At 31.3% G+C, this 72,089-nt stretch overlaps 3 protein-coding genes across 6 annotated transcripts; 1 reads left to right on the top strand and 2 right to left on the bottom strand.

The window, feature by feature from the left end:
* The first annotated feature begins 1,171 nt into the window (after positions 1-1,171).
* LOC129322202 (ABC transporter G family member 21-like) lies at positions 1,172-5,698 on the top strand. 3 transcript variants are annotated; one of them, XM_054968347.1, is made up of 6 exons: positions 1,172-1,278; positions 1,425-1,671; positions 1,824-2,634; positions 3,952-4,140; positions 4,321-4,499; positions 4,892-5,698. In XM_054968347.1, the coding sequence occupies exons 2-6, from the start codon at positions 1,438-1,440 to the stop codon at positions 5,531-5,533; spliced, it is 2,055 nt and encodes a 684-aa protein (XP_054824322.1). In that variant the 5' UTR covers positions 1,172-1,278; positions 1,425-1,437; the 3' UTR covers positions 5,534-5,698. The 3 variants fall into 3 exon arrangements, with proteins under 3 accessions (XP_054824322.1, XP_054824323.1, XP_054824321.1); XM_054968348.1 differs by having other exon boundaries at positions 1,220-1,671; positions 3,988-4,140; XM_054968346.1 differs by having other exon boundaries at positions 1,221-1,671.
* Positions 5,699-6,280: 582 nt separating this feature from the next.
* LOC129322203 (mitogen-activated protein kinase kinase 3) lies at positions 6,281-11,684 on the bottom strand. Its single transcript, XM_054968349.1, has 10 exons — positions 11,507-11,684; positions 10,981-11,150; positions 10,584-10,838; positions 9,949-10,167; positions 9,717-9,854; positions 9,407-9,574; positions 8,407-8,520; positions 8,008-8,115; positions 7,446-7,537; positions 6,281-6,849 (listed from the first exon to the last, which is right to left on the bottom strand). Exons 2-10 carry the CDS (start codon positions 11,080-11,082, stop codon positions 6,489-6,491), a joined length of 1,557 nt encoding a protein of 518 aa, XP_054824324.1. The 5' UTR covers positions 11,083-11,150; positions 11,507-11,684; the 3' UTR covers positions 6,281-6,488.
* Positions 11,685-29,519: 17,835 nt separating this feature from the next.
* On the bottom strand, positions 29,520-35,449 carry LOC129321242 (probable isoprenylcysteine alpha-carbonyl methylesterase ICMEL1). Of its 2 annotated transcripts, none has more exons than XM_054966952.1 (11): positions 34,737-35,449; positions 33,893-33,969; positions 33,696-33,765; positions 33,530-33,610; positions 32,948-33,022; positions 32,507-32,608; positions 32,244-32,384; positions 31,606-31,671; positions 31,361-31,504; positions 30,936-31,026; positions 29,520-29,901 (listed from the first exon to the last, which is right to left on the bottom strand). In XM_054966952.1, exons 1-11 carry the CDS (start codon positions 35,114-35,116, stop codon positions 29,740-29,742), a joined length of 1,389 nt encoding a protein of 462 aa, XP_054822927.1. In that variant the 5' UTR covers positions 35,117-35,449; the 3' UTR covers positions 29,520-29,739. The 2 variants fall into 2 exon arrangements, with proteins under 2 accessions (XP_054822927.1, XP_054822928.1); XM_054966953.1 differs by having other exon boundaries at positions 33,893-33,964; positions 34,737-34,863.
* Positions 35,450-72,089: the final 36,640 nt, after the last annotated feature.

The raw sequence follows: 72,089 nt of genomic DNA, 5'->3' as shown, positions 1-72,089 counted from the left end.
CATTTTCAATCATATAATACTTTAGTCCAACGAAGAGATCAACCATTACCGCAATAAAAGACTTGCAAGGGGATAAATTAAAATGAATTATGTTTATGACTATGAGACGAAGCACCTAAGAAAATCTCCAGATCAGTGAAGCATTTGCCTTGAATTAAAGTCTTGCATGAACAGTACAGTCAAAAATAAAATAAATTCAAGAATAATGATAGATCAGACGACACAGTGGGAAATATTGATCATATTAAAATAATATTTGGGAGACACAAACTTTGGGGACAAGTGGAGATAAACACGAGATCTCATATAGGAGGGGTCCCCAGCAATTGCTTTGATTATTTATTTATGTATATTAAGCTTTAAAATCATTGGTCTGTTACATTTGTACAGCGAACACAAGGAATCTCTCAAATCCCCATTTTACATGTGGCTCAGTTAAATGCAACATTCATACATCGCCCCTTGAACAGGAACACACACACACACACAGGGCCCTAATTGACATTGTTCATGTATTCTCCTATTTTTTCTCCGTCTCTGTCTCTGTCTCTGTCTCTGTCTGTCTCTCACACTCTCTCTCTCTCACACACACATTCAGATGCCATATGATACAGCATAACGCAACTGTGATTCATGATGTGATCAGCTTAATTGAACATTAAAATTATTTTTATATATATTATACATGTTTGTATGAAGTAAGGTAGAAATTATCATTGAACAATTAAAACACTGATTTAAGGCTTAATAGTAAAAACCGTGGTCTATAATATTGTAAACCTGATCAACTTGGCCAGTTGCTAAACTAGTACTTAGATTGGTTCAATGAAAATATTCTACTTACAATTGGTCTACCCATGTTGTAATTATAATTTTAATTATTAATCCTTGAACTACTGACTACCAATTCAATGATCGAATTAGTTTTTAATACCTTACCTTACCATAGTTGATCAATCATAAATAAAATATTTCATTGAATTGATTAAGATACTAATTTACTAGTTTGCCACATAACACGTGGTTTTTCATATACTATAATATTTAGTTATAATAATAGTCCATATACAAAGTTATATACTGAGAAAAAAATTACAATGGACATTAAGGTTATTGTTGACAATTAGAGCACTCACAAACGGTAACACAAGACATGGTTGGTGGTGGTTGTGTTTCAAGTTAAAATTATATATACACATATATTTACATTTGTATGTTGTTCTTATCACCCTCAAGTCTCTCACCTTCGTGTGCTTCTCGTGGTTTCCTCACTTTATTGTTAGTCTCTCGATACCTCTCTCGTGTGATCTTCTTCTTCTTCTTCTGGTTCTATATCAGCCATCTCTTCTAGTTCTTCATAGTCTTTCATACAATTGAGATCAGTCAAATATTGATCATCGTATATATTATCTGAATCTTGTTAGTTTTCTGTGAGAGATGATGCCCCTTCATGATCAAGAAACTACCACAGTCGCTACTGTCACGCCAAACATGCAGAGTCAGACCGTCGTGAGCCGGCCGGAGAATGGCTCAGTCCACGCCGAGCCGTCCGGTTTGGGCCGTCACGGCGGAGAACCTGGTCTTGATACCACCATTTCCGACCATGATCACCACCCAACAACACCAAGAGTTTCGGCTCTACACCAATCCTTGCGTCCTGTTACGCTCAAAGTACGCCTTTCTGATCACAAAAACATATCTGAATTATGTTTAAGCTGCGATTAATTGATCATCATGTTCGTGTTTACCAATGTTTAGTTTGATTTTTCTAACGTTGGAATGTTCTTGGGATGTCATATATATATATATATATATATTTGCAGTTTGAAGACTTCTCTTACAGTGTAACAATCGAAAGCAAGAAGAATGCTTGTGTCTGTGTTTCTTCTCAAAATCAGAAGGTGACGAGGACGATACTCAACGGCGTGACAGGGATTGTCCGGCCCGGTGAGCTAATGGCAATGCTGGGTCCGTCCGGTAGCGGGAAGACCACGCTGCTGACTGCCCTCGCCGGCCGGCTAACCGGGAAAGTCTCTGGCTCCATAACATACAATGGCCAACCCTTCTCTAGCTCCATGAAGCGCAAGACCGGATTTGTCACACAAGACGACGTTCTCTATCCTCACCTCACTGTCCTTGAGACGCTCACTTTTGCTGCTTTGCTAAGACTTCCCAAGAGCCTCACCAGAAAAGAGAAAATGGAGCAGGCCGAGACCATCATGGCGGAGCTCGGGCTCACCAGGTGCCGAAACAGCCCCATCGGCGGAGGAGCCAGCTTGGTTAGGGGCATTTCCGGCGGAGAACGAAAACGGGTCAGTATCGGCCAGGAGATGCTTGTGAACCCGAGTCTGTTATTGCTGGACGAGCCGACCTCGGGGCTGGACTCGACGACGGCACAGCGCATCGTGGTTATGCTCCGGGGGCTGGCTCGTGGCGGCCGGACTGTGGTGACGACCATTCATCAGCCTTCGAGTCGGTTGTATAGAATGTTCGATAAGGTGGTTGTGTTGTCGGATGGGTACCCGATTTACAGCGGGAAAGCGGTTCGGGTCATGGAGTATCTTGGGTCCATCGGGTTTGTGCCCGCTTTCAACTTTATTAACCCGGCAGATTTTCTACTTGACTTGGCTAATGGTAAGTCATTTGACCCAAAGTTTGTGGCCACTGGCCGGTTGAATGTATGATTTAAATGATTAAGGCCATAATCAAATCGATTCAGGGAAAAAGATCTTAACTTCAAACTTTTTTTAACCAAATATGTATACATAATCTTCTATTCGAACTTGAAAAATTTTATGTCACACCATTGTTGTTTTCAAAGAGATGTTCAGATTTTATGAACATCTCTACTTATGGTTTTTGAGTCCAACCGAATAATATATTGCAATAAAAGTTTAAGAAATACATGTTTTGGTAAATCATATTTTCAAATAAAAAGCATTTTTATTATATTCAACATTTAAGTATATTTTTCTAGTAAAAATAATGACTTTTCCAAGTAGAGAGACTTTGGTTATTTCATTTTTTTAAAGGAAAAGATAATAACTTACTCATAATTTGTATAAGGTATATGCTTTGCAAGTTTGCATAGAAATAAGTGTTAGAAACTACTAAAAATTTATAGTAGATATTTGAGAATCAAATTGCATTCTTATTTTCTATATATATTTTTTCTAATATAATCATATTTCTTTGGGAAAAAAAAAATTAACGCTCATGAAAGGAAATTTGAAGATTTTGTTGATGTCAACTTCAGAAAAAAAAAAAAAATTGAGGCACAGACACAAAGCATGAATTTAGGATTGTGGGACACTTGGTGATTATTAAGTGAGAGATCGTTTTCAAAATTAATAATGGTGGTGCAAAAGGGGCTTGGATTTTCTGTATACCCATGAACATTTTTTCAAGGTGGCAACAGCTAATGGGTCAATACAAGCAGTACATTGATTAGAAAAACAAAATCCCTCTTTAGTCTATTTCTTTGACATGTGAGTTCCTTTAATTCCATATGTATATATGTATGTATGTATAGACGTATATGTTCAACAGTATGAGAAAAAAATATGTAATAAATGTCAATCTTTTTCCAAAAGGTCTTATTCACATGATCATCACATAAAAAGTTTTTGAACTAGTCAAGAGTTTCTTTTGTCTTTTCCTGCTTCCATTTCTCCTTCAAATCATGACAAAGTGTAGATGGGCTATCTTCCTTTTTCCATACATAAATTAAATGCATATCATACATTATAAATTCTTGCAAAATCCCTCCCAAAAAAAAAAAAAGAATATGTTTACTGTATAAGAGTGCTTGTTAAAAGTATAGAACTTGAGTGCTTACATGATCATTGGAATTTCTAACTTAAAACTTTGCATCAAAATATCCTTGCAACAAAATAAGAGCATAATGCATTCAAATTCTTGCCATTATATTTAAAAAAAAAAAAAATGCAGGCGTAGTTGCTGATGTCAAACAGGATGGTCAAACAGATTTACATGGAACACTAGACCACCATGAGGATCAAGCTTCAGTTAAACAGTCCCTAGTTTCATCCTACAAGAAGATTTTATACCCTTCTCTGAAACAAGAGATTCAGCAAAGCAATAGAGAGCTAGCTGCTTTCACATCAGGAACACGAAGAAGTAAGTGGAATTCTCTTACCCTCTTGGTCTTATATTTAGCAAAAGATGCAATTCACCCCATCAACTGGAACTTAATTACACATTAAGATGTAACCAGACTTAGTTTAGGAGGATAAAATGTATTTTCAATTTTCATTATAAGTTTTATATATATGATTATTAATTATGGGTGGTTGGCAGGTTCAGAGAATCAATGGAACACAAGCTGGTGGGAGCAGTTCAGGGTGCTTCTGAAGAGAGGCTTAAAAGAGAGGAGGCATGAATCATATTCAGGCTTAAGGATTTTCCAAGTCTTGTCTGTCTCTTTTCTCTCTGGACTTCTGTGGTGGCATTCTGATCCCTCAAACATACAAGATCAGGTATTACATCTGAAAGTTTATAAAACTTAATGCTCACATCTAGCTTTAAAAATATAGAAAGGGCTTGGGTAAAATCATTCAAGACTTCAAGTCAAAATTTCTTGTGATAATTGAAAAGATACATTGTGAAGAAACTTTGTTGAAAAACTCAATCATGTGTTACTAAGTCGAAGAAAGTAATCACTTAGACAGCAACACTTCAAAAATTTCACCTGAGTATGAGCATTAAATTAGGCCATGAGAATTTTTAAAATAAAGTAAGATCAGAGCAAGGAAGAATGAGTAAGAGTTTAAGAACCCTGAGAAGAGAATGCAATTCACTCAAATCAGAGTAGCAAAATGTACATTTCCCCTCTTATAACTTCTAACAGTGTTATTTATACTTCCAACAGCTGGGCCTGCTCTTCTTCTTCTCAATCTTCTGGGGATTCTTCCCTCTATTCAATGCAATATTAGCATTCCCTCTAGAGAGACCAATGCTATCAAAAGAGAAATCATCAGGAATGTACCATCTCTCCTCTTACTACATGGCCAGAATGATTGGAGACTTGCCAATGGAACTCGTGCTTCCCACTATTTTCACAACAATCACCTATTGGATGGGAGGCCTCAAGCCTTCACTTGTCACCTTTGTGTTAACCCTCTTGATCATCCTCTTCAATGTCCTTGTGTCCCAAGGCATAGGCCTTGCCCTTGGGGCCATCCTAATGGATGTGAAGCAAGCCACAACTCTGGCTTCTGTGACCATGCTCGTGTTTTTGCTAGCTGGTGGTTATTACATTCAGAAAATGCCTTCTTTCATAGCTTGGCTTAAGTACTTCTCATTCAGTCACTATTGCTATGAGCTTCTGGTGGGAGTTCAGTATTCAAAAGATCAAGTCTATGACTGTGGCCATGGGTTGCATTGTAGGGTAGTGGATTTTCCTGCCATAAGGTGTTTGGATATTGAAAACCTGTGGGGGGATGTGGCTGCCTTGGCTGTTATGTTTGTTGGATACAGAATTGTGGCCTATCTAGCTTTAAGGATGAGGTAGCCTCTGAATAAAATAGGCTTCATTTTAGTTGAGAGAGCATGATGTTTAGTTTCTTTCTTTCCTTTTCTTTCTTCCTTCCTTTTTTTTTTTTTTGGGTCATTTCAATCAGATACCAAGTTCAAGTGTTAATTTGATTCAATTGTTTTACGACATATATCTTAATTATATCCTCATCCTTGTGACTATCTAGTTCTTGTGCGAAAATACGAAGTTGTCTTGAGAGAAACACAAGAAAAAACAAATAAATAAAAATGAAGAAGAAACATGGAGCATCTAGGAGTGGAGTGTTTTTTTTTTAATAATTTTTTGTTGAAAATTTGTGAAATGTCACAATAAATAAGAATTATTCTCATGTATTGCCTCCTATTCTCATTATAAAGACCATTTAATTCACTAATATTAAGAAATTTAGTTGAAGTTCTATATATTTTTAAATTTGCTTAAAATTTTAACAAGTTTTCATTATCATTCCCAAAGTTTTTTGAATTATAGTTTTCCCATTTTAATCTCTTGGATGAAAGAAAATTAAAGCAACCAAAGGCATCAAGGGAAGGAATAAAAAATGCTTGACAGTGACAAATTAAGAAAGTCCTATATCAAGGGCCGAAGGGAGTATTAAATTTGCCGATCAATCAAGAACAGTGACTCATTTTAAGTAGAAAATCATAATTTTCTTAATAACATCAGAAGTCTCTGAGCAGACTGGAATAATTCAGACATTTATATGCAAAATTCGAGTCCACAAACTTCTCTAACAATTTTCTTTATTCATATCATAGCTACACAACAAAGCCACTTTGTGTGGTCTGATAACGTATAATGTAGGTAGCTAAATACAGATAATTATTAATACATAAAAACTTGAAACAATCTACAAGGCTGGGAAGCCGTGCTCCAAATATTATGTGGACTTTGAACCAGAGAAGTATTCCCAGTGTCAGAGAGACCAGTACCACTATTGGGTTATGTACAATTCTTGGTTAGCTATGGAGTAGCATCCAATGAGATTGGTGGGTTCTATGATAAACTGTTCATGAAATGTGCCCATTCGCCTGCTAGAAACATCGATTCCAAGATCCTTAAAGTTCGGTAAGCCCTCTACTTGAATGCCATCTCCACATATTAGGAACTGATTACCAATAATAAAGGATCCTGATACCCTAATTGCAACTCCGCCCTCACCATGGGCACGGCATCGAAGCTTTTCAACTACATGCACCAGTTTTTCAGGAGGCCAGTCACCAACTAATGTACTTCGGATACTTGATATTTTTGTGAAAATATTGTTTGGACCAACGTATTGTTTCCCAGAGAAACTGTAATATGTAGAATATAGTATTGATGGCATGGAAAGCTTTGAAAATCACATAATTAACCAGACATGTTCACCCATGTATTGCATAGAGTCTGAGGTGAACTAGGCTTTATAACCTATTAATAGGATAGATTTCTATAGATTTTGACATTTTATATTCAATTAGCGATTATTCATTGAATCTTTGACCATATCCCAATTAAGCAAAACTAAGCATGTCATCATTCCACACCAAGGCATGATAAAAATGTACAGTTCATATCATGGAAATTCCAAATAATGGTTTTGGTCATTAGTCTTGACTAGATTGTGCGGCCCATGCTTTGTACAGAGTCTAAAATGATCTAGTACCATTGATGACTTGTGAATAATACATTTGACAATAAGATTTATATACAGATGGAATTCAGTTTCAAGCAGTTCTGCTGTATTAACGACTAAGTACTCTTTCTATGTTTCATTTCAAGCAGGTTTCGTAGGGGATTTTTAATTCAATCATATATTGGCATGTCCAAACAAGTGTTGCAGAAGACAGTTTTATTTTTAAATTTTTCAGGGCTCTTTAAACAGAATCAAGACAATAGATGGAGTCCGCACCTGAAAGTTGAACCTTCATTGTACAAGCTCCTGGTATGATGCCAGAGATCATCGGGTCCATCAAATAGTAAGTAATAATGGATTGTGAACATCTGGAAAGGAAAAAATGGTTAGACACTCATTAACGGTAAGCATAGATTTAAATCTTTCAAAATTCTCATAAAACATCCATCCAACTTTAAAATCAAATTATCCTTTGAATGAAGGAGTTGTTTTTTCGTAGTAAATGACAAACTGTGAAGGTGAATAAGAGCTTCTCAAATTATTTAGTTGAAGTTTACTAACAATGACGCAGTGTAATCCATGTAGCTGATCCTATCTAGTAGGATAAAGCTGCTTGTTGTTTAAGCTTGCTCCCATTAAGCTTAAAGCAAAAAATTCAGACTCCATAGTTGAAAGAAGCATCATAATAGTTGAATTGATTGAAACCCATGATATGAAAGTGCACAATTAATGACCCAAGGAGTTTTCATTACTCAAATTTGTTCGATCATGCAAATAACTTAAGAGAATAAGCAAACACAAGCATTAAAATCACAGGTAATATATGGCATCTACTTACATCAGCCAAGTCCTTCATTCGTTGTGTTGGATCAAAAACACTTCGTACAAATCCTGCTAAATCTACGTTGTCATTCTCATACTTTGTGATAAAGGGGTGCTGAAGCAACTGCAGTTGAAACACTAATTAATCAAGTTATGACCATCATGACTGTATTTAATGGAGTGCTTTAACACAGGATTAACATGATAAGTTGTGTGTAGCAATAAGGATAGACATGTCCTATAAGATATGCTATACTTTCTAATAGGCAAGAACATGAATGATCATTAGAAGTAAATAAATCAAAGAAACACAGGTACACTAGTAGGTAGACAAATCACTAAGGTCATGGAATCCCAAACCATACACACCAGACACTACGATTACAACAGAACAGGGCATATGCATTTTTCTCACCTGATCTGCTGTTGGCCTGTCATCTGGATCCTTCTGTAAGCAAGCACCAACAAAGGAGTTGAATTCAGGTGAAAACTTATGTTTTGATGGTGATGGTGATGGATCTTCTAGAATCTGTGATAGAAGTCCTCTGTTAGTATATAAAAGGCACAAGAAACACACAAGCCCGAGCCAAAAGTTAGATTCTTTAGACAAGGGAGTTATACATGTCGGATAACTTCCACCTTGAGTTGTCAACATTTCATAATTGCAGTTAAAGATTCCTATCCTACATGCTGAGTTGTCAATTATATATGGTATTAGTATGTTGACCTGTCACTTAACCATTAGATTTGCAGTTGTATGACATTTAACATTTGTAAGACTCCTGTATGAGATTATGAATATGAATGTTTCAGTTTATACTTATCTGAGATTCTCCCCCTTTGGATTTATCTAAATTGTATGAGATTCTTATCCAGTTCTGATAATTAAGTTCTATTCTGACTAATCCATTAGTTCTAACAATCAGCCACTAAACAAATTTAATTATTAGCATATCATAGGAAGCTCGTGTATGCATATCACTTGAATAAATTTGATAGTTATCGATAATCATCTGAGGCAGCAGGGTTAGAACTATCTTCTAATAGTCACAACATAGAAAACAGTGAACTGCCATGAGAATATCATCCGGTGCAGAGATCAAATTCATGCTAATTTAGATAATGCAGAGTAATGAAAAAAGCACAGATAAATAGCTCATGATCAAATTCATCGTGAGTTAATTTTCATTTATTAGAAGCTTAAGGTATTGTTGCAAGATCAAATTAATTATCCTCTACTCTCCTCTGTGTGATTGAGGCTTCATGATTCAGATGAGAAAAGTCCTCACGCAAGTGACAGGCGCAAGTGAAGCCAAAACATTCTTAATTCTAAGCAATCATGAGAGACAGCATCCAAAATGATTCCCAAAAAAAAAAAAAAGGAAAAAATAAGAACAATAAGTATTGACAATCACCTGCAACATAAGATTTACAGGACCTTCATTAGCAGTATACGGGAATTCTCCAGTTCCACACTCAAGGAGAGAAAGACCAAGGCTCCATATATCAGCAGGAAAAGAATAGCTATCATTTCGAATTCTCTCAGGTGACATGTATGTCACAGTGCCAACAAAAGTAGCACACTGCAAAATTACATCCATAGACAAATGAACATAAACTCCATAACTTAGTCAGTCGTCACAGCCAAACACAAAATCTAACTTAGCTTATTTCAAGGAGGTGATAAATGACAGAAACTAATAATGATGTAATATCTATACTAACCATTGCCACTGAATTCTCTAAGCCAGCACTGATACCAAAATCAGTAATTTTTGGTTCCCCCTTGAGATTTACAAGTAAATTAGCCGGCTTTATATCTCTGTGGACTAAATGTCTGACTCCATGCAGATAGCTTAACCCCTTCCAGAAGATAAAAGACAAAGTATTACAGCAGTTAGCATTTTATATTCTATAATGAAAAGTTTGGAATGAAAACATAAGCATATTTCCTTACATGTAGAAGCTTCTGAAACATAGCTGAAAGAATAGGCTCAGGTACTTTTCCATGCATTGCTAAGATATCTGCCAGTGATCCTCCATCCATGTACTCCAAAGCTATGCTTATCTGTCCAGAGTCTGGAGTGTAGAATGCCCCATGGAATTCAACAAGACCTTGGTAACAAGGCGCTTCACATAATGTCCTTATTTCAGTAAGAAGTTGCTGCCTTTTCTCCTAATTGACATGACAAAGAGCAATCATTAGACAATAAGGGAGTACCATGGTATCAATCTGTAATTTTTTTTTTTTTTTTTTGGAGGGGGGGCCGCGGTGGGGAAGGACACCAGCAATGGTCATACTTAAATGCCTATTTATGTGAAACTTCAGAACATTAACTGACCATAATTTTATTACTTGTCATTCTATGAAATAACAAAATACTATGTTTTGACAGACAGATAATATATTCGGCAAATATTAAATAAAATGCTTAACTGATGGTCATAAATGCAAAGTTCCTAGACAAACTCTCTGATGCATTAAGAATTTAAGATAACTTACATATTGTACATTCAATGGGGAAAAAAAAAAAAAAACTCAAATGCGGTACATGCTACATAGAGATGTATAGCAAAGTGCCACAAGAATACCTTCTCAAAGATATTGATTTTCTTCAATGCTATAATTCTATGTGTTGGTATATGTATGGCTCTCTGCACAATACTACTGGCACCACTACCAATCGCTCCAAATATTCTCATCTCTTGGGAAGCGCATCTATACGTTTTCTCACTGTGATCAGTTTCATCTATAGATCGAGATGTGCACTTCTGCAGTCCAAGCTCGTTGATATTGTACACTCCATATGATCTGCTCAACAAGTTAACAGTTCCACCATCTGATAACTAATTCATCGATTACAATCAAAGAAAATAGGTATTAGAAATATAGAAACTCATTATACAAATTTTATATATTGTTATGCTCCTCAATGGCAAGTGAAAACATATAGATATATGTAGCACATAGACACAGAAAGAGACTTACTGTGTACGAATCACACGGATCCAAGGTCGAACCTGTCGAAAAGCCCTTCTCAGCATCAAATAATGGTGCAAGTTTTTTTCTCAATTCCTCCAACCCAGACATAGTTATGGCTTTGTGGTTATCTAAATTCAAATTTGAATTGGTTTTGTAAAAGAAACAAACCCTGAAGCCTGAAGAAAACAGACAGACCGTTCAGTAATAGAATCGAAAATCGGGGTGAACAAACAGGTCAAAACAACAGAATTCAATCTGCAATCGAAAGAATATTTATTTTATGTAATAGAATAAGAATGTAGTGTTGACCAAAATCAAAAAGAAAGGTGATAGTTAAGGTTCACGGTTTCAAGCATGTTTCATATGCAAATGTAAACTAGCTGAGTTGCAAAACTCGTGGTTAGAACTATCAAACAGACCGGACTAGACATAAACAAGCCAAATCACGCTAGCCCCTTTTGTAAACGTGCTATCCATAAATCTATGTACTAATCTAATCATTAATTCAAGTATGGCTTTCAATCAGATTTACCTCTCTGTATCACTTATTTGTTCGAGACTGTGGTCACACCCATTCATGAAGAAATCAATATTATTTAGAGCGATTTGCCAGAGTCTGGACGGAGGCCAGACGACTCGACGCAGGAGAGGGGGTGGCGGACCATCGGAGAGTGGGTGGCCGAATCGGGATAGGTTCGTACTTAGTAATTCCCACCTATTACATTACTCCTCGTGTACTTTTTGCAAGTCTGTCAATTTTATTAATATAAAAAAAGATAAAAAAAATAAAATTATATAAAATTTTAAATATATTTTTATATAATAAATTTAAAAAATTATGTTATATTATTTTTTTCTTTTATAAAAAATAATTTTAAAAATATTTTTTAAACATTAGTTAAAAAATTATATCATAATTTATAAATAAAATTAAATAAATTTTACAAAACGCGTTTTATAAATGAGATCGAAAAAATAAGAGTACATTTTATCTTATTATTAAAAAAAAATACTTTTAAATGACAGTAAAATTAACAGTAACGGTAAAACCCGCTAATATATTTTTAAATAAAAAATAGTAAAATTAATCGTAATTATGAGACCAACCATCATTTTTTTAATACAAATTTAATTGTTTTGTCTCAACTTTTTGTTATAATATATTATTGTCATACTTTTTTTATTTTTTCAAAAAAATTAAAGCATGTTTCAGCGAGACTATTAACACTTAAAAATTATTTTTATATTATATTTTTTATGCTATTATATTAATATATTTATATAGTTTTTAAATTATCTTTTAATTTTTTTTACTGGTAATAAGTTCAGAAATAAAACAAGGTATTTTTTTTTGTATGCATAAAAATAAAAAAAATTGTAAAAAAATAACAAGTTCTTTGATTGATCAATAGTATCATCCTATTATAATCAATTATATTTATCACATGATTAGGTACTAAGTGTGAGTATCTTCCTAATGAAAATTTAAAATTTAATTTGTCACATTATAAGGAAGTAACATTTTTTTACTAAACTTAACTCTTATTTATAAAAAATAATAAGTTATTATTAAAATAACTTATCATATGCTTCTTGTATGGATGATAAATCTTACCAATGATTTTTTTCAAAATACAATTTTTTTTACATTTTTTTTATGTTCATTATATTTTTGTCGCTTTGTTTTAAAAAAAATTAAAGCATGCTGATCATGACTTTTAACATTTAATAAAAAATTTATTATTCGGTCAAAAAAGAATTTTATTATAATTTTATAATATCATGTTAAAAAAGAGAGAAAAAAACAAACAAATAAACGAATTTCTCCCAAATCCCGTGCATCGTATGGCCCATTTTTTAGTTATTATTTCAAAAAAAAAAAGTCAAATCTTCTCATTGCATATATTCCCTACTATCTTTAATACATTTTCATCATTACAAATAAATCACTTCTAACTATTTAAATTATTTATATAGTTTAAAAAAATTTTAATATATTCTTTTTAAATGTATCATCTTTAAAAATATTTTCTCTCTTCAATAAATTGTTAATCTCTTCTAAAAAAAAGTTGTGAAAGGATAAAATTGAAAGAAAATAATTAATCAACCATATTTTTAGACAAAATAACTCAAAATAGACCATGAACCTCTTCTAAGGAGTAACTTATATTTAGGATTGAAGGGAACACAAGAAAAAGTTAAGTAATTTTGTGTTTATTAAAAAATAATAATTATATCCTTAAAATTATAAAAAATGTAACTTTTCAATCTTGTCCATCTTTACAATTGATAGTCAATTAATCATAATAATAAGAGTTAAGATTCAATTTTATCTCTATATTTATTTTTGAGGGGTGTTTGGCACTTTATACTTTTAAGAGGAAAAATTATCCCCCTAAACTATATTTTAGCAGAGCAAAAATGCCCTTCTGTTAGTGTGACGTGAAGTTATCTGTTATGTGGTGATATGACATATCACAAACCATTATTCATGGCACTTCTCCCCATATACTTTCTGTAAAATTTCAGTTTTATTTAGAAATTTAATTGAGAAAATTATGAGGTTTATTGACAATTAAATTGTATTTTTGAAGAAAATTGAAGTTAATGAATTTGAACTCCCTTCCTATGTAGAGAAAGGCTCAATATTGAAGTTCATTATGAATGTTGCTAAATAAAATGGAGGGGGGTCAATTAGGTTTAGGGAGAGGGGTCATATTCAAGACTGAACTACAGTCATTCAAGAGAGAAGAAACAAAAAAGCTATTTCCACATCTTCATAGGGCAATCTTGGTAAATAAGCATTTGAAAATTCACTAACCATTGGATTAGGCTGAAATTTGGTCAATAGGTTCATAACATCCAACTCTTCATTTTCAATGGTTGGATCACTAATTTGTTAACTAGTGTAAGAGTTATTCACTTTGTTGTTCATGACTATTTTCAACTCTTCACAAAGCAGTCTTGGTAAATTGGCATTTGAATATTTATTAACAATTAGATTGGGCTAAAATTTGGTCATGAAATTTATAATATCCAACTCATCACTTTTAATGGTTGGATCATTAATTTGTTACCTAATGTGAGAGTTATTCACTTCATCATTCATATGGAATTTTTCTAGATTAATGAGGTTAACTAATCCAACCCTGTGATTAACACGAGGTTAATGTTAGGTATTCTAATCAACTATAATTAATATTAGTTATTATTAATTAGCATAATTGTATCATGGACACATTAGGTGATCACTTTTGTGTTTGGGGAATCTTACCATTAAAGAATAGAGACAACCACTTCTTGATATTATATTGTTTTTTTTTGTGATTAATTATGTGTATTTTAAATCATGAAATATATGTGATAAGAATTCATGTATTGGATTAAACTCTATTTTGTTGAGAAAATGTATTGCCAAGTGGAATATTAAATGCTTATGAGAAAACATTTAAATGAAAAAAGTGTATTGAAAAGTATGATTTTTAATATGTTATGCACTTATGTATATTGAAATTGTTTTTAATTGCATGATATCTTAGTATATGGTTGGGGGTCATATGTTAGATAAATTTTACCACATAATATAATCCCATTAAGGCCAATGTAAGATATGCTAGTCACCCAAGAGAGGGGTGAATTGGATGTCCTTTGATTTTTCACCAAAAGTTCATGATTACAAAAACTTAGAATATGAATGTTGATGGGACAAATAAAGCTAATGAAGATGAGATAGATAAAGAGTAATACACAAAAAATTTATCCTAGTTCAGCTCAATCCACTTGGCCTGTGTCCAATTCTCGAGAACCTCCTGATATTTCCACTATAATCACAAGTGCAATCTGGGCACTTGTGAAGACACAATACAATCTCAAATTTAATGTCTGTATCACTCTCCTTTATAAAAATCTCACAAGTTCGATTTGGGTACTTGTGAAGCCACTTACAAGTTTGTTTCTCTCCCTTTTCCAAAGGTAATTTTAGCGTCCACTTAAGATTCCTTGATCTTAAGTCTACTCAGATAAATAATAGAGAGAATTTGATCACAAAGTGATCCTAATACAAACTTGCTTATTGAGTAGATAAATACATTAAAGTACAACAACATTAAAGATAAAAATAGAAGTAGTTGAGAGTATTGAATATCACAGCTTGTGCACTATTACTTCTCTACTTTGATCTTCATAAATGAATCCTTTTATAGTTGGAGTTGATAAGTGATCCATTAGACTCATTAATATAGCCATTGAAGTACTCTCCTTCTCTCTTCTGATCTTCTTCATAAAGTATAAGTCTATCTATTGCTTTTGATAGAGTTTCTCCTGTGTCTTGTAAAGTATCTGTTAGACACAATCAAATTTTCATTACTCTTCGATCCTCGACATTGTAGATATGAATACAGGTTTGTTGCTTTGCAACAATATTGTTACCTAAAAAGGATCATGGAAAATGGTAGCTTTTCATATGGGTTTACGTGTTGGAGCAAAAAGCAAACATAACGACATTCATGTATTTAATGCTCTGACAATATTATCATTGATTATTATACCAGAAGAATGAAAGCTATTCAAGAGTAAGAATATTTGGAACAATCAAGGAATGTTTAATCCAACCCAAAGTTATGTTTAAAATGATTCTAAGAAGATTAAATAATTAACATGACTCTCAAAAAGTGAGAAGAAAGATATTAGAGAGAGAATCAAAATTTCCCTATCATAGATGCAAGAAATAGAGAAAGTTTCTTCATACTTATTCCTGAATAAACAAGCTTATTCTGAAATGGTGAAAAACATAATAGTAAGAAGCACAGGATTGGTTCTTTTGAAATATAACTCTTATATCGGAAGAAACTTGTGCACACGATGGTCTGAAAATCTTTATTTGAGAATAAGGGAAGCTTGTTGTATGTGTGTCAAAGTCCCGTATTGACTAAAAGAAAGACTCTCCTAGTGTATATATACTAAGGAATGAAGTGAGATAGTAAAATGAGCTTGGAGAAGAAATGGTCTCGCGCACATAAAACAGGCCAACTCAGGAAAATTGCAGTTAAAATCAGTCGATTCGCCCCGAGTTCAAGAGGTAATGGATTCCTTTTACCGGATTATTTTTACAAAATAAATAATTAGTTTTGGCTAGCTGGAGAAACTCAATTTTTGGCTGTCTAAAGTTTAAAATCAAACTAAGAATGTTTTTTGACCATTAACCAGATTAATTTTCTAGACGTTTTGTCTTCCCAACATTTCCAGACAAGAGGTTAAATGCATTTTATGTTTGCATAATCACAACGTTTCTAGACAAGTGTTTAAATAGTTTTTATGACAGTATAACCGAGCCTTTAATCTGGTGGTAACCCCCCAACATTCATGTCTCCACCTTCGGGCTATATATAGCCATGGGTGCAGATAGAGCGGAACAAGCCTTTTGAGTTTTCGGGGTTCTCTCCTCCCTCTATCTATTCGTCTGTGTTTACTTTTAGTCTCTATTGTTCCGTTCCCTTGTTCCTCCAAGGAAGTGCTTGTTTAATCCTGGAGAACTGTCGGTCATCAGAAGGTGTACCGGAATAGTTCTAAAGGATAGTGTCCTTCAGGCACGACTCAAGCAATTTGTACCTCGTTCACGTCTCCGCTAGTGTCGCTAAAAATCTTAAGAACTAGTCAACCCAATGGCGACGAACAATACTAAGAATGTCACTCCTGAAAGTGTGCCCAGTGGTTCGGCTGGAGGTTAGTACATCCCTACTGCTGTTGCTATCCCCCTACGAAGGTCATTCCCAAACATATCGAAGATAGAAGTCTTTGACGTTCGAAACTTCAAATGCTAGCAAGAACGAGTCTTCACCATTCTTGAAATGTATCGTATGGCTACTACTCTAGCTTAATCCGAGCCTCCTGCTGATACTAATCAAGCCTAGAGAGTTGCATGGACTCATGCAAATAAGATATGCTGACACACTATTATTAGCACTTTATCTAATGATTTGTTTGATGTGTACTGTGTCTACAAGGAAGCTTGTAAGATATGGGAGTCCTTGGTGACAAAGTACACTGCTGAGGATGTCGGCAAACAAAAATTCATTGTGGGCAACTACTACAAATGGGAGATGACCGAGAACAAGGATGTAAAAGAACAAATCAACGAATATCATAAGCTACTGGAGGAGCTTCGTGCTGAAAACATCAACCTTCCAGACAAGTTCGTTGCTGGGATACTAATTAAGAAGCTGCCAAACTCATGGTCTGACTACAAACAGTAACTGAAACACAAACAGAAGTAATTGTCTTTGACTGACTTGATCACTCACATCATCATCGAAGACACCAACCACAAGGCAATACGTGCAGCTTGAACCAGAGAAATGACATCCAAAGCTAACCTGGTGGAGACAAAGCCTCACAACAAGAGGTATGATTCTAAAACTAAAGACAAGAAGAATAGGAAATCTCATTACAAACCCAATGCTTCTAACCCCTCTTTCAAAAAGAAAGGAGATTGTTTTGTCTGTGGTAAACTAGGACACTATACAGCAAAGTATAAGAAGAGAGCAAACCGTGATAAGCCTCGGAAGCCAAATGTAAATTTGGTACAATGAGATGGTGACAGTGATGATGACATCATTGCTGCAGTGGTGTCACAAGCTCTCTTGATTTCTAATGTGAAGAAATGGGTGGTAGACTCCAGGGCTACTAGGTACATATGTGCTAGCCAAGAGATGTTTACTGCCTATAATCCTGTAAAGGAAGGGGAAGACCATATTTATCTTACTGATTCCTGAACTGCTAAAGTTCAAGGAAAAGGGAAAGTGGTCTTAAAGCTCACATCAGGAAAGACTCTGGCTCTGAATGGTGTTCTGCATGTGCTTGAAGTTAGAGCTAACTTAGTGTCAATTGCTCTTTTAGGAAAAGCCGGGGTTAAAGTGTCATTTGAATCTGACAAGATTGTAATGACAAAAAATAATGTGTTTATAGGAAAAGGGTATTGTAATCAGAGACTGTTTGTTTTGAATGTTGATGAAATGAATAAGACTGAATCTTCTGAGTATATGCCTATGTATATAGTTGATTCCTTTGATCTGTGGCATGCTAGACTAGGTCATGCTAGTAAAGGTTATATAAATAGGATGTGACAACTTGGACTACTTTCTGAAATTAAAAACAATGATATTGAAAAATGTGAAGTATATGCAGAAACTAAACAAAGTAAAAAACCTCACTTTTCTAGTCAAAGAGAATCTGAATTACTATCTTTAATTCACACAGATTTAGATGATTTAAAACAAACCATGACTAGAGATGGTAAAAAATATTATATCACTTTTATTGATGATTTTTCAAGATATACTAAGGTATACTTGTTAAGAAACAAAGATGAGGCTTTTGAAAAATTTTTTTTATATAAAGCAGAGGTTGAGAATCAGTTAAACAAAAAGATTAAAAGGGTTAGATCTGATAGAGGTGGAGAATATGTTTTGTTAAATGATTTTTGTGAAAAAGAAGGAATTATACATGAGATAACACCTCCGTATTCTCCCAAGTCTAATGGTGTTGCAGAAAGAAAAAATAGAACATTAAAAGAAATGATGAATTCTTTGCTTGTGAGTTCTTTTGCACCTGATAACTTATGAGGTGAAGCTATTTTGTCTGCATGTTTTTTACAAAATAGGATACCTCATAAGAAAACAAAGAAAACACCTTATGAGTTATGGAAAGGGTTTATCCTAAACTTAAAATATTTAAAAGTATGGGGGTGTCTTGTAAAAGTTTTATTTCCTGATCCTAAAAAGAGAAAAATTGGCTCTAAAACTTCTAATTGTATATTTATTGGGTATGCTGAACAAAGTGCAGTGTATTATTTTTTAGTTTTAAAAAGTGATGTTTTAGACCAAAATACAATTGTAGAGACTAAGGATGCTAAATTTTTTGAACATTTTTTTTCCTTAAAAATTAAGCATATTTCTAAACATGTTGAGAATTTAGAGTTTAAACAAAATTTAAATGAGGATTTGGTTTTAAGGAGAAGTAAAAGACAAAGGAAAGAAACAAGTTTTGGAAATGATTTTTACACTTATTTAGTACAAGATGAATCGTTAAATTTTTATGAAGCTATTTCTTCTTCTGATGCCAAATTTTGAAAAGAAGCAATAGAAATTAAAATTGATTCTTTAAGGAAAAATAAAACTTAGGTTTTATCAGATTTTCCCCAAAGAGCTAAGGCTATTGGGTATAAATAAATTTTTAAGAAAAAATATTTTTTAGACGGTTCAATTAAAAAGTATAAAGCAAGGCTTGTGGCTAAGGGTTTTACTCAAAAAGAAAATATAGATTATTTCGACACATTTTCTCCCATGACTAGAATCTCTTCTATAAGAGTTCTTATTGCTTTGGCTTCAATTTACAAACTTTTTGTTCACCAAATGGATGTTAAAACTGTTTTTTTAAATGGTAATTTGGAAGAAGAAATTTACATGGTACAGCCTAAAGGATGTGTGATTCCTGGGCAAGAAAATAAAGTTTGTAAACTTGTAAAGTATTTGTATGGCTTAAAACAAGCGCCTAAGCAATGGCATGAGAAACTTGATCAAGTTTTGATAACTGGTGGATTTTCTACTGTTGAAGTAGAAAGGTGTGTTTATACAAAGCTTGTGAATAATGATTGTGTGATTATATGCTTGTATGTAGATGATATGCTAATTTTTTGCTCTAGTATGTGTGTTGTTAATGAAATAAAAAATTTTCTTTCTTCAAATTTTGACATGAAAGATATGGGTGAAGCCAAGGTAATCTTGGGTGTAAAAATCATAAGGAATAAAAATGGAATCTTGCTTTCTCAAGAATACTATGTTGAGAAAATTCTTAAAAAGTTTGGACATTTTGAAGATGCTCCTCTAAATACTCCTTATGATTTGAGTGCGCAATTAAAAAAGTACAAGGGTGACCCAGTTGTTTAATCTGAGTATGCACAGATTATTGGGAGTCTATTGCATTATGAATTTTGCTAGGCCTGATATAGCTTATGCTGTAGGCAGATTGAGCAAATATATCTACTGTCCAGGCAATAAACATTAGGAGGCTCTAGTGAGAGTCTTGAGATATTTGAGAGGTACCATGAATTATGGTATATTGCATAGTAGATTTCTCGCTGTATTGGAAGGATACAGTGATGCTAACTGGATTTCAAATTCAGAAGAGACAAAATCCACTAATGGTTATATATTCACTCTTGGTGGTGGTGCAATAACTTGAAAGTCTGCAAAACAGACAATCAACACAAAATCCTCAAGGGATTCTGAGTTTATTGCCATGGAGTTGGTTGGGACAGAAGCTGAGTGGTTGAAAAACTTCTTAGTGAGTATTCCAATAAGTGAAAAGCCCACACCATCAGTGTCTTTATATTGTGATAGCCAGTCTACAATAGTAACAGCTAAAAATAAGATTTTCAATGGCAAAAGTAGACATATTTGATTGAGACATAATATTATAAGGCAGCTGCTCAAAAATGGGGTCATCTTAATCGATTATGTGAGATTAGAGTTAAATCTAGTAGATTTGTTAACTAAACCCCTAGGGAAGAAATTTATTATTGAAACGTCAAGAGGAATGAGACTTAAGCCTGTTTGAAATTAACGATGATGGTAACCTAACCTTTGTGATTAGAAATCCCATGAAGAAGGTTCAATGGGTAAGAACAAGTTACTTGTTAGTTCTACTAGTACTGAATTTTATCCCTTCCTATGGCTTGAGAAAGTGTTAAAATGCATTAAACGGAGGTTGAGCGAAAGCTCTTAATGTTTTCATCGTCCTTACGAATGGTGTATTTATTGCAGATACACTTGATGAAAACACCTATAAAAATGTGGAGTGGGGCCGCTCCTATGAGATTGTGGTGAAATCTCTAGAGCATTTGTTAAAACCAGGCGTGCGTATGGCCAATAACATGTAAAACCGTCATTAATAGCAGAGACTGTGGGGGTATAATCTGATTAATAAGACCTCTAGCACACGCTCAAGATCTGTTGGTTCAATAATGAAGTTACACCGACTTTTCTGTGTGCTAAGTTTTATTAGTCTAGGTTTGGTTCAAGTTGATAGACACCAAATTCAAAGTAATTATCCTTCGTGTGAATAACTCAGATAAACATAGATCCTTTTGACACATGTGGGGGATTGTTGTATGTGTGTCAAAAGTGTGTGTGTGTCAAAGTCCCACACTGACTAAAAGAAAGACTCTTCTAGTGTATATATACTAAGGAATGAAGTGAGATAGTAAAATGAGCTTGGAGGAGAAGTGGCCTCATGCACATGAGATAGGCCAACTTAGGGCAATTGTAGTTGAAATCAGTCGATTCGCCCCCCTGCACTCGAGTTCAAGAGGTAATGGGTTCCTTTTATTGGATTATTTTTACAAAATAAATAATTAGTTTTGGCTAGCCGGAGGAACTCAATTTTTGGTTGTCTGAAGTTTGAAATCAAACCAAGAATGTTTTTTGACCATTAACTAGATTAGTTTTCTAAATGTTTTGTCTTTCCAACATTTCCAGACAAGAGGTTAAATGCATTTTACGTTTGCATAATCGCAATATTTCCAGACAAGTGTTTAAATGGTTTTTATGACAGTGTAATCGAGCCTTTAATCCGGTGGTAACCCCCCAACATTCATGTCTCCACCTTCGGGCTATATATAGCCATGGGTGCAGACAGAGCAGAACAAGCCTGTTGAGTTTTTGAGGTTCTCTCCTCCCTCTGTCTATTCATCTGTGTTTACTTTTAGTCTCTGTTGTTCTGTTCCCTTGTTCCCCAAGGAAGTACTTGTTTAATCCTGGGGAACTGTCGGTTGTCAGAAGGTGTGCCGGAATAGTTCTTAAAGACAGTGTCCTTTCGAGCACGACTAAAGCAATTCATACCTCACCATTCGCGTCTTCGCTGGTGTCGCCAACAAAGCTATTCATGAATAAAAAACTTTGGAATGACATAGTAAGAATAGTTTTGAAAGAAGATAGCCACTATTCTGAAATAAGGTTAGCTATTCCCAAATAAGCTAATTCTAAATAAACAAAAGAGTTGATTACTCAAAAATAAAGAATGCACATAGGAATAAGCTATTCCCGAATAAGGAAGCTCTTCCGGAATAAGGACCATTATATAGAAAAATGAAAAAGGCTCTTAGATTTGAATTTTTGATTCTATGTCTATTTGAGATACCTTCCAAACAATACAAGAGGTTCTTAAGGAACCAAGATCAAGTCAAATACTTAATCTTTAGAGAAAAACACAATATGAATAGATTAAAGAAAAGCTCATGTGTTTCTTGGCTATTTAGGAATAAGGGATGATAAAAAAAAGCTTTAACAATTTAATTGTAATCAAAGTTGTGTTTAAAAGGATTTTAGAAAAATTATAGAGTAAACACAACACTCAGAAGGTATAAGGATAAGGATTGGAAGGAGTTTCAAAGATCCCTTATTATTTATGTGCGAAACAGAGCATTGCTTATTCCCAAATAAGCTAGCTATTCCCAAATAAGGCTTGTTATTTTGAAATAATAGACACAGATTTGAAATAAAATATGAGTCAAGTTCTAACGGTCATAACTCCTTCATTTTAACCCCAAATCAAGAAAATGACTTATGGTTGGAAAGCTCTACATGTCTAGTTTCCAAGGAAATAAGATCCACTTAAAAAGTTGAAGTACATAAAGAGATATGATAGTGAGAAAAGGTTAGTAGTGTTTTTTAGATATACTAAAAACTTCAATAGCCAATTTTGAAAACTGATAACAATTTTGTATAAAATCCATTATGAATGAAATAGACATATTTGGGAAGATTTTCAAGTCTATTTTTACATGAAAGAAATTTCACATTAAATGGATTTGTATGTTAAAAGGTATATAGAGAATATTGAATAAAGGTTAAAACTATATATTTCTAAAACTCTTAGCTTAAAGTATAAACTTCAAATATTAAACACAAAACTCCACTTTTGAGTAAATATAACTTTTAAGAAATTTTATGGAGTTAGTTTTCAAATAATAGTTAAGACAAAATATTTTTAAATCTTGTAAGATATAATTCATTAAAAAAAAAGATTAAGGTTATATCTCACCATTTATTTTAAAACAAAAATGCGTGTTAAGATTTAAAATAAATGCATATAAAAATAATGAATTTAACATAAAGATTAGAAAGCCTATAGATATTATACCCATCAAAATTAAGGCTATAATGAATCCAAGCATGTATGTTTTCATTCACTTAAGCTTTTCTTAGATCAGCTTTCTCTTCATCTTTATATTCTTCATACTTGAGTGAAGCATGCTAATAATAACAATGGCTTCCTCTTCATGCTCACTCACATTAGATAACCTTCAATAACATATCATGAACAAAGTAGTTAATTCAAATATTAATATACATGGGAATAAATATAAACATTATTATTTCATGCATGCATATATTTAATTAATTTGTATTTGTCATCATTAAAACTTAAACTAAACATAATATCATAATACACTATGTCCAATACCTAATGGGTTGTACATGTGGCTTGCATTAGTTTACCTTTAATTAGGTGAACTAGAGTATCAAGCGTAGTATATAGAAGAAATAAGAAGTTATTATGCCATATATGTGTATTTGCAAATTGAATACATATAACTATTTAAAATATGTTTTGTTCCCATTTAGCAATTCATATATTTGATTACTTTATACATTTTACTTTATCCTAAAATTGGTTACTAGGACCATTGCATTTCATTCATTGTGATTATTGTTTTTACACGAAATGGTCCCACTAGAGAAGCATCGAGAGAGTAATTGGTATATGTTAAAACCCTTGGCCTATAGGTTCTCTCTTTTGATTAAAGTAATGTATAGAATGCTAATTTAGGAAATTTTGATTATTATTAACATTTAGAATTTATGATTTAATTTAATTTATTTTGCTTTTGTTGGCTGTGAGGCTTCTGTCTACATCTCATAATCTTAAAGGATTATTATTTGATTAATTGGAAAGTTTAAAATTTGTTGAAAACTATGATCTACTATTCTAAATGTTTTACACTCTTTTTAAAAGACTTGTTTGATTAGGCCTCATGTTAGTACTCCTTATTTAGTTAAATTATATTTTTAAATACCATAGTAGATCTTTTTGGATTTGTGAAACCCTTATATTACCATGTTAGATCCTTTTATACCATAGTAGTTGATATTTATGAAATGTTTTAATTATAAAAAAGTTCTTTTATACCATAATATATTTTTTAAATGATTATTATGTCTCTTAATTATCATGGTAGATTCTTTTATATCATGATAAGAGTTTTAAAATTGTTGGTTTTGTCCTTTCTATCATGGTAAGCTTTTTTATTACCATAGTAGTGTTTAAAAAATATTTTTTACTTTCTAATATCATGATAGACATTTTTTAGTGGTTTGTTTTTCTGATAATGTTATTATTGAAAATGAAATAAATTTGATGTTTGAGTGAGGAATGTTTCACTTGCTCTTATTGAATCTTCTTCTTCCTCCTACAAACTCAATCAACAACATGATCGAGATTTTTAGATTTTCACAGCTGAAAGTTCTTGACCTTTCTCATAACAATTTGAAATACCTACCTTCTAGGTTTCCTTAATGAATGTGAATACAGGATAAAGCTTGGCCATCAAAGCTATCAACAACCTCTAAGTTTTTAGAGCAGGTCTCGTAGTACACGTTGAGAGGGAAATCTTTATCATGTACTGCCTCCATCATCCCCTCACCTTCTAGCTCTTTGAAATCCTCGCTTTCAAGACTAAATTTTATTGCATTCTTGAGTTTGTCGAGGGCAGAAAGCTCTTTAATAACAAGGTCACTCAGGGCTAATTCTTTGGAGATCTCAGCCATGGCTACTTCCATTGACTAATCTCTATTGTTCGATATTGCCACTCCTTTGGTGTATTCCACTGCGGCTCAAGCTCAACAACCTCTTGGTCAATGAAAACATGGACCTCAAGGTTACCTGCCCTTCTATGACCATAGTCTAGCTGTCATGTACAAGAAAATTTACAAAGGGAAGTTTTGGTTCTCAAGATAGATGTCGCAGGAGCTTTCGTGCTTCTTATCATGGCTACTGGACAAGAATTCCTAAACAAGAATTATGATAGATGAGATTATTTGAGATCCATGGTTCAACAAAGGGCATCAAGAGTTTGTCTTATGAAATTGATATGATAGATATTTCCTTTGAGCACTTTAACTTCAAGCTCATTACTATTTCTTTGGTGATTGTCTTGCCTATGAAGTTTGTGCATTTTTCTCCAATTGGTTTGGTGAACATGCTTGACACTAGAAGGGCTATTCAATCCCTAGAAACATCATCAATCATGGCCAATCTAAGGTGGTTTACAGAGTGAACATGCCAATGGGAATAGACATGGTTGAGAAGAAGCTTTGGTCATCAAAGAAACCTCCCTTTTTTTAATTTCTTCAAGTCTCACGTGCGTGCAATGTATTAGTGGAGAGCCACATGGCTAGTAATGGGATGCCAAGCTATAGTGTCAAAGATGAGTCCAAAGTTATAGGTTGGATGCTGAATTAGAAGATAATAGGCCCATGCTATAATAGATAAATAGAAAACAAAAGAACAATCGGCACACTAATAGAAGAGTAATTTTACTCCTCTAAAATTAAAAAGATGCAAATTTTTTTTAAGAAATTAAGATTTAACTAACATTTTTTTAGAACCATGAATTAGTTATTAATTCCCTATATTTTAGTATGGAGAGAGTATTAAAACTTATTAACTCTTTTAAACGTTGGGAAAATTATCTCCCTATATTTATGATTTCATTAAAATTGACAACTTACTTTTCTTGAAACTCTAATTGTGATGGTTGTGCAACATATATATGACCATTGGTTTTGTTATCCTTAATTAGTTGATTTACTCCAACATCATTTATAAGATTCAATAATATAGTTCCAGTTGGCATGACCTTGTACTTCATGCAAAAATCCTTATATCTAGGACATAGATCATTTGCTACAATAATTCTAACTCTTTCATATATTACCCATTTAGTTATCTAAGTACAATGCCACCCTTATAAATAATATTTTTACCCACACTTTTAAATTCTCCCTTTACATGGAAATGTAGTATAACTAGTTCCCAGAACAATTACCCATTTATCATGAATCTTTGTATATGTACACGTTCAAATTTAATTATTTAGCAGTACTTTATAATTGGACATGTAAACAACTATAGTAGACACATTTACAAACAACAATATGAAAATGAACTTCAACACTACTGCAAATTTACAACTCATATTATTGTCAATTTTATAAGTTAACAACTATAATAGCCAAATTTATAACATCAGGCAAATGAACAATATAAGAAACTTAAGCGAAAAAGGGTCATAATGACAATAAACAAGTTGTTCCCAACCACCCTATCGTTTAATGATAATGAAGTAGAACATTTATGGTTTCATGAGCAATTTTTAATAATGAAACTGTACCGCCTAATCATATTTAATCTTGTTTCCAACCATAAAAAGCTACAAAATACATTAAGGTGAGAGAAGACATGTCTTACCCAATCATATCTAATTGTGTCCACACATCAACCATATTTTCATATTGATTATAGAACAGGATCATAGTTTAGAGAACTTACCAACTACTCGTGATGTTGGAGAAGGAGAGGGGGAAAACAAGAGGAAGAGAGCATTCCCGTGCTTCCATTTGTCTTTCACTACCTTAAACTTTAAGCTTTTCTTTTTTCTTATAATGAAGGGCAATAATTTATTTCTTCATTTTATCTATAAGCCAAACTTCTTTATTTATTGAGTGTTGTAGATTTTTTTAAAAAAAATACTATATTGGGAAAGTTGTTTGGTTGTTTGGGAGACAACGTGCAGAATGGTATAGATGGAAGGATAAAACCCATTGATAAACAAGGTGGCGTTTGCTCTCAATTTGTAGGGTATATATATATATATATTTCAAATGCAGATATATATTTTTTTATTTGGTAAGATTTACTTAATTTCTTAGACCTATATACCTAATATAATTTTTTTCAACCTAAGTAAAACAAATGAATTTTAATATATTAATAATATCAGTAATAAGAATTTATTATAGAATAAATAATCTATAAAAAGATTTCTATATTTTGATTTAATTAAAACAAGCGCCCTTCATCATATAAGGTTAAATATACAATATTTTCCTTTTTATTATATTAGAAGGGTTTGAATGTTAGATTTATTTTATATATATATATATATATATATCTCTAACTCTCAATCATATTTGAGCATTGTCACACCCAATTAAAAATAATACTTTCAAAATCAGTTTTTTCATCTTTACTCACACTACAGATCAATTCAATCGACTTATTTGAATTAGTCTCGTATGACTGCACAATAACTATTTCACAAGTACATTCCTCACATGAAAATATTTTAAATTTGAAGGATACACAAATTACATTTTGGTAAATAATGCCAATTTCTTTCATTGCCAAAAACTATCTCAAACTTCTCTTGAAAATAAATAAATAATTACCCCAGCGTTTTCTATTTAATTTTTTCAATATATGCGCCACGAAAACATGCAAATGAAACTACATAACTAATGTATTCTTGATAGAAATCATGCAACATTAATTCTCTATACTTCATAGAAGGATTATCCAGAGAAAGTGTTTCAACATCAAGTGAATGGCTACTACCAGGTAACCAGTTTGCACAGCAATTCACTGATCTCATTGTATGGTCAAAAGTAACAATCTAATCTTGCACTAAAAGGTGATGAATTTCTCTAATCCAATTGCTTAGTGGATGATTTTGGGAATGCTCACAGCTGATGCGTCGCAACACTTCAATTAAATCCCTAAATACATCAATCTTACAACATATTTAGTTCCAACTAAATTCTAGGCCTTCAAGAATCTCCATAACCTCACTAGAAGTGAGTGGAAGGTAACCAAGTTTTTTGGTGAAACTCGATATCCATTTTGCTTTATCGTCACGCAAAAAATCCACAAGTAGCAGCAGCTTCACCCCTTTGACCCATTGAATCATCAATGTCTTATTTGACCCAACCTCCTTGTGGAAGATGTCATTTAAAGGTATTATCTTTATGTCAAATGTAGAATATTCTTTAAAGATCAGAGCCAATCTTCCTCAATTAATCTCTCTCTCTCTCTCTCTGTTTTTTTTAGAAATCAGGTAGATTCTCTTTTTATTTTTTTTAAACAGAACTGTATAAATTCTGAAATCAGAGAGAAAATCTATAATTTTTAAAGTAGGTGACATGACTTCATAATTTTAATAAAATAGATATCTAAGTAAATTATGTGTATAAAGACAACAGAGGATAGTGACCCCAAGGGAAATTTTAATGTAGTTTTACAATAATATACTGGGCGTTATCCCCTTTTGTTAACGCCCCATTTGTTCCCAAATAAGAAATAGAGAATCATGTAATTTTAACTAAATATCAATATACTTGACTGCTCGAAAAATTGAACCGGAACCGATCCTAAATTCAGTTTGGTTGCAACAGAAAGTCACTTATTTTGAGAACTAGTGCAGAGCTAGTTGATCCGATTTCACACCAGTAAAAACCAGCAAAACCGATAGGCAAACTGGTTAAACTAGTTCTATTATTTTTTTAATTTGTTATTTAAAAATTTTAATTCATATTTATAACTAAAACCTATGCATATTTGTAATCACTAAGCATTGATAGATGGAGAAAAAATGAACAAAAATATACAAGACATATGTATAAAATATGGATATATGTATATATTTTAAAATTATAAATTATAAAATAAGTATATATTTTTTTGGTCAAAATGATAGAATATTGATGGATATTTCCTTTTTATTTTATCTTATTTTGTTTGAAATTTAATAATTCATTTTCATTATTATATATAAACATTTCCTTTTACTTTAAACATATACCACTAAAATATATCAATTTATTCATGATCATTTAACCACAATTCATATCACAATTTGACAATTGAACTGTGAACTAATATCTCGTCTAATTCAATGGCTGATCCGGTTTCCAAAACATTGCTAAATACAAAAGAGGACTATATATTATAGTCATGTGTCCAATCCACAAGTTTAAATTATTAAAGTTATAAATAAAAATTCATACATAGAACTAATATTACTACTACTATCTATTATTGTTATTTCATAAATTTTATATCTTGTATTAAGTAATATTTACCAGGAAGAATCAACTATATACTTCATGCTTTCGAGCTTAGGTCAGTTAACTTTTATTTAAAAAATGTTATCCCTAGCTTAGCCTTAGACACACACACTCACGCATGCCCAAACATGCAATACTGGGTTCAAACATAGTACCTCTTCCAAGCAAGGATAGTGGTATTGCCACTAAGACAACTAACTGTTGACAAGGTTAATTAACTTATACCCTTTGCTCAAAAGGATTTTTTTTTTTTTTTTTGGGTAATGCTCTCAGTTCTTTTGAAAGAATGAAAATATTTACCGCAAAGAAAGAAAACTGCCATGATCTTATGGCCAAGAGATATATTGCAGACAGAAATTTGAGCACAAGATTTGATTCTCACAGGGAATATAAAATATTCTGGCCTCAGATATAAGAAGAATGAGTTATTGACCATAACCTGAGAGTGCCCTAAACTTATAGAGGGCTACAATATATGGTGTTATATGTACAAAATAAATGTCACATACCAAATCAAATGGTAAGGTTAGAAAGGACTAACTCTACGAGCCAATCGGATCATGCATTCTGGCACAAGGCGTCTCCTTGGAGGAGCTGCTGCATCCCTGCCACGTGCCACTGCATCATCAGCATGGATATACCCTACTAAATCCCTAAACATATCATCTTCACCCCCTCTCATTGGATCCTGAAAGCCACATATATGCATTTCACATAAGTGCCTGCTCAACCAAATATTAACACCAAATCATCCTACCCAAAGGCATATGCAAGTTTAGTTCAGTTGCATCTACAGGAGAATTTCTTTGAGAACATAAAATGCACTAGCTAATCATATCATGAACCAGTAAAAGCTCAAGGACAAGTGTCTTGATTGGTGGCGCTCAGCCACTCACTAACACAATCACTACAATAAAAACAAGCCACATCCCAAAGATGAAGTCAGCTACATGAATTGCACAATATTATTGTGCTTATAAAAGCATCAACAATCAAATCTTTGAATATATTGTTAACCAAAAAGTTTCATTCAATAATTTCATTGAGTATTCTCTTTAGTCTTCCTTTACTCCTCTTCACAGGATTAAAAACTATCAGTTCCACCCTCCTTACTGTCACTGACATAGTCACTATAGCAAGTTTCTAGAGTTTTCTTGCATCAATTGACTATACATTATGTGGTTCCCAAAAATTTCACGCCCTACAAACACTAGATATCAGAATGGTGTCTTGTGAGATTTACTTTCCTCTTTAGCATCTCAAATTATTCCAGAATGACTTATGAAATAAGGTATCTTGGGAGATATCAGAGAACAATCAACTCAATGAGTAAACATCAGTGCTCATTGAAACTAGAAGAAACTTCACTAACAACTAATATGCCAAATTGCTCGGGATAATTTTGGTAGAAGCCATAAAATAAGAAATGAGGAGATAAAAATCAAGTTTAAGTGCTGTGTCTTTAATAAATCCATAAACTATAGTGCTAATCAAGCATATCTTTAGGTTAACGATAATAATAATATATGGTCCAAGTTCGAGATAGTATGAAGCTATGTCTTGGCAAAGGAAGATAACATTCACTATCTCATAATTTCAGGAGTTTCAAGGTATAATATAAACATTGTCAAGCAACAAAAGTAAACATCAATGACTTGGCTGTCACTCAGAAGGCACAGAATTGGAAAGGCATGCTAGAAAGAAAGCTGTGTAGTCCCTTACCTGAAGAAACAAGTCAGTATGAGTTTTGCCTTCATATAAAACTGCTTCAGCTTTAACTCCAAGTCTTTCAAGAGTTTCAGCAAAGGATGTACTGTACAAACGAAGATGTCAATAGTCCACCATTAGAAAGACAAAGCAAAAGGTACACTTCAACGGGAACCCAACGGTTCCAACTGAAATTACAATAGAAACAGGAAAAAAACACAAGCAAAATCATGAAAACCCTCTAGTAACCTTCAAATTTGAAGGATAAAACTCAATTATTCACTCTATAAAGTATGAGCTTTAATTTGAACAAGGGCTAATCCTTTAAAACCTTCTTGTTCAATTTCAAGACCATGCAAAACCACAAGGGCCAATGCTTTAAATTCTTTGTCGTCTTTGTCATCAAATAATTAAAAACTTCTTCGGTAAGAGGTCCAAACCTGGATTCTGATGGTATGGAGTAATCCCCAGTACCATGAAATAGAACTATAGGAGGTAGGAGAGAAGCAGCATTCACAACATTTGGATCTTGAACCCTTAATTCTGGAGAAAACCGCCTCAGGGATTCCTCCCCTTCCATTATGCTGTAAGATAAATGCCAGAGTTTAAAAGAATAGCACAATGAAAACAAGAGAATAGTGTATTTATTTAATATTGACTCAGTTAAAATTTATTCAGTGTGTACCTTAGAAAGATAGAACGATAAAGACCTCTACTGTGGAAGTAATCTACAAGGTTCAGCAAATTGTACCTGTTTCAATAAAGGAAAATAGCAAATTAAATATCCAAAGCCATGCGTTAGAAAAATAAGCATCTATGACAAATGCAGAACCCAACAATTGTGTTATCAACTAGACAAAACTGCAGCAACATTGAAAAGCAATTATAACAGCCAAACTGGAAGGAATAACATTGGCAGTTATGGAGGAACTTCATCATGACATCATGTTTTTATGTCACACTATATATTTCTTTTTCTTTTCTTTGGCCAATCATTATAAACATTAGATCAGCGTTCACATGGCTTATTAGAAAAGCATACTTTAGTAGCATTGATCAGTCTTTAGAGGGGGGGAGGGACTCTTTTAGTACATCTCTCAACTAAAGTTGGGCAAGTAAAACATGCGTCAATAATTACTTATGCAGAATTTTCCATATCAAACTCAGCTAATGTATTGCTGAATAGATCTTTCGGAGCACAATGGTTTTCAAGTTCCTACTGTCCAGGTTATCACCTCAAATTATAGATGCAACTGCAACTCTATTGATAAGCACAAGAAAAGTCAAAGTCAAGGTGGGAAGGAACTTTATGCAAGTGTTTACCCTCCAGATAAACCAAAATAAGCCTTGATCTGGGAGACACTCCAAGAGATATTCTCTCCTTCACCAGCCTCTTTAATTGCCTGTTCCACGAGAGCACAAGCAGCAATATGTGCACCTGCTGACTGCCCCATCAGGAAAATCCTTAGCAAAATAAAACAACGAATCATCAGTGATCATAAAGAACGCACATCAAATGTCAGGGAAAGAATAAAAAAGGAGCCCATGATGAATACAAATGCGAAGTTCAGAGATTGAATCTTAACTTGTTAGGGTCACCTCCATATTCTGCAATATTGTTGCACACAAATGAGATACCTTGAGAAGCATCATCTATCATATCACTCATGGTCCCCTGAGGAAAATTTCTGCAACAATATATCTATGAGAAAACAGTTTTAAGGGCAGAATGCAATAGGATATGAATGAGGGCTTGTGATTTTTGAAACTCGTGACTTGTTCTGTAAAAGTACGATGACGTTTGCTGGTTTTATGCTTATCTATTAAATATCACGTAGCTATTATATATTGTCACTAGAAGTAGGATATTATAATCCTTAATCTTATGATTTTATTTTTCCCTCTCAACCAATCCTATGTAGGACCTCAATCTAAGCAACTTTGGCAATTAATTTTAATTTAAGCCAAATTGCATTGATTAAAAAAAAAAAAAAACTGTTGCAATTATGAAGGATAAGCAACATCACCTGTAATCTATGCATGCCACCATGATATCTCTCTCTGACAACTGCTGACCTAAAAGAGATCCCCATGCTTTGTAGCTGCACAAACGTGAGTGCTTCAAAACTCATAAGAACTGAGCAAGCAGTGCACGCATCTATCTGTCTACGACACAAGTTTCTTCAAATCAGATGAATCTGATTCCACCCGCCAAAAGGTAATGGTGTATACAGTACAATTATTTTGCACAAGTTTTATATTGTCATGTTACATGCACCAGTCTTGAGACTGACTTCCACTGCTCCTCACTCCACAGTACATTGAACACGTTCTCATTACCATCAAGATGCAGCAGGCATTAAATAGGAGTCACATTCATGATTTTAATGGAAGAGCATAGAGTAATTCCATCCACAACCCCAAAGCAAACCTTTGGCATGAGAGATGTTATCATAATAAGACAAAAATTTGATTTTACAATCCCACGCAAGCATCTGGAACTGAGTAAAGGAAATACTTTATCAGAAAACAACATCATTGTCTGCTAACACGAACTTTCATTAAATTGGAAATTTAACTCAACAGATACACTACAACACATCACATACCCGATAATCCAGGCTCCACCAGTAACAAAGGCAACAACTGGCTTTGGGCCGTCATTATTTTTAGGTAAATACAAGTCAAGTCTGTAAAAGAAAATAAATTATTAATACAATTACACCATGTCTAGGAATTTTTCAATGCAGAAAAGGAAATATGAATAAATCCTACCTATTTCGTGGTTTGTCTCCATAGACTATGCTTCTGCGTACATGACTGGAGAAGAAATAGTAAAATCCAACTACAAAGCAGAAGAAAGAAAAACCTAAAACTATCACAAAGTGCATTGATGAATAACTTTGATGCATTTTAGTCAGAAAGCGGACATATATCCATGAGAAAAATGCCATTGGTCACGGAAATCAGACCTTGAACAAAGCCTGGGAAGAGCAGCATTGAATAAAAACCAAGCGAAAGAAATCTTGTAATCCATCTATAGCCTACCCTGAAAAGAAATAAATGATCAGAAAACATGTAAAACTCAAGTACGAGAAGATAGTCATGCAGACCAAAAATCAGTAGATAGAGAATACATTTTTTGCCACCAGTAATGAATTCTATAATCTTGTAAGTTGTACCTTTGATCTATTACATACGGTTTATATTATCAAGCATAGTAGCCATCAGTCATGTTCCTCATCATAAGTTTTAAGCATACAACATTTTTCATTAAGCTTTGCCAGTATTGCTACCTTTCCCTACGTGGTAAATTATTAATGTTGGCCAAGCAGCCATGCATAACTAGAAAGTGGAAAGTAATTTAAAACATTTGACCAGAGAAGAATACTATGTATGGGTTCAGACACTAACTGCCACTCTGATCCTTCTTTTCTGCCCCAAACCGTACTTTTTTCAGCTATAGGAAACAAGGACCATAGAGTCCAAAATACTACTAATCGATGACACATAAAAGTTCTCCACTTAGATCGTGAGTGAACGCCATGGACCACTGAGTATAGAAAACTCACAATAACAAAAAAAAAAATGAACCAGATGTTTATCTCGTAAGGGTCAAGATAAGATATTTTATATCAGTGGCATCTATTATACGAATTACGAATGACATCCCTGAACGTAACACTAAAACTATAGATGAATTCGATACAATGTCAATCATTCACTCAACTCAACTAGTAAGCTTTTCCGCTTCCGCATATGAACCCCATGCCCATAAAGGAACGAAGTTAAAAAAGAGAGAGAGGAAAATTGTACCCAAGATATCGTAACAACTTCAAGCCCAATCGAGTGACTAAAAAGGTCTCCGAAGCAACATGGCTAACATCCTCGCCCAAAGAAGATCGGCGACTTCCACCGCTCGAGGAAGACGACAAGGAGTTCTCACTTGCGGTACGGCGACGTCGTTTCTGGTGAACGTTAGCATTATTACCCATCGAATGACTGGAAGTAGAAGAGAAGCTGGAGGAGCGGGAGAGAAGGGGCTTAACGTTCGCAACACTTTCGTCTTCAAATCGCGAAGAAATGAGGAGACCCGAAGACGGGTCATCGTCTGCAGGTTTAATTAACATTGTGGCAGCGGAAGCAGACGAAGAATACGAAGGTCGATTTGTAATGGGCAGGATATGAGACGGCATTTTCTTTGCTTAATCCGTCGAAATTGGCAGCAAATCTGAGCTGTGCGTTTTGGGATTCTCGAGATTCAAACAAAAAGTGTCTTTTTGGCGTGAATGGATTTACCGTTAGGCTCCTGTGAAGAAGTAAAGATAAGGAGTGATGAAGATGGGTAAAAAGCAGAGAGAAGAGGACGGAGGAGGAGAGGAAGATGAAATCAAACTCAAGGGCAAAGAAAAAGATGGAAACGGAATTGAATTGAATTGATTGAAAAACGTGGAAGAAGAGACTTTGAAGGGAGCAAGAAAGAGAGCGAGAAGAGCGTAGTTGCTTGCTCACGTGTTTGAAAGACGAGGGCGTGTGATTGGTGGGCGAGAGACCATTGGGACTTTGCCAAATGCAGTGTTCCAGTTGGGTTTTGATCCCATTTGTTGGAACTGGTCGTTTTCTTTCTTGTCTCTGTCCTCACCTTTTCAATTCATTAGTCCTTATTTATTAAAATTAAGTAGTACTCTTTTTTAAAAAAAATTATTTAAATAAAAATAAAATAAAAAATTTATTTTATTTTAAAACAAAATTAATAACTTAATTATTTTTTCTTATTCTAAAAGTGCATTGTTATAACATGATGGGAGGTTCTTTTCTGGCAAAAAAAGAATATATATATATATATATATAAAACATGACGGGAGGGAGTAACATTTTTTAATTAACACTGGACAAAACAAATGCAATTATTATAAAACTAAAGTGCAAATGGACAAAATATACTCGCTCATGGAGCAGGTTGTTCAGAGGATTGGAGATAATAAATGTGGTGACATGTACTTACCTTAAAAATAAATAAATATGAAGCACCATAAATATAGCTCCTTTTAAATTATGTGAATATAATAAAAAAATTGAGAAGGCGTATATTTTAAAAGAAATAAAACGGGTTAAAGCGTCAAATTAATAAATTATCCCTAATTTGCTTCAAGTGACCCTCAAGTTGGGTGATACAATGTATTTCCCTCGTGTATGAAACATAGGACAATATCATTCCTTTATTAAATATTTATTAATTTAATCATTAGTTGACAAAAATTATAAAAAAAGATTCAAAAAATATAGAAAAGAATCTTATGAGAAATTTAATACTAATTAAATCATTTAAATTACAAACAAATTCTAATATACTAATGTTATTTCTTACTCATAAAAAAGCTTAAAATACTATATCAACCAACCACTTCCATCAATTACAAGATGATTATCAAATCACTAATTCTAGCAACAAAATTAAGAAGAAATTTAAAAATTACATTTTTAATAAAATTTTAATAATTTAAATATTATTATAATTTTTAATTTTTTTACACACAATTTAAAAGTCAACTTTTAAGATACACAAGTTTCTAAAAGAGGACTTGTAATTTTAGATAAAAACTCACTCCCTCCGTTCAAAAATATAAAACATTTTTAACCGAATCTCACCCCTAATAAAATAATTACCTATTTTCAAATTAATCCTATCTTTTCATATTTACTCCTATTAAATACTCGATAATAAATATAAAGTCACTATCAATAGGGGTACTTTTGACAAAAAGGCAATAATTATATCTCAAAATACTAAAAATACCTTGCATTTTTTAACATCTAATTCTTTAAAAATATCCTATATTTTTAAACGAAGGAAGTATAATTTATCACATTATTTTAATTTACAATTTAACTAGTGTGAAAAACACATTCTCTTATGAATCTCATAAATGTGTGTTAAGTGGTTAATTTTTGAAAAAAAAAATTAGAGGAATATTTATAGATAATAATGACATTTTAAATTATTAAATAAAATATTTAATATTCAATAAGAGGTTATTAAGAAAAAGTATAATATTTTTTTTGAATATAAAGCCATGAAATAACCGTGCAAAAGAGTATAGAAATTAGGTTATATCAAATTCCATGAGGGATCTAAAGCCCAAAAGCATATGACTAAAAAAACAATATTTAAATTATCTTGGGAGGCCTGGCAAGCAAGCATGTCAGCGCATTTGTTTGCTTCCTTGAACATGTGTTCGAAGGTAGCTATCCAATTATTTTATGACAAAATGTCTGACTCTCTTGATAGTTTTTGATAAAGGATGATTGTTAGAGGTGTTATGCTGAATAAGTGAAAGGGCTTCAACGGGATCAAAATGATTATTGATTTTAGTAAATCTCGCGTTCCAATAAAGTTGAATACCTTCTAAAATGTTGGCCATAATGTTGGGTTAGTAGCCAAGATATTTGAAAAATTTCTTAATTCAATTGCCTTTGCCATCCCTTATGACACCTCAACAGGTAGCAACTCCATTAGATTTGACAGACCCGTCAATATTAAGATAGATTCAACATGCTTTAGGGGGTCTCCATTGTGCCTCAAATCCCTTGCCTTTATAGTTAAGGATATTGTCCCTTGATTGGAGCCTAACATCATTGATAACTTATTAGGTGCTAGAAAAGGTAATGTTTGTGTTGTGGTTGGTTTCATGAGAATAAATTTGTTTACAACATGCCTTCCAAATGTTTCAACAAACTTGAGCAAAAATCCTTTACTAAGGAATTCTTCTAATATTTGAGTTGTCGGCCTTGATTTTTATATTTTAAATTATCCAATCTTGCACAAAAAGAGAGAAGAACATATTAAGTTTAAAAGGTTTAACAAGATTGAGCCAGACAATACAAGCTTCTTTGCAATCTCAAAGAATGTGAATTGGGGATTCAGATTAGCTGCACCCAAAAGTACAAGTACTTTGAGGATGAGTACATCCTTCAAAATTAATAAAATTAAATTGAAGTATGTCCCATGCAAAGTATAATATTTTTTAATTATTTACCAATGTTTTCATTGGTCAAATTAGTCAGTTTAAATGGTAAGAAAATAATATTAGTTTGTTAGAATTCATTTATAATGTAGGTATGGGAGTAAGTTTGTATTAATTTTGTCATTTTTGTAATTTTAAGAATTCTTCTCTATATTTTTTTAGGTAAATTATAAGATAAATTAACGGATATTTAAAAGAGGGGCAACATTATTCCATTTTTAATACTTATGAAGAAATATTGCACCACCTAAGGGTGTTCAACTTGTAGCCATTTCCATTGGCCCGATTCCATCCTATTCACATTAGGATGGATCTCATCCCAACCCAAAAACAATCGAAATGAAACTTTATAAAACAGGACAAGAAAGAGGTTTAGGATAGAAAAAGATATGAGAATGCCCTCGAGACGTCCCATCCTATCCCAAATATTTTTATATATATATATATATATATTATTTTAAAAATATCCATTAAATATGTTAATTATATTATGTAATTTATACTTATAATAATTATGTTAATTATAATTTCAATATGTATATATTTTATTTAAAAATAAAAGTTTTTTATAGGGAAAATGACAATAAAATCCTTTTAAATTATATAAATAATATTTTAGTCCCTTAAAATGCCATAATTCTCTTGAAATCTCTAGAAACTTTTTTATCATTAAGGAATTAATATAAATGATCAAATTATCCTTAATTCAAATATCAATTTTTATTTATAAGTTTTGTTCTAAGATTCACAACTTTTCTTCTTAAAATCACGAGAATTTAATAGTAATTTGCAAGTTTACATTTGAAATTATAATATTCCTCAAGTGTTGCAAATATCAATTTTCATTTACAAGTTTTGTTCTAACATTCACAAATTTTTCTTTTAAATCACAAGAATACAACAGCAATTCATAAGTTCACATTTGAAATCTTGAACTAAAGGCAATTTAGTTATTTATATTAATTCTTTAATGATAAAAAAGTCTCTGAGGACTTTAGAGAAATTATAACATTTTAAGAGACCAAAATATTATGTACATAATTCAAAGGAATTTTATTATTTTTTTTTTATTTTTATATTGATAATTTTAATGATATAGAATAAGTAGTACAGGGCAATATCTTTCTTCATGATGTATTAATTATATTAATATAATTTATTCTTATACCTATCTATTTAATAGCTTTTGCTTTTATCGTATGTCTTGTTTTATTTTTAAAAAAGTTATCAACTTAGCATATCTCAACTAAAGAAGAAGAATAATGACTTCACGTTGTCCTTGACTTATATATTATTGTTGCTCTTATAGCTTAGAGATTATTTATAATTACTATAATAATGTGTGTACACTTGTAATTGTAATTGATATAATTCAATAATTAACTTTAAATTGTTATCATTTATGTACTCATATTTTAATTTTAAACTTAATAGATTATGTTATTTAAAATTTTAATAAATGTTATTATCCACACCATTTAATTAATAATATTTCTAAAAACTTGATAAATGATAGAACATACTGGCATTGTATAATTTATATAGCTAACCCCACTTAGTAAGATAAGGCTTGTTGTTGTTGTTATTTATTATCCAGACTTTTCTCCTATCTTGTCTGATTTGTCGTGGCAAGATGTCCCAATCTCATTTAGGTCTCATTTCGATTCTTAACAGGACGAGATAACTTTTGGAATGAGATGGAATACAAGATAAAAATTCAATCCTAATCTTTTTTCTAAATGAGACACAAGACAGGTAATCCCATCCTATCTTGTGAACACTCCTAACACCACCCTTAACTTGAGGATGCCTAGGACACAAGAAAAAAACAATTGATGGATAAATTAGCACTTTAACACAAGATAAAACTTTGAGAAAAAAAAATCAAAGATAAAACAAATAGAGTATAATATTTTTTAATTATTTATCAGGATTGTTGACATCCATCCAATAATTAAAGTAGTTGGTTAAATGATACTTTGATACTCTATATCACTATATGAGTAAATATAACATTAGTCTCTTAAAATTTATATATAATTTAGGTGACTTAATCAATATTAATTTCATGTAAAAAAAAATCTTTTAGTGGCCTCACTTGAAATCAAGTTGAAAACATGAAATACATAAGAAACAAATACAATTGAAAGTACATGAGCATGTATAATTCAAATCCCCAACAAAGAGTTAATGAACGAGTTCAACCTACTCTGTCTATCCTATTTAAACCATGTCAAGTTGAGTTCCCAAAAAAAAAATTATCAAGTTGCTAATTGAGTGGCCAAAACTTTATTTAAGAGAGATTAGCTTCTGTATTGGGTTGTGAGACTCCCACTCCTTTGTGATTGTTTTCTTTCTGTTTTTTCTTTTGTTAGTTTCGAATATCAGACTACTTTGAGACTTTGCTTATGGTTCTTAATATCAATGTTTCTTTCGTTGGCAGAAAAAAGAAAAACCAAGCTACAAATGAAACCAAACTTTGTCACCTTATGTAATTAGATCATTCTTTCAACATCCCATTTAAAACCAAGCTAACTGGGTGCAGATTTTCCTTTCTTGTAAATCTCAATCACAGTCATTGTAGAACTACAGTGAAAAAAATCTAAGCTAATTCTTTATTAATTGAGTATGTTGTGGCCCCATTAACAATAATGCAAACTTCATGGTGGTGCATTTTTACCTAAGGTTTGAATGGAGTCACCTTTTTTTTTGTTGGGTTTTATTTTTTTTACTGTTGTTTTGTCTTTTAAAATAAAAGTTAATGAAATAAAATAAATATCAGCATAATTACATTATCCCTTCCTATATCCACATTTGTTAGGTGATTTGTGAAACCTAACGAGTACTTGTTTTGCTTTTATGATTTTGATTGTCACCTAATGATGATGTGTAGAATTTGAAAGTCCAATTCTCTCTCTTTTAGGTAAGGCAAAGAAAGTCCAAACTCTTTCAAGATATTAACTATATTTTAAATCTTAGAGGAATTCATGAATGAACATTAAGTAGCACTTTCAATGATCAATAACTAAATTAATTATTTCAGCTTAAAAAATATTGATCTCTTTTCTTTCCTTTCATCCCCCCCAAAAAAATATTTCTTGCTTTTTACTCACTTCACACTTAGGTGTTAATTTATGATGGTGTCGATATTTACTTTTTACCCACTTCATAGATCGGGCCCACGACAATAATGCAAACTTTATGGTGGCGCATTTCTACATAAGGTTTGAATTTGTCTTTTAAAATAAGAGATAATGAAATAAAATAAATGTCGGCACAATTACATTATCCATTTCCGATATCTATACTATCTTATTTGTTAGGTGATGTGTGGAACTTAAAAAGTATTTGTTATGTTTTGATATTTTGATTCCCATACAATGATGATGTATGAAATGTGAAAGTCCAAACCTTTTTAAAATATTAACTAGATTTTATATTTTAAGAGAATTTAAGAACGATATCGAGTAACACTTTAAATGATCAAGAATTAAATTAATTATTTTAACTTAAAAAATGTTGACCTCTTTTCTTACCTTTCATCCCCTCCCCCCAATTTCTTACTTTTTACCCACTTTATGTTTAGGTGCTAATTTCAATTACTTTTTCGATTATTCAATTTTGGTGAGATTTAAAGCTAGTTAACTTGTATTTTTAGCATATCTAGCTAAGACTTAAAAATGAGTATTTTGTATGTAGTATTATAAAATGAAGCTTGCTATCACTTTGAAAAACAAATTTCTTGTTTTCTTCCAAACATGCCGACAAATAAGAAGCCAATCTTGTTTCCCAACAATCATTTAATGGCATTTCAAAAATAAACATACGCTCAAGTTCAGCCACTCTTTGATGCAAAACTTGCAACACGGACCTCATCTATATTCACCTCATTCATATACTATCCATTATGTTTCATACTTTTGGTTTTTCTTTTTCTTTTTTCTTTCTTATTATTATTATTATTATTTTGATTACAAGTGATAGCACACGAGATCGAACCTATCAATTAATGCTAGCAAGAGTTAGCAAAATGCCGCTAGGCTACAAGGTCAATGGCTATTTTAGATATTTCGCCCCAAGCTTTCTTTTGAATTATGCAAAGTTTAAATTTGATTGGCCTTTTTGTTCCTGCCAGTTTTTATATGGGCTGTATTAGGCCCATTAGTCTCACATGGGCTTTTTTGAGTCAACTTAAGTAGCAATATTTTTATACTACAAAAACCTTATTTTTGTACAAAAAAAATTAATTTTAAAAATTCCAAAGATTTAATATAATACATTTTTTTGGTTCTTTTACGCTTAAATTTAGATGATAATGAGTTATCTTGGGTTTAAAATCTCTTCTGTCAAGTTGATCGGCATGTTATTGATATACTGTTGCCCTTTAGCCTAAGTCACATTTTTGGGAAAATATCTCAAAATAAGATGAGATTAATAACAGTTAGATAGTCAACAAAGTTTATAAAAAAAGAGTTGCAAATATTAACTTAAAATGATTGCAAATATAAATAATAATTACCAATTGAGAGTTATGTTTATAATTTAAATGTTTTATTTGTAGTTGAAACTATTGAATTTATAGTTCTTTTAATTGATATTTGCAATTAATTTATTAAAAATTTTATTGGGACCTAACTGTTATTAATTTTTTCTTTTATAATTTAATTATCATTTTTCCCACATTCTTCTACCTCTCTCTTGGGTGTTTTTTAATGAATGATTTGTTGTACACGTTCACTTGTATTCAGTTCAATTGTATTCAAGTTGTATCATATCATTGTGAATAAAATATAAATTAAGTATACATTTAATTTATTTCACTAAAATAAATCGTTTGTTTTAAAAAGGAAATTAAGCAACCCATAAGTAAATGAAAGGTCATTGAGATGTTGTCTTCCCCAAATCAAGGCCATATATGTCATTGTTCCTATAAAAAAAAAAAAAAAGTCGGGGACTCTTTTCATCCTCTTTTAATTCACTTTCACTTAAAATAACAATTTTGTAGGCGATATGGAATTGCTTTACACAAAATTATGTACACACTAATTTTTTTTAAAAAAAAAGTTAAGGACACCATCGAATTAAAAGGGGTCAATTTGAAAAGGATATAGGGTCAAATTAAACTTTGAAACCTATCATTGGCTATAACATGAAATTGCTACGTGTGTGTATATATATAGTGGTCAAAATTAAACGTACGTCACCAACATATTGCTAATTAAACTTTAATTTGGAAGATGCTGACAGCTTATTAAGAGATCAATATGTTTTTCATGAATTACCTGTACCTATATTTTTATTTATAGGAGATATATATTGAAATTTCAAATGATATAAGAAAGAAACCGTTAGTCCATTAGATTAATTGAATGAAGAGCAACATTATTTAGTGTTAATGGTCAAAAAGAAGCCACGCATGCAAGAATCCTTAATTTTCCTTTAGAAAAAAAAAAAATTTACATGAGTTAAGTCTTGAGAGCTTATAAAAAATAAGACATTTCTCAAAGTTTAAAAAATGTTTGCAAAAATACTTACAGATTGCATGCTAAATGTCCTCAAGAGTAGAATTTAAATCTTTGCAATGTTGGGTCCAAGAAGCATCTTGGAAGGGATGAGAACACAACTAGGCCTTGAGATTCTAAGAGGAAGCATATTATAAATGGACATGGCATCACATCTTAGCAAAAAACTTTACGATAATACATTGAATTTTTACTTATATATCTCTTTTATGAGACTTTTTCTCATACCAAGTTAAATCAATTCACTGTCGACATTCTCAACATGTAAGGGAGAGATTTGTGTCTCACATTACGCTTGCTGGCTAATTGAACTAATTTACCATAATTGGCAAGGTGTCCTTAATTTTATTCATTAGATAAAAAGGAAGAGGAAAATAAAGACAATGAATGAAGCGCGCATGCGTGTACACATGGGACTCATGAAATCTTAATTAATCAAGACAAAGAGAGATTAATTACCTTTTGACCTAGATGCTTTAGCTTTTAATGCAAAATTGTACATCGTTATAATTAATGCATCTCCCTTTAGTACCACTAGCTCCTTCAAAGTGGGGCAACTCTTCCGTAATCATATTAATTATGCTAGTTCTATTAAATCGTAATGGAAAATTTTCATGACATTAATAAAATTAAAATGGAACAAAATTATGCTAGTATCTATATTGTGATTCCTCATGGATGAAATTCGTAAGAAAATGCTGCAAATTTAGTGAGAAAATTAAAGTCCTTTCACAAAATTTATCATATATAATAATAAATAAGCTTAATTTTTTTATCAAAAAAATGTTTTCAAACTAAACAAATACTTATAAGATATTTACAAATTATCCACCAATAAAGTTTTCATTAGTAACAACATGAACTCTAATCTTTTAAATAATAGGCCGAATCCTTAATTATCAATTGCATCAATCTTCGTTGCCATATAAATGAAATTAATAAATAAGATTAATGTCGCACCCAAAAAAATGCGACGCGGATGGCGCGCGAGCGGAGGCCCCCGGCCTTCACGGCGGGAACCGGATCGAACGAGGAGTCGCCACCAAGATTTTGAGGTAAATCTCGGAAAACCGATTAAATGGAGGATAAGGATGATCTGCATAATCAGAGAATAGGTTCGGGAGTCGGTTGAGTGTGGGGAAGGTGTTAGGCACCCCACAACACCCGTTCGTTAAAACAGTTACCTGAAGTTTGTTGTGCTCTATTAATATGGTTTTATAATTATTTTAATTATCCCTTTTATATTCATGTGTTTGATATAAAAATGATAAGAATTAAGTGAGAAATATTTATTTATTTACAAGGGAGGATGGACTTGACTCAGAATCTGACTCTGAGGCCTACGTACCCTGTGATGGGGATCAAAGTCCACGTAGTTCGGGCTCAAAAAATTGTTGGTGAAAATATTTTTGAAGAGAAATTAATTAGAAATAATTCACCATTTTACAAATAAAACAATTTCTAAAATTTTGATATGTGTGTTTTAAATTGCAAAAGGTAATTTAATTTTAATTATTTTCTTCATTTTTGAATTTTTTTTAAAAAAGAAAGGATTTAAAATTATTTTTCTTTATATTTTATGATTGAGCATTTTAATCACAGTACCTGCAGAACCTTATTGATTCATGCGGTAATGCAATTGCTCTAAATATCTGCGGAGATTCTGAAATCTCACACGATAAATGAGTTTGGCAATTTAATTTATTTATTTATATTCTTATGTACATTTTAAGTGTTAATAATAATTTTTTAGCATGTAGATACATGTTTTTAAAGAATTTTAATCATCATACCTGCAAAAGCCTTATTGACTTATACAGTAATATGATTATCCTAAATATCTACAGAGATTCTAAAATCTCACACGATAAAGGAATTAAATTTAAACACGTCTTTAATTTAATTAATATAATATTTAATTTTTATATATATATTTTAAAAACTTAATCGTTATATCTGCAGAGTCTTATTGACTCACACGATAATACGATGATCTCAGAAGCCTACGGAGATTTCAAAAATCTCACATGACTAAAAGATATAATCAGTAAATATGGTTACAAGTTAAATGCATTAATTTGATTAATTAATTTTTAAATTGTGTATTATATGATTATAAAAAAAATGAGAATCACTATATCCGTGAGGACTCATTATCCCACACGATAATGTGATTAATTTAAGTCCTTACGAAGATTCTTAAAATCTCACATGGAACCTAAATGGGTTATTTAGATTATAAAAAGATAGTTAGTTTTAACGGTTGGTCATTGAAACCATTGATTATGCATATGAATTAGATCTCTATACCTGCGAAATCTTATTGATTTACACGATATAAGACCACTTTAAATGTTTACAGAAATTCTTAAAATCTCACACGACAAGTAAATGATTAGAGATGAAATTTTCTCTTATTCATTTCATTTTTAAAACTGGGTAAGAATCGAATTCTCTCCCTTCTGCCTTTTATAAAATAGGCTTGTCATAATAAATGAAATTGTACATGTAATCGTGATGGAGAATGCCATATGATATGAGTGTAGCAATATTAATGACAAGTAAAGGACCTTAGCACTAATGGAGATAAGGAAATAATGCTCATACATGTTAATATACACACTTAAAGACCTTGCTTAATAATTACACTAATTCTCTATTTGAAGTGAAATTGTGCCTAATAATCAAATTTAGCTTAACTATGATAGGAAGCAAAAATTAATTTCTTTATTTTTCTTTTTCAAGCTCTCTTTTCTTAAAAAAAAAAATATGACAATTGCAATGAAATCATTTGAGAACTAAAAAAAAATGTGTGGGACAGGTATTTAAACATGAAAAATAAATTTGAATCGAACGTGTGCCTTTCAAATTCAAAAGTAAGAAAGCAAGGCAAATCATACGCATAACATTCTGTTCACTCAATAATAAACCATCGATCATTAAGAGGAAGAAGAAAGATGACTATATCGAATGACGTATTCCCCTCCTCTCTTCGTTTCTTCTTTCTCTCGGCCTTTGCTTTCTTTTCGGTGTTTTTCTGTCGCCTCTGCTTTCTTGTTCAGCTTTGAGTTCTCTCCCTCACATTTCAGCCTCTGTTTTTTTTTTGCCAGAAACACTCCTCGCCTCTTCTCGGTTTCCCTCCTTTTCTCTGGTCAGAACAGCCCCTTCTCCCTCAGCCTCTATTTCATGTCTTTCGGTCTCTCCCTTTCTTCGTTTTCACGCTCTTATTTCTCCTTCTCGGTCACTCTTCTCTTCTCTTCTCCTTCGGTTTTTCGTGCTCTGTTTTCTGTTGCTTCTGTCTGTCTGTTTCTCTCTCTTTTTTCAGTCCAGAAAAAACCCGTCCCGCCTCTGTTTCACGCTCGGTCTTATATAGGGGATGGAAGAGGTGAATTCCTGCTTTCCTGCTCCACTTCTTCCTTTCTGCTGCGTTCTTCTCTGTGCACCCGCGTCTCTGCTCTGTTTTTCTTTCTTTTTTTGTCTGTGTTGTTCTGCCTCTATTTCTTCTCATTTTTCTGTGCTGTCCCATCTTCTTTCTCTGTTGTGCCGTCTTCAGCGTGCGTGCATGTGTCCTTGGTTCTGTTTTTTTTTGCTAGCCGACAGCATATGCGTACGTGTTCCGGTTGCTTGCTGTTTTTCTGCTTTGTTTTGCTTCTTCTGTGCCCAGCCGAAAGCGTACGTGCGTGCGTGTCCTCTTTTCTATGTTGCATGTGTATGCTCTGCACTTGCTGTTTTTTTTTCTTGCATGCGTGCTTGTTTCTGTGTCTCTGTGCCCGCATTTAGTCTCTCATCTTTGCTGTTTCTGCATCTCTGTTTCTGTTACAAAGTCGAAAGAGCTGTGTGTGTGTGTACGGCAGTCTATTTCTTTTCTCATTTCCTCTCTCCAGCCTACCAACATGTACGTCCTGCTATCCCTTCTTTTTTTTTTAACTTGAAGAATTAGATTAAAAGGAAGAAGAAAGAAAAGAGAAAAAGAAATTAATTTTGAGTTAAATCAAAATATTTCCCTCTCTCTTTTTTTTTTTAAAAAAAACAGATTAAAGAGAGAAAGAAAAAGATAACAAAAATTAACTCTCAAAAGTTGATTCTTGAATATTTTGAATGATTGGGATAATTTGGGAGAGATTTTCTTTTCAAGATTTAACCCTTTTTTTTATTTTGTTAAATTATCATCATTATTATTTTTTGAAAATATAATCTTAAAAAGGGATTAAATTTCATTTTTATATTTTTTATATTTTTTTGATTTTTTATTATTAAAATTTAAAAAAAAAATACCCTGACAAAATACGGTGTTCACAATTAATAACATGGATAACAGAATATTATTTTATACAAAATAAATATTATCACATTGAAAAATAAATATTTAATAAAACATGAATTTATTGTATATATTATCACATTGAAAAATCATATCTAAAGTTAAATAAATTAAAGATGATATAGTACATACTCCTTTCGTTCAAAAATGTAAGGCATTTTTGACCGAATCTCATTTCTCAATAAAGTAGTCATTTACTTTCAAACTAACATTATCTTTTCATATTTATTCCTATTAAATACCCTACAATAAATATAAAATTATTCATTAATATGAGCACTTTTAAAAAAAAGACAATAATTACGCCTCAAATGACTAAAATGCCTTACATTTTTTAATATTTAACTTCTTAAAAAATGTCTTGTATGTTTAAACGGAGGGAGTACTTTTTTTAACAGAGACATACTCTCTTCATCCTGAATTATAACATATTTTTAGAGAAAATTTGATATTCTAAAATATAAAATACTTTGATAAAAATAAGATTTCATTAATGATATTTTTTCAATACTATCCTTCCTATATATTTTCTCTCTTTAACACTTTTTTTATAAATGGAGTATTAAATGAAAAATATTTTTAAAAATTTATATTCTTATTTTAAATAAGTAATAATTTTTTATTTAAAAAAAGTTGTAAAGTATATTTAATAAGCTTTAATATGTGTAATTTGTTTAAAAATAACTTATAAATTGAGACCCAGGAAGTAGTATACATATTTACTCTTACTCTTTAGACGTCTCTTCTCACAATTGCTTCGTCAATTATGATAATAATTTATGGGAATAATGATTAATTATTAATGTCGAAAGTGCATTATTGCCTCCTACGTACTTTTGATTGACAGGCCCTTAATTATATCAAGATGTTTATAATCTGTTTCACTAATCAAACATATGTCCGACTAGTAGTCAAAATTATCGTTGCTATCAAAAAGCAACAAGACACTTTCTCATAAAATTAAAGGACTTGTATATATCCAAAAGTTCTACTACGCGAAAGTATATATAAATAAATAAACTCCTACTTAGTATGTATATCCAATGGATCATACTTTATCTTTTTAAATTAATAATAATAAAGTCATTATATTTTAATTGAGCATTAACGTTCGGCATTGATCGAGAGAAATTCATGCATTGGATGAGACATCTTTAATTTCCATGAGCTCCCCAGTCAAAAAGATTTGCGTTGAAAAGGCTTGATCCGGAAAAACAACTAACCAATCCATCTCGAGAAATTAGCTTTTCTGTTCTAGAAATTTTGAGGAAGCGATAAGTGATTTTACTATTAAAAATCTGCTGTAAAATTCAATCACATTTTTTTTTGAACGAAAAAATTCAATCACATTTGAGACACTGTTTATTGGAAGAAAATGTTTCTTTAGTCCACTAAAATAAAATAATTAAATCGATATAGGAAAAACAAGGTATTAATACATATATAATAAAGCAACTTGCACTATTTATATATAAGTCATATATATGATGCAATTTAATCTTCGAATTTCGTATGCTGTACAAAAAAAGCCATATCTGATTCTGAGAAATATACATGCAAGAGGTATAATAGATTAATAGGAACGTTTGGTTTAACTAGTTAAGAAAGTCAAATCAACTTATTTAGAGGTCTTGAGATTGAATTCTAAAATATGCAGCTGTGTTAAATAAAAATATCAAAGGCATTCCTGAAATATCTATAGGGCTATGTCATTGATAAAAATGATCCCAGACTATTAGAGTTTTGGATTATAGTCTAGATGGATTGTGATAAAATCTCTTACTGACAGTGATGAATTGTGAGAGAGGGAGAGAGAGAGAGAGAGAGAGAGAGAGACTCACGCTAGGTTGGAATAAAAATACATACATAAAAGAGTTTGATATGTTAGCTATTTCAAGGTAATTAACAATGTAAATAATTTTTGGGTCTTTATCTATAATTTTTCAATTTTTACTATAATTTTTTTATTTTTAGGTCATTTTCTATCATTTTCTAATTAATTAATAATCAAAGTTAATTTTTGTTAATGGTTGAGGCCAAATTGTATTGTACTGTTTTTAAAAATTAAAAAACATTGTACTATAAAATTAAATTTAGAGTTCTAGACATTTTTGGACTTGTAATTTATCAGTTAATTTGTTATTTAATTCTAATATAAAATATCAAACAACTATAAAAATGCAACAATATCACTTTTTTACTAGCTGTATATATGATATAAAGTTTGGTATCCAAATTTAATAAAAACAAGTTAAATTATTATGTAAATTTCTTGAAGTAGGGATTAGTAGAGGTTGGGACTTTTTAGTTGGTGTGTTCGAGAAGATGAAGATGACCCAGAAACTTAAAACTGTTGTTCCATATGCGTTTAAGTTTGTTCTACTTTTACAATACAATTGGCTTCAAACCAGCTTTATCATACAAATTAAAGGTCAAGGAAGAACCAAGTCTGCAAAAACGTGTAAAACACAAGAAATTTCAGAAATCTACACAAGAAAAATCTATATATGTCTAGAAGGTGGTGATGGTGCTGATGATGATTCTCTAGCTAATAACATGCACGTATATATTCATATTAATTATATTAATTCATTTTCTCTTTTTCATCAGATAAAGAGCCTTTTCTTTTCTTTTTTTGTGTTTTACTCAGCTAGCTGAGGAAAAAAAAAAACTGTTGTTTTCTCCGCGTATAAAGTTGATGGAGATGGATCGCAACATTTGGTAATGGATTTTGCAGTGTAGTTGCGTGTGAGAGAAAAGATTATGGGGAAGAACAATTGAGCAATAATATAATTCAAGAATGATTTGATTTGTTTAGTTGATGGAGACGTATTGATTTGTTTGTTTGCTGGGAATGAATGAATGAATCTAATATATTATATAGCTACCGATAAAGCAATCCCACTTGATGGTTGAATTAAAACGCTTGATTATATGTGTGTGTGGCTATAATTTCCCACAAAAATTTTCTCTCATTTTCTTGTCTTCCTTTTCTATCTTGATTTCTTTTGGAAAGAATAACAGTTAAATTTTTAAAAAATAAATTAATAACAATTAAGTCTCTAATAATTTTTTTAAAAAATTAAGTTAAAAATATCAATATTAATTATTACAGACTCTAGAGTTTCAATTATAAATAAGTATTTAAATATAAAATTAACTTTTAGATTATAATAAAAAATTTTATTTGTAACTGTTTGAATTGATATTTATAATTTATTTATAAAAAATTTTATTATGGATATCTAACTATCATAAATTCATTCTTTTGGAACTTAACTGTCATTTTTTCTTTCTTTTTTTTTTTTTGAAAAATATAACAATAGGTCCATGTACTTAATTGTATTTGTATTTTTTATCCCTATAGTTTTATTCTATTGTTCTCAATTGCTTTAATTGACACTAAAAAAGCAATTTTACTATAACTCTATTAACCCTTTTGCTGACATAAAAATAAATTAATCATGTATAATTAAAGATAAATAAGATAAGGTGGCGGTGGTTTTGAAGCTTTCTTTCATGTTTTGCTTACACAGAATGTGAGAAACAAAGGCATATAGAATTAAGTACAAGTGATGAGCATAGAGGTTAAAAGAGTTAAGTACACATCAACTCCGTCAATGCTAGCTCATGGTTCTTATATGCATTTTTTAAAATTATAGAGATTAATATTGTAGATGAATTAAACTAAAATAACAAAATAAAATTATATAAACTAAAAGCAAAATGTAATTAGAGTATAAAGACTCGTTGTTGTCCCCCCTTGCATATGCACATGATATCTTCTGGGCTTACCCTACTTTAACTCAAGCATTATTTGTCAGGCCCATTTGATTTTCTTCCATTTCACATTTAGAAAGCAAAATTTAATTTTTAAAAAGTTAAAAGTTGTTTAGATAAAATATTTTATAGGAAAGCACATTTTGAAAGTATATTTAAATAGTAGCTCAAAGTAAATTTTTGAAACGTAATTATTTGAAGCTTTTAAAAAGTAGATTTGAAAAGTAGAATGTTATTTGACCATACTATCTCAAGTTTAATCTCTTATTTTTTTATTTAAAAAATATTTAATTCATTAAAAATATAATTATTATTTCAATAATAATAATATAATAATAATAATAATAATAATAATAATTAGGTATCAATTTTTTAGCATTATAAATTGAATGATTAATCATGTTAATTTTTAGCATTAATGTATAATAAAAACTATAAATCTTTATCACATTTTCTAAAATTATAAATTAAAAAATACAAAAAACTAGAGATCAAATTTTTAACATTATAGATCAAAATTTATGTTATTTAAAATCTTTATCATATTTTTTAAATATTTTAAATATATTACATTTGTATAATAAAAATTGTAAATCATCATAAATTAATGTCCTTTTTGATAATTGTACATTCAAAAGCACATTTCATTATTACAAATTAAATAACTTTCAATGTATTAAACTGACTTTTAAAAAAAATATTCAAACATAAATTTTGTTATAACAATTGACTTTCACTAAACTAACTTTTACTAAATGAACTTTTGATAAATTAAAAACCAAACGCGCACTAAATTAGATCAAGTCGGGCATGACACCTTTGGGCGACAAGCTCTGCACCACACCAAGCATTTAGTTAACATGGCGTTGCATTCCCAGGTTCAAACTCGATACCTCTAATTGAGATGGTACAACTCATTGCAATGGTGGTTGCTTCTTTCTTTACTCGACAGTAGTGAGGAACAGCTACATGATTGATTGTCCACAGATATTTAATCAAAATTTTCTTTCCTTTTCATTTCTTTCAACAAATTGATTGAGTGTGCCTTTTGGCTTTAGCAGATTAATTGCAGCCTTTTGTTTTTCCTATAGTGTGGGCGACGCACTAATCCTGTAAATTAAGAACCAGTAAAATCGTTCGTTCATGGCCAGAAATTGAAGATATTATATCATATCAAATGGGCCTTCCCCACTCCAACACTTCAATTTCTTCTGTATATTTTCTTTTGATGTTTAATCAGATGCATTATTTTACGTAGTGATATAATGGAGATTTTGACTTTAGCTTGGGGCATTGCTGGTGGCCAAAATATACTATGAGAGAAACTTATCATTATAAATTTATATATTGTCCATTTTTCTATTATAATTTATTTGTGTCAAGCATTCAAGCCAAGTACAAAAAAAAAATAAAAATAAAGATTAAACTGCTAATTTGCTCTTGAATTTTTTTAAATGCACCAGACACTCTTAAGAATAGCGTAATATTACTCCTCATGTATTAAAAAATAAGCTATGATAAATATCAAATAATTTGATCGTTAGTTGATCTAAAAAAATTATAAACAATGACCTAAAAAACTATATAAATAATGACCTCAAAAATTACAAAAAAATGACTTTATAAAAAAATTAGTGATGATTAGGTCTATTAAATTGCATATAAGTTCTGATAAACTAATGTTATTTCTTACCTAAATAAAAGACCAAAATAGCATTTTAATTAATTATTTTGATCGGCTCTTAGGTGATTGTCAGATTTGTTGGAAATTATACCATAGGCCTAATCATTATACTTTGAACATTGTTATTTAATGAATTTTTTTGTTATTGTCATATTAATTACATGTTCATTATGATAATTATGTCTTTGGATAAATTATAATGATTGTCCTAAATGTCCTTAGTCAGTTATCTATAAGGGATCTTAGATAAAATAAGATTAATATAATTTTGACTAATTATAGAAATATAAATCAAATTCGTAGACACTTGAAAGAGTATAAGGTGCTGAACTGACCTATTATGAGAAAGCTACATGATATAAGTTATAAGCTTAGCTTATATGTAACTATGTCACTAAGCCCTTTGAAGTGAGATCACCTTTAATTAGGTGATCACAAAAGCTATAATTGAATTTAGTAATATTTATGTAGAGGAATATAAGTGGTCGAGATGGAATTTATTTCTCACATTAATTGAGAGGTATTATAGGGCACCTTCATGAGTAAAACTGAGAAAATATATGGCTATACTATAATGAAAAGGATTTTTTCATTACTATAGTCAGTTTACTCAGAGATCAAGAAAGTAATAGTCAGGTAAAGAAAAATGACAATTTCATATCTCACACTTGATCAAAATATCACATGATAAAAGTGATGTAATACAATTATATGATAGGTTACATCAGATTATTAATCTCTATATAAATTGAGTAGTCACAATGTCTTGCTAAAGGCCACTTGTGACTTGTAGACTAGTAGTGTTTTAGCTTACTACCAACTTTATATGAGTCTACAGGGTCGCACATAAGAACAACCCAATTCGAGCGATAATGTCTAAGTTCATTGAATTTAAAATATGTCTAGATTCAATAAATATAATGCTTTGTCTAGAGTAAATGAATTATATACTTATATATGTATGTATGTATGTATGTATGTATGTATTTGAATATTTATCTAATATATATATATATATATATGTATATGAAATATAAAGTTTAAAATATAATATTATTTTTATATACATTCAAAATATATATTTGTGTGTATATATCTAATATATTATATTATATTATCATGTTAGTTTTAAATTTAGTTTTATATGATAAATTAAATTTTATGACTAATATGATATAAGATGATATCATATAGTTCTATAATTTAAATTTATGAGATAAACTCAAATAAGAAATGATATTATGAATTTAATTTATAAGACAAATTAAATTTTATTTTGTTGGCTCTTCTTTTAGATTAAAATAAATAGTTTGAATTGAACTGTTGGACATATTCAATATTAAATTAAATTTATTTTAATATGAATTAATTAAGAATTAATTGACAAGATATGATTTTTAAAATAATTGTAATTATTTTTAAAAATTCATAAGGGAAGACAAAAACCTTAATCTATATAGTATAAAAAGGGACGAGCTTCTTAAGAGAGACAGACTCTTAACGGAAAAATATTTTGAGAGCCACAAACATATCCTAGAGAAAATAAAAGGAACATCTGACTGAAGCCATAAGATCATATTTTCCAAGGCTTCTGCACAGACAAATGATTGTTAGTTACTAGGACTGCTAGCATGCTGTTCATGTTAGAAAGCTGTTCATGTAGATACTAATAGAGGGAGCGAAATTGTATGTGTTGTGAGCTCCTGAAGTCCAAACACTAGAGGAAAGCTTGAGAAATTTGACATACAAAAGATACTTCTTCTATCTACCTTCACTTAAACGAATTTGATCAGTTTGCGATTATGATTGGAGTTTCTAGATTTTGATTTTAATTTTTTCGATGTGCCCCCTAGTCCAACAAGATCACCATTGCTAGCAACAACATGAATAAGTAATTTTTTGGGTCAGTTTTTATGATTTCCTATAGGTCCTTCTATCATTTTTTGGGTATGATTTCTTAGGTCCTTTCATTATTTTTTTGGGTTAATTAATGAACAAATTCATAGACATTTAATATAGGGATGACATTGCTTTATTTTTTAATACATGAGAGGTGATATTGCGCCACCCTTGACTTGAAGGTTCCCAACACACTTAAAAAAAAAGAAGGACAAATTAACATTTTAACTCAAAAATTAATTAGTTAATATTAACGGTGATTGCTTTAATTAGAAGTGACTTGATTATTATCTTAGGTTAATCTGAAGAATGAGTCCTCTATTTATTTCAAGGATCAACGGGTGTCACTCTTATTTGAATTGTTCAAATTTAATTTATATAATTTAGAAGTGGATATATTATTTTGGCCTTGGGGGAATGATATGTTAAAATATGGGGGAAATGGTATTTAAGGACTATGAATTGGTAAAATTACATAAAGGATTCAGTTGTTTTCGGCCAATGATTAAGAATCCAGGATTTTTTAAAATAAAAAAATGAATGAAAAGACTTTTGCATGGTTAGCATACACGTAACTCAATAATTATAAATTACTAAAACTCAGCTATAAAAACTAAAAGATTACTCATGCATAAATTATAAATAATATTATCTCATAAGCAAAATAAGTCCCCAACAAGTTTCCACTTACACCATGATTGGTACAAATAGACAAGATAAAAATGAAAAAAAAAAAAAGATGCCACACCACATCACGATGCAATAATGTTTAGTCTACGTAGGAAAACCCATTTCTTTCCTCTTGGCAAAAAAAAAAATCATTTTCTTGGACTTTTTTTCTTAGAGTATATAATATCTTTAGTTTATCCCACGTCAAGTTGAGAAGACTTTATAAAAATTCATACTCAAATACAAATTGAGATAGAATGATATTTTTTGAGTAGAAGCTCGATCATCGATGTTATTAATTACATTCCATGTATTCATACACAAAACTTTTAATTAAGTTAAGGAGTGTATAATATCGTGGGTTTACCCCACATCAAGTTAAGAGAAATTAATAAAAATTCACATATATCCAAATACGAATCAAGATAGGATTAGATTTTTTGAGTAGAAGCTCGATCACTGATGTGCATTGTTGCATTCCATATACTCATACACAAAACTTTTAATTAAGTTGAGGAATGTATAATATATCGGGCTTACCCCACATTGACTTGAGAGGACTTAATAAAAATTCATATCCAAATACAAATCGAGATAAGATGAGATTTTTTGAGCAAAAGCTTGATCACCAATGTTGTTGCATTCCATATGCCCGTACATGAATCTTTTTTATTAAGTTGACACCATTTCTTTACTAATTGAACCAAATGTTTGGTAGTTTGAGATTAAAAACAAATCATGCTTTGACCCACTGGTGGAATTATATTGTAGTAGGAGTGAGCAAATGCACCCCTTCACTTTAAAAAAATTATACTACGTACGATATGTAAATTTTGCAACTTTACATTTTCTACTTTTAATGTTTTTTACCTTTTGAATTAAATAAATATTAATGATCGAAATAAGATATAAAGAGTATATTTACATAAAAGACTATATTAATATGTTCCATATAATTTTCTAAAAAGAATAATATGATCAATCTACTTGTATTATTATAATTTTAGTCCAAATGTAATTATTATTTAATTATTTCAAAAAATTATTAATTTTTAAATTAAGTTATCTTCTATTCCTAACTTCAGGTATTGGCGTTGCTACCTCTTTAACCATTCTATCCTATTTATAGAATAACACATTTTGCATCATGGCATGGGATATAAAATGTCAAATTTACCCTTTTGTTTATGTTCAAAAAATTGACAATAAGGATAACTTAGAAATTTATACTTTAGCTTTAACAATTTTTTAATATTTCTATCCCGGGAAAAAAGGTATTCCCATTCTAATCTAAAACATTCCAAAACGAGGTATCAAATCAAAACAAGTATTAAGTAATTGTATTCTATTCTATTTTTTTTTAATAAATATTATACCGTAATTTTAGTAACTTTTCTTTTCTTTCTTTTTTTTTTTTTTTTTATACAAGAGAAAACGAGTGTCTTTTCTTCTGCCACCACTCATATGGTTGAAGTTGATGGACGGTACTGATTGCGATGAAACGGATGGATGAAACTGGAGTGAACTTGCGTGGCGCCGTGTGGGCGTTCGATATCCTCAACGACTGCGATTAGAAGAAATCAAAACGACGTCGCTTTGAAACCGTTGGAAAAAATATGCTAGCAGGCATGACTAGATCCTCCACTCGAACACGCACGCCTCACCAATGTTTATGTGCTCCGTGCTCATCTACGATGCTCAACGCTTTTCCATTGCGTTTCCATGCAAATTTTATATCTGTATTCATTCAATTGCTCCTTTTTTTTTTTACTTTCACTTACTTTCAAGTTTTAACCCTATATATATATATATATATATATCTTGAATGACGATATAATTCTTAATACAAAATAAAACTTTCAAAAAGCGAAAGCATACATAATTATGCTTTTTTTATTTTTTTACATTTACAACATTTTTTTATTCCATTGTTCAGTATCCTGAAAAACTTAGGGGTATATGTTTTTGAAACATTTATTTAATATAATTACATATCCTAAAATTTGAACTAAAAACCTTTAAATAAGTTAATTCAACTTTTTTAACCTATTTAACCAAGCGCCCTTCAAAGACATTTACAATATTTTCTACAATATTTCTTTGCAAAAATCTTTTCTTAGTTTAGTTTTTTTTTCCCTCTTAACATATATTTGTTTGACATATAATAATATTAAATTATATTTAAATATTGTCAAGTCTAATTAAGAGTATGTAATTTTTTAAAATATGCTTTTTGCATATGTACAATTTAATTCTTTTTTTTTTTGGTGAAATGTACAATTTAATTCTACTCCTTCCAAAATTAATTTACAGTCTATGAACAATGTTAGTTAAAACATTAAATTCTTAAAAATGTTAATAATTTTTTATTTATATCCTCATTAAATACTCTATATAAAAGCCTTAATAATAGTAATTAAAATTACAATGTATGATTTTTTTAAAGAATGATAAATGAAGCAGAGGTATAATAAAAAAACAAGTATAAAAGTCATCTAATACCTTATATTTTGAATCAAGTAAGATTTTTTTTAAAAAAAGTCTTAGAGCTACAGCTACTTAATTGGTGAATATGGAAGATCTACCACAAGATAACATTTTCCATTCAAGATGCACCGTTAAAAAATATATATATCTATTTGATACGGATATTATTGTTGAACTAAATTAGTTGTTTGAATTTAATTTAAAAATATATTATATTTTTCAGATATCATTTTTGTAATTATTTATTAAATAATTTTAAAGCGAAATGTCAAAAATATTTTTATCAACCATTTGTTCAAAATTTTAAGCTGTAATTCTCTCCTTTTGTTTTAATTTAAGAGTTGTTTCTGTAATTAGAAAATTTAATGGAGATAATTTTAGAAATCAAGGTAAATCCTTGTCATATCATATCTCAATGGAATAAAACCAATTTGATTCATAAGTTTTTAGTCTAACTTTAGAAAGTTTATATTTGAAAAGAACGATGTCGTTCGGAGCTTCGCTCAGACTTTGCAATTAATGATTTGAAGAGAAATTGGATAATTTAAATGGGGAAATAAAAAAAATATTTCTTCTTCTTTAGCAAGCCCATAAAATTTTGACTTGGAGATGTAACATCCTAATTTTTAGAAACAAAAATTTATGAAATTTAAGTTTTTTTTAAAAAATGATGATAATAATAGGAATTTATATTATTTGAGGTTATTTGAAAATAATAATATGATTAGACATTTAATTATGAATTAAAAACTTAGGTTTAAAATTATATAAGAAATATTTTGTTAAGATATAATTTTAAGATTTTAAAAAAAAAATTAATGTGTGTGTGTGAGTTAAAAAAAACAAAGAAAGAAAGAAAAGAAAAGAAAGTAAAAAAAAAAAAAAGGAAGGGGGTTTAGTCCCACATCGGTTAGATGTGAGAATGAAAGGCACCTCCTCATGTATAAAAAGAGGAGGTGCATTGTGGAGGAAGCATGAAGAGATTTTTATTGCAATTGTAAAAATTGCAACTAAAGGCCCAAGATGCAATTTGTGAAAATTGCAAGTAATGACTCAAAGGTTTGAATAATTAAATTCAAACCTATAGTTTTTTTAATATAATTTTGGGACCACAATCTCATTTTTATATTATTTTTCTCTCTTTCTCTCACGTTGCTCGACATTTTCTCGCAAGGGGAGATTATTTTCTTTTTCTTCAAGTATGTTCCAACTTTCCTGTTTAGATTAGCATTTAAAAAAATTATTTAGTTATTTTCTAAATAATATTAGCTTTCTAGTGATATGATTATTTTATAGAATAGAGTAAATATTCTGATTAAGATTTTTCTATAGAATAGTTAATCTGATGACATGATGGATTAAAAATATAGGTTAAAGGTCTTAGGGATATAATAAATATTATAGAATATTTTCTTAAAGTTGAAACTCATGTTTAAGAAATTTTGAGTTAAAATCTAGATCTATATAGTTGAATTTATGTGGAATCTGAGATGTAGGGATGAAACTCTGATTATTAAATATTTATTTATGTATGAATAGATATTTTTAAGGTTATAGAAAGGTGATTTGAGGTTTCAGGATGATTCTAAAATTTTTAATTTATTTTTAAACGAATTTTTAGAATATACATGGATGAAATTGTGATACTAAAAGTAATTTGAGGCTTAAAAATAGTTTATTAGGGTACGAGAATTTTAGAAAAGAATTTGAGAAGTTAAATGAGGCATAAATCTTAAATTAGTGTCAATATAAATTTTAAATTCTAAGACTTTCTAACTCTTTAATTTAGAGTTATTTATTAATTTTAATGTAAAATTAATATATAGTATTGTGAAATAATTATAAAGATTATATTGACAAAGATAGTGGTGAAAGAGGAGTTGTGAAGGAAAACTTGTTATTCAAGACACAAGGTAACCATTATTAATGTGTTGTGATGGGTGTGTTTGTGAATGGTTATGTGTTGTTTTATTGTTTGGAAAAATTATGAATTATTGAAAATAAATACTGTATATACTTGTTTAAAATTATTGCCAAGTGGGTTAAAAATTTATTTTTGTTTATCATGATGAGATATTATTGTTCGGATATATTTCTGTTTGGATATTTGAATGATGCATGACTTGTCAGGGTATTTTAATGTATGGTGTTAATGGGAATTTCTGTTCGGTTAATTATTACCACGTAGTAAGCCCTCATTGGACCCAATGAGTGGCGTGTCGCTTGGTCCAACTCACCTTTGGCTGGGTGATTTGGCGTCCAAGCATGGTGAAAGGAGGATATAAGGTGCAGTCATGCAATTAAATACTTGTTCGGTTTGTTTGAAAATATTGTTCGGTTAAATGTTTTGTGTGCCCACTTAGCAATCGCATGATTAGTTACATTCGCATGCATCATTACATATTAATTTTTGGTTACTGAGACTTTTAAGTCTCATTCCCCGTGGTTAATATTTTTACAGAAGCGAGTCCGGCCGAGAAAGCACCAGAGGTGTAATTATGGTGTATGAGACACCATCTTTTACGTTGTCTCTTATTTTAGATTATACAATGTATCTTGTGCCAACTTAGAATATATCTTCTTTGTGGAGCATGTAAATACTAATCCTTTTTATTAAATGTATTTATATGTTCAAGAGGATTATGTCTGTTTCTTTTAATTTATGACCTAATTTGAATAACATGCTATGAGGATCATGTCTGTCCCTCATGGTTCTAATTGCTTTTTGAGATATTTTAAGACCTGTGGTATATTGTCTTGGATGTATCATGATAGAAATTTTTCTACCATGATAAGGGTATGATAAGGGTTCAATGAAAAAAAGAATGATTTATTGAATTAATAATTTGTGAAAAATCGATTTGTAAATTTGAGGGTGTTACATATTGGTATCAGAGCATCATGTTTTAAGCCTCAATTTTAGTGATACTTATTTAAACTTTTGTTTGAAACTATTACTTGTGTGAATTTAATATGTATTTATTATGTGTGGTGCATTGCATATAGTCGGTTGGCAATATACATTGTTATGGTGCTTCTCATTGTATGCCCATTATATAGTTAGGCTAATTTTATTATTTATATCTTGTATCCTTTAGGAGGGGAGAGAAAATGCCTGTTACTCAAGGTAACTCAGGATTCTAACATGAGCACCTACCATCACCACTGCCAAATGAGGAGCCTGACTTGGCGGAATTGAGAATGCTTGTAAAAACACTAACAGACAAGGTTCAAGGATACTAACAAGAGTTAACAGAGCTAAAAAGGCAAAAGGTAACTGAAAATGGAGATAGGGCTCATGTTGAGAGTCATGTGGGGGAAGGCAGTTCCTCACATCCTGCCACTCTGAGAGATCATGAGTCTAGAAGGGAGGAAAATAGGCAGGAGGAACAGAGAGCCCCACCGACCATTACTGATGTGTGGGAAACTGTTAGGAAGTTTAACCCTCCTACATTTGATGGTAACCTTAAACCATCCGTGGTAGAGGAATGGGTCAAGAGACTCGAGTCCATCTTTTAAGTAGTCACATGCACCAGCAATCAGAAAGTACAAGTAGCATTAGTGCTCCTAGTGAAAGGAGCAAGAGATTGGTAGGAGACAGCAGGGCCCAGGGATGATTCTACACTCACCTGGGAGGAATTCAAGGAAAAATTATTCAGACATTACTTTCCATCAGAGTTAAGGTCTGAAAAGGAAGTTGAATTCCATGCCTTTAAGCAAGGGAACCTCGATGAGGACACATTCATTGCTAAGTTTCAGGAGTTATCTAGATACTCCACATACCTGCAGTATAGGGATGATTCTGAATGGAAGGCCAAGCGCTTATTGGAGAAGGCTAAACCAGAATTGAGGGAGCAATTGACTCATCTAGATATCCGAGATTATGACGAAATGTGCATAAAACTACAAGTAGTAGCTCGTAGTAAGAAGGAGGTCGAGAGAGAGAAGAGGGGTTATTCATATAGTAGACCCCCAACCTACCCCCGACCCACCGGAGGCATTTGAAGAAAAACCATCAGGGTTCGAGTAGCTCATGGAACCAAGGAAGGCAGAAGGGTCCATTTCAAAGGGGCCAAAGACAGAAGAGCTATCATAGTAGTTATCACGGGTCACAGAGGAGCCCAACAGTATCTACCCCTGCCCCAAGTACAACGAGCTCTCAGCAGTGCACTAAATGCGGGCGCCATCACTTCGGACAGTGCTGGGTCTGTTATATTTGTGGCAAACCCGGTCACATTGTAAAGTTTTGTTAGGACAACCAGAGCTCAAACATGAAGAACCCTTCCTAGCATCCTACTTCTTTGGCCATGTGTTTGTCCTTACTCAGGACACGATGAACTCCCCAGATGCCATTAGAGGTAACATCAAAATCCTTCAACATGATATTGTTGCACTGTTTGATTTGGGTGCTACACACTCTTTTATTTCTGAAACTTGTGTAAAGAACCTTAATTTGCCTGTGTGTATTTTACCTTTTGATATGAATGTGTCTACTCCTGCGGGAGAATCTGTGAGGACCGCTAAGGCATGCCTTAACCTAGTGGTCGAGTTTAAAAATAGGAAAACAACTATGGACTTAATTATCCTACCACTGAGAGGTATGGATGTAATTGTAGGAATGAATTGGATGGCTGCAAATGGTGCTATCCTAGATTGTAGAGAGAGAGTATGTCTTTATCTTTTTTGTCGATGACTCCAGTCGAGACTCAAGATCATGTTTTCTTGTCGGCGGCACAAGTTGATAGATATATGAAGAAGGCTTGCCAGGCCTACATGGTTTTCTTCTCTATCCAAGCTGAGATTGATGAAGGTGTGAAGAATATCCCAATTGTCAAAGAATTTGTGGATGTATTTCCAGACGAAGTCTCCGGTTTACCCCCAAAGCACGAGGTAGAGTTCTCAATTGAATTGATACCCGGTATAGGGCCAATTTCTAAGGCTCCTTATCGGATGTCCCTTTCAGAGTTAGCAGAACTGAAAAAGCAAATTGAAGAGCCACTTGAGAAGGGTTTCATCAGACCGAGTGTTTCACCTTGGGGATCTCCAGTCCTTTTTGTAAAGAAGAAGGACGGAAGCCTTCGATTGTGCATTGATTATAGACAATTGAACAAAGTAACCATCAAGAACAAATATCCACTTCCGAGAATCGATGATTTGTTGGATCAGCTTGTGGGATCCGCAATTTTTTCAAAGATTGACTTAAGGTCAGGGTACCACCAATTGATAGTAAGAGCGAAGGATATACCTAAGACAGCATTTCGGACGAGATATGGGCATTATGAATTCATGGTGATGCCGTTTGGACTTACGAATGCTCCTACGGTATTTATGGATTACATGAATAGGATCTTTCGACCCTATTTAGATAAGTTTGTAGTAGTGTTTATTGATGACATTCTTATTTATTCAAAGGATGAGGAGGCTTATGGTGAGCATTTAAGAATCGTCTTACAAGTTTTGAGGGAACATAAGCTTTATGCCAAATTAAGCAAGTGTGAATTTTGGCTCCAAAAAGTAAAGTTTTTTGGGCCATATTGTGTCCAGAGATGGAGTTACGGTAGATCCTAGAAAGAGTCATGCAGTGATGAAGTGGGAATAGCCAAAATCTATTACAGAGATACGAAGCTTTCTAGGTTTAGCAAGTTACTATCGTCGCTTTATTAAGGGATTTTTGCAAATTGTGATGCCCTTAACTAAGCTGACTAAGAAGGATGCCCCATTTATTTGGACTGACAAATGTGAAGCTGCTTTCTAAGAATTGAAAAAGAGGTTAACCACTACTCCAGTGTTGACTATTCCTGACCCTGTGGTGCCGTACACTTTATACACTGATGCTTCTTTAAAGGGTTTAGGATGTGTTTTGATGCAAAATGACTGAGTGGTTGCCTATTCCTCCAGACAGTTGAGACCACACGAGGAAAATTACCCTACACATGATTTGGAGTTAGTTGCAGTTGTGTTTGCTCTGAAGATATGGAGACACTACTTGTATGGATTTAAGTTTCAAATCTTCAGTGACCATAAGAGCCTGAAGTATTTATTTGATCAAAAAGAGCTTAATATGAGGCAGCGATGATGGATGGAATTTCTGAAGGATTATGACTTTGAATTACATTACCATCCGGGTAAGTCTAACGTGGTAGCTGACGCCTTAAGTAGGAAGACTATTCATGCTGCACATTTGATGGTTCATGAATATCATTTGTGGAACAGTTTTCATGATGTTCCAGTAGATGTGATTGAACATCAAATGACTGCACTCCAGGTAGCAGACTTTGAGAGTAAATTTTGGGAAGATCTCAAGTCTCACAGCAGAGTGATGACTAATTGAAGAATATAAGGAAGGAGATAGTGGCAGGTAAGGCCCCAAATTTTACCATCTCTGATGACACAATGATGAGATATAAAGGTAGAGTTTGTGTACCTAATGATCCAAGATTGAGGAATATCCTTTTAGAAGAGGCTCATAGGAGCAAATATATAATTCATCTCGGTATAACTAAAATGTACCATGATTTGAAGCGAGGTTGGTGGTGGCCAGGAATGAAGAAAGATGTAACCGAATTTGTTTCTAGATGTTTAATGTGTCAGAAGATAAAGATAGAACATCAGAAGCTAGCTGGAACACTGCAACCGTTAGATATTCCAAAGTGAAAATGGGATGATATTTCTATGGATTTCATTACTGGACTACCAAGAACACCCTCGAGTAAGGATGCTATTTGAGTGATAGTAGACCGACTTACCAAATTGGCTCACTTTTTGGCGATCAAGTTTACCTCTACATTAGAGAAATTTACTGAGATATACATTAAGGAGATAGTTAGACTTCATGGTATACCCTCTAGAATTGTGTCAGATCGTGACCCAAGGTTCACTTCAAACTTTTGGGGTGCGCTACAGAAAGCTATGGGTACCAGACTGAGTTTTAGCACCGCATATCACCCCTAAACAGATGGACAAACAAAGAGGACGATCCAGACTTTGGAGGACATGTTGAGAGCTTGTGCCATTGAACTATCAGGTAGTTGGGATAATCATTTTCTATTAGCTAAATTTACTTATAATAACAGCTATCATTCTAGTATTGGGATGGCACCTTATGAGGCCTTGTATGAAAGGAAATATAGATCGCCTTTATGTTGGACAGAATTAAGTGAGAGGAGTATCATTGGTTCAGAAATTGTATAGCAGACCACTCAGAAGATTGCTATGATTAAGCAAAAATTGCTAACAACTCAAAGCCAATAGAAGAACTATGCCGATAAGAGGAGACGGCCGTTAGAGTTTGAAGTAGGAGATTATGTATTTTTGAAGGTTTCTTTAGTAACAGGCATTGTTAGATCCATTAAGGCAAAGAAGTTGATAGCTAGATTTATGGGCCCGTATGAGATCTTGGAGCGAATTGGACCTGCTGCATATAGAGTTGCATTGCCTCCACAGATTGCAGGTATCCATAATGTGTTCCACGTATAATAGTTGAAGAAGTACAACTTGGATCCCTCCCATGTTATTGAACCTGAAGAAGTGGAATTGAGGAAGAATTTGACCTTTAGATCCGAACGGAGCGAATTGAGTACTTTAAGGATAAACAACTGCACAATAACCATCAGACTCGTGAAGGTGATTTGGAAGGGTGGAGCCCTAGGTGATGCTACCTGGGAGACCGAGGAGAGTATAAGGCGAGATTATCCACATTTATTTGCTTAGGTACATAGTTTCTAAACTTACCAGCATTAACTTTTAAGGACAAAATTTTTAAAAGGAGGGGAGAATTGTAACATCCTAATTTTTAGAAAAAAAATTTATGGAATTTAAGTTTTTTTAAAAAAATGATGATAATAATAGGAATTTATATTATTTGAGGTTATTTGAAAATAATAATATGGTTAGGCATTTAATTATGAATTAAAAACTTAGGTTTAAAATTATATAAGAAATATTTTGTTAAGATATAATTTGAAGATTTAAAAAAATTAATGTGTGTGAGTTAAAAAAAACAAAGAAAGAAAGAAAAGAAGAAAATAAAAAAAAGGGGGGAGGGGGTTTAGTCCCACATCGGTTAGATGTGGGAATGAAAGGCACCTCCTCATGTATAAAAAGAGGAGGTGCATTGTGGAGGAAGCATGAAGAGATTTTTGTTGCAATTTATAAAAATTGCAACTAAGGGCCCAAGATGGAATTTGTGAAAATTACAAGTAATGGCCAAAGGTTTAAATAATTAAATTCAAACCTATAATTTTTTTAATATAATTTTGGGACCACAATTCTATTTTTATATTATTTTTCTCTCTTCCTCTCACGTTGCTCGACGTTTTCTCGCAAGGGGAGATTATTTTCTTTTTCTTCAGGTATGTTCCAACTTTTCTGTTTAGATTAGCATTTAAAAAAATTATTTAGTTATTTTCTAAATAATATTAGCTTTCTAGTGATATGATTATTTTATAGAATAGAGTAAATATTCTGATTAGAATTTTCTATAGGATAGTTAATCTGATGATATGATGGATTAAAAATATAGGTTAAAGGTCTTAGGGATATAATAAATATTATAGAATATTTTCTTGAGGTTGAAACTCATGTTTAACAAATTTTGAGTTAAAATCTAGATCTATATGGTTGAATTTATGTGGAATTTGAGATGTAGGGATCAGACTCTGATTATTAAATATTTATTTATGTATGAATAGATATTTTTAAGGTTATAGAAAGGTGATTTGAGTTTCAGGATGATTCTAAAATTTTTAATTTATTTTTAAACGAATTTTTAGAATATACATGGATGAAATTGTGATACTAAAAGTAATTTGAGGCTTAAAAATAGTTTATTAGGGTACGAGAATTTTAGAAAAGAATTTGAGAAGTTAAATGAGGCATAAATCTTAAATTAGTGTCAATAAATTTTAAATCTAAGACTTTCTAACTCTTTAATTTAGAGTTATTTATTAATTTTAATGTAAAATTAATATATAGTATTGTGAAATAATTATAAAGATTATATTGACAAAGATAGTGGTGAAAGAGGAGTTGTGAAGGAAAACTTGTTATTCAAGACACAAGGTAACCATTATTAATGTGTTGTGATGGGTGTGTTTGTGAATGGTTATGTGTTGTTTTATTGTTTGGAAAAATTATGAATTATTGAAAATAATACTGTATATACTTGTTTAAAATTATTGCCAAGTGGGTTAAAAATTTATTTTTGTTTATCATGATGAGATATTATTGTTCGGATATATTTCTGTTTGGATATTTGAATGATGCATGACTTGTCAGGGTATTTTATGTATGGTGTTAATGGAAATTTCTGTTCGGTTAATTATTACCACGTGGTAAGCCCTCATTGGACCCAATGAGTGGCGTGTCGCTTGGTCCAACTCACCTTTGGCCAGGTGATTTGGCGTCCGAGCATGGTGAAAGGAGGATATAAGGTGCAGTCATGCAATTAAATACTTGTTTGGTTTGTTTGAAAATATTGTTCGGTTAAATATTTTGTGTGCCCACTTAGCAATCGCATGATTAGTTACATCCGCATGCATCATTACATATTAATTTTTGGGAGCTAAATTATAAAATATTTAAACTTGAAGAAACTGAATTATGTGAGCTAAATTTTAGGGATTAAATTAAAATTATAAAAAAATAAAAAAATTTAAATGATTAATTTTTTTAAAAGATGATACCAACGGCACTTACCATTATATATTTTCATTTTTCAATGATAAACTCAAATCATCAATAATAATCAATAATATTTTCAAAATCCAAATGTTAATTTAATAAAAAATGAAATTAGATATGATACACAAATGTTTAGTTAAACCAGAAAAATCCACCAACATTTTGCATGTAACGAAGTCATTAAGAACAAATGTAGCAATATATCCCATGTTTAATTGTTCAGCCTTGCATGTACTCCCTTTGTTTCTATCCATTGACAAACTATCACTTTTTGTCTATTTTTTGATATAAGTAAAATCATAATTTTTAATAAGCATTTATTGTAAACTTTTTAAATTACCCCTCATGATTTCAATTAATAAAGACTTGATTAACATAATTAAGAAAGGGTATTGTAATTCAATTTTTTTTATTTTCAAACATAATTAATACAGTTAATCAATTTTTTTTAAAAAAATTATGTAATATAGTTTTTTTCTTTCTATATATAGAAACAGAGGGATTACCTAAATATCTCACACAAGTGGATTAGTCTTTGAAACCCAAAAAAAAAAAAACACATACTGTGTGTTCTCTTAATCAAAACAGGTTGAGTCTTGGAAATCTTATGCTTGATCATAACAATATTATAGGATTAAAGAGTAATTTGGCTTTTAAATTGTAGGTTCATGAAAATTTGGGATCCTAACTCATTTTTTGTGGAATATTCTCCTTAACTTTTTTGCAGCCCTTGCCATTAATAAAAGTTAACTGCAACAGTTAGTTGATCAAAAAATGACAGAAAGGGACCAAGAAAATTAAAGACCTAAGACTTACAAATAAAGACCCAAACTTGCCTTTTTTTGGGTAGTTACATTACAAAAAATTGACTTTCAATGACGACATTTGTTTTCACTAAAAGCTAAAAAGTCACAGTTGAAAGTTTTCAGCAACGACAAAAAGTCACCGTAAGAGCTCTTGTCACTGATCCAATTTGCGGTGACTTTTAAAGTTGTGAATCAGTGGTGACAAATCGCTGCAAAAAAGAAAATTTGTTACCATCAAAAGATAATTGCCACTGAAAGTTGAAAATCAATGACAACATTTTGTCGCAGCAAAAACTACACATTAGCGGCGACTATTTTATCACTATTGAATGTTAAGTATCAATGGCGACATTTGTTGCTGCAGAAACTACCAATCAGTGGTGACTTTTTGTCGCCGCTAAAAAATAATGTTGGTTCACTTACACACATGGTACCACATCACTATCCACATGGCACTATATCATCCTCCATATAGCGCCCCACCTCGCACTAGTGCCATGTCACCCTCCACGTGTCACCCCCACCTCACGCTATGTGGCGCCATGTCACTCTCCACATGTCAACCCCACTTCACGCCACATGACGCCATGTCACTCTCCACGTGTTGCTCCCACCACATGTCACATGTCATCATGTCATCAATTTATATTTTTATTTTAAAAGTTATCTCCTCTAAGGTTTGAACCCATAACCACCTCCTTTTGTGTCCAACCATTTTGCTACTGAGTTAAAATGAACTTACAGTCTATTATTACATAATTAAATATATATATTTTATTAAACTATACAAATACACATATATATTAAATATTATAAAATCATTACTATCATTAAATACTTCAATTTAATTTTTTAATTTATAAAATTGCAAATGATATTATTTATTTTGTTTAAAGTAAACTATAAATATAATTAGTACAATATCATTTGTATTATTTATTTTTTTTTTTACTTCTTGAGGTTTTATATTATTTATTTTAATATTATATTTCATAATTATAATATAAAAAGTATCTAAGAATAAATAGTAAAAATATTGATGATTATATATTAATTTATAATTATTTATGTTTCTAAATTGGCATAAACTTTAAAGTTACTGGTGTTAAATATAGAATTTAATTAAGAATTAGATTAGATGAAATATCATTCTATGATGAATAAATTTAAGTATCACATGTCTAATTATTTAAACAAGTAGTGTTATCGACTTCTACGTTGATCTGATGGCTTATACTTTCTCTCTCTTCTCTTTTATCTTGAATATTTAAGATTTTTCACTTATTAGTTATAATTTTAAATTTAATTTTTTAGTTATTAATTAGTCAAAAAATATATATTAAAATTTCATGCTTATTTTGGCCATTAAACATCTCAACTGACTTTTTGAATAAAATTATCAAACAAATTTCAGTTTATTTAATTATTTCTAAAAAATATATATCCAAACATAAATCATATTAATTTACTGACTTTTCTTCTAACCTTAGTTCGCTAACCTCAATTGAATCTTAACCTCAGTTGTAAATTTTTTAATCCAAACACACACATAAAATAATATGATTTGGCTTAATTCTTTACTCTAGTTTATTAACATTAAATAATACCTTAACCTCATTTAAAGTTACAATTTAACCATAAAATATATTAAATGAAAACTCACTATATTATTTTATATATTCATTATAAAATTACAATAATACAACAAAATTAATGTCTTAAAATGTTAAATATTAGATAAATAAAAATAAAAAATTATGATGATAATACAAAATTAAATTTTCTGTTTTTGAATAAATCTAAAAAATTAAAATAATCCAAAATTTTGATGCAAAAAAAGATGGTCACTAGATAAATTAAAATAAATTAAGTGACGTCTTTTCTTTGTTTTTGAATAAATCTCTCGCTTCCCTCTTATGAAACGTATACGACACCAGCACATAATAGCATGCTTGCCTTATTGCTTATATACACACAGTTTTTTTCCCCCCAAAGATAAGATGCGTTTTGTGTCATAAGTTGTAGCCATATATGTGTAGACACATGTAAATCATTGTTACTCCCAATATGGCTCTGTCATACTTATCAGTTAAGAGTCAAAGTGGAAAAAAGAGAGACAGAGAGAGTAAAAAAAATAGACAAAGGAAAGCTAACAGAATTACAAAGGTGAAAGTTAGGCTTTGCCACTTAAAGAAGAGTTAATATTAATGTTGTTCATGTTGTGTGATATACATGGAAGCTTACTGATTTGTCAATAAATTGTGATATCTTAGCTTTTTCGTGCATTTTAGTTTCTGATTGGAAGAAGCACATGCATAAATATGCATCTTAGAGGAAATATGGAATGTAACCTAACTTTTTTTGATATAGAGTGACCTAACTTGTGTGAGTGTTGTGTGAGTGTGAAGGAATTAAAAATACCAAAAATGACGAATAATCAGCGTAGCAAAAATTATAAAGTTTTGATTTTTTTTTCATATTTCTATATAATTCAGATTAAATATTTTATAAAATGATATTAAAATATTGTTAAAATTTGATGTGAAAAATCCATAATTGGAGAAAGAGAGAAATTGAATAAAAAATTACCATTACATTTCTTTGGTAACACACACCCACACAAGCATCTAATGATATAAATTTATGGCTTTTGCATATATAACTCATGTTATAGATATTCAAGCAAACATCCCAACATTTATGATATTTTGCATTATAATCGGCTTATTATATTTGCCAATAATATACTGTTGTATATCACTAATAAACTCTTTATAAATTTTTAAATTTTCAATAACAAAACCCTTATATATTAATAACAAACCCCTTGTATATTAATGATAAGCTCCTTGTATATCAATATGAACTAGTCATACTTTAAAAATTTTAAAATTTTGGTCTATATTTTCTAAACATAATATTTTTTGGGGCCAGTAGGCTAATTTATCCTATGAATTTATGGTTTGATGGCCATTACTTTGATGATTTAATGTTTTATAAAAATCATATTAAAATGACCCATATGTATATATATAATTGATCACTTCCATATATCCAAATATGTGTGGGCTAATGTGTACATTTCATCCTTATATATTTTGGTTTGATCCATTGATTTTATAAAGCATATTTTTAGTTCTCTAATCTTAATAGTGTTATTTAAATAATTATAATTTTTAAAAAATTAAATTTAATATGTTAGCATTTAAAAATATTTTGTTAATATTTAAAAATTTAATGCAGGAATTTCTTGTTGACAAAACTAATGGTATTAAAATTAAAATACTATATAAGA

The sequence above is a fragment of the Prosopis cineraria genome, unplaced genomic scaffold, assembly GCF_029017545.1.
Source record: "Prosopis cineraria cultivar Desert tree isolate PC_DT_omini unplaced genomic scaffold, ASM2901754v1 PC10, whole genome shotgun sequence".
In the NCBI taxonomy this organism is placed as follows: Eukaryota; Viridiplantae; Streptophyta; class Magnoliopsida; order Fabales; family Fabaceae; genus Prosopis; species Prosopis cineraria.
The sequence above is the reverse complement of the archived record's forward strand: the minus strand, read 5'-3'. Positions and strand labels throughout refer to the sequence as shown.

Coding starts and splice junctions, on each gene's coding strand:
- LOC129322202 (XM_054968347.1), top strand. CDS start 1,438: ATGATGCCCCTTCATGATCAAGAAACTACCACAGTCGCTACTGTCACG. Junction 2,635..3,951: donor TCTACTTGACTTGGCTAATG/GTAAGTCATTTG, acceptor AAAAAAATGCAG/GCGTAGTTGCTGATGTCAAA. Junction 4,141..4,320: donor CACATCAGGAACACGAAGAA/GTAAGTGGAATT, acceptor GGTGGTTGGCAG/GTTCAGAGAATCAATGGAAC.
- LOC129322203 (XM_054968349.1), bottom strand. CDS start 11,082: ATGTCTGGGTTGGAGGAATTGAGAAAAAAACTTGCACCATTATTTGAT. Junction 9,575..9,716: donor TAGAGAATTCAGTGGCAATG/GTTAGTATAGAT, acceptor GTAATTTTGCAG/TGTGCTACTTTTGTTGGCAC. Junction 7,538..8,007: donor GAATGAAGGACTTGGCTGAT/GTAAGTAGATGC, acceptor TTTCCTTTCCAG/ATGTTCACAATCCATTATTA.
- LOC129321242 (XM_054966952.1), bottom strand. CDS start 35,116: ATGCCGTCTCATATCCTGCCCATTACAAATCGACCTTCGTATTCTTCG. Junction 32,609..32,947: donor GTGGCATGCATAGATTACAG/GTGATGTTGCTT, acceptor ATATTGTTGCAG/AAATTTTCCTCAGGGGACCA. Junction 31,027..31,360: donor TCCATACCATCAGAATCCAG/GTTTGGACCTCT, acceptor TCGTTTGTACAG/TACATCCTTTGCTGAAACTC.